Source organism: Phoca vitulina, unplaced genomic scaffold (genome assembly GCF_004348235.1).
Source record: "Phoca vitulina isolate PV1807 unplaced genomic scaffold, GSC_HSeal_1.0 scaffold2, whole genome shotgun sequence".
NCBI lineage: Eukaryota > Metazoa > Chordata > Mammalia > Carnivora > Phocidae > Phoca > Phoca vitulina.
Genome location: NW_022589705.1, coordinates 4815814 through 4887025, shown reverse-complemented (window position 1 = coordinate 4887025; position 71212 = coordinate 4815814). Strand labels below are relative to the sequence as shown.

General features: G+C 46.4%; 1 protein-coding gene across 2 annotated transcripts; it reads left to right on the top strand.

Annotated features, from left to right (window-relative positions):
- The first annotated feature begins 29174 nt into the window (after positions 1 to 29174).
- Positions 29175 to 58333, top strand: ATP1A1 (ATPase Na+/K+ transporting subunit alpha 1). 2 transcript variants are annotated; one of them, XM_032420791.1, is made up of 23 exons: positions 29175 to 29451; positions 39370 to 39474; positions 40154 to 40213; positions 41998 to 42201; positions 43221 to 43334; positions 43620 to 43754; positions 43859 to 43976; positions 44401 to 44669; positions 45233 to 45431; positions 45694 to 45803; positions 47668 to 47802; positions 48307 to 48499; positions 49851 to 50026; positions 51021 to 51157; positions 51979 to 52129; positions 52719 to 52887; positions 53000 to 53154; positions 53484 to 53607; positions 54789 to 54934; positions 55050 to 55180; positions 55466 to 55567; positions 57477 to 57568; positions 57974 to 58333. In XM_032420791.1, exons 1-23 carry the CDS (start codon positions 29440 to 29442, stop codon positions 58000 to 58002), a joined length of 3066 nt encoding a protein of 1021 aa, XP_032276682.1. In that variant the 5' UTR covers positions 29175 to 29439; the 3' UTR covers positions 58003 to 58333. The 2 variants fall into 2 exon arrangements, with proteins under 2 accessions (XP_032276682.1, XP_032276690.1); XM_032420799.1 differs by lacking the exon at positions 29175 to 29451 and adding an exon at positions 29961 to 30190.
- The last annotated feature ends 12879 nt before the right edge of the window (positions 58334 to 71212 follow it).

The following is a 71212-nucleotide window of genomic DNA, read 5'->3' as shown; positions in this document are numbered from 1 at the left end:
TCAAAAGAAAACCCCATGGACGAATAGGAAATTGCAGTTCACAGAGCCCCAGTCTTTTCCTGTGAACAAGGGAGTTTTGATTTCCCTAATGTGTGATGCTTAAGGAGAGTTGGGGAAACTGCAAATGTAAATAATGGATTAAGGAGAAAAGCACGGGGACAACATAGGCATCTCAACGAGAATCCCTTCAACAAGGAGTCATGTGACTTGTTCCCACCCTGCAGCCCAACCTGTAATCCTCACAAGTCAGGACAATCTTCTCTTCTCCCAAGTGGAAATTCCCATAAGCCATGGAGGCCAGGAAGTGGAAGGGCTTGCCAGCTCATAGAGCAACATGAAGGCTACTAGGATCATCTGTTACTGAGAAAATATTGGAAGGGACTCAATAAAATCTGGGAGTTAAAGGTATCTATGTCTCTGCACAAAAACAATATAAAGAACACCAAGGCTTGCCATAGCTGAGAATTTGGAAGAGAATTTCCTGACAGGTGTATGTACGTGATTGCAAAAGATGTGTGTTATAGTCCTAGGAGCATAATTGAATGGTATTATTCTGTATAGCTTACGTTCAGCCAAACATTCAAGTCTTTCGTAATATGCTTGTAGATAGGATGGAGAAATAAGAGTTGATTTATCATAGGTTGAGCAATCCTTATGCAAAGAGTGTTGATTAAATCATTGTTGTCAACTTGAAAGAAGTAACATGCCTCAGGGCTTTGAATTTGGCCTTGCCTCATTCAACATTTTTATAAACTATTTGGAAAAAGACAAAGGACACGTGCTTATTATGTTAGACAGGAGAGCCAGGAAGTTGGATAATAAAATCAGAACTCCCAGAGGTCTCCAACAGGCTGAAACGATAGGCCCGAACTCATGACATGAAAATGAGTGGAAGCGAGAGGCCTAACATCCTGCCCAAGTGCCAAATGGGAGAGCCCGGGCATGGTACCAGCTAGTGCAGGGAAGTTTTAGGTGAGCTATAGATTTGGTATGAGTCAGCAGTTCACCAGCTGTGCCGAAAAGGCGGTGCAAAACAACTCAGTCCGCAATCATAAGAGATGCAGAGCTCAGAACCAGGGAGATCTTGATCTGATGAATCCCACACTGTGAATATGTGGATGCCTGCAATGACTGACAGATCCCTCTATGACTAGATAGATGTACCTGCTAACTCCCAGATGACACAGTTCTGTTTATAGCATTCCCCTGAGTGACCAATCTAGTAATTCTATCCAAAAAAAAGGAAATGAGTTTGTTTTATTCTTTACTTGTACAAACAATATTTACTGAGGAAAAAAAAATATTTGCCAGGTACTCTGCTAAAAGCCAGTAACACAAAGATGCTTGGGACACACACACCATCTGGCAGTTCTTCATTCAAATACTAATAAAAAAGTACTATTGTGAAGAGACTTGGTCAATGGAAGGTTCCAGCTCAGTTGATCTTAAGATAGGGAGATATCTGGCTGGGCTTGACCCAATTGCAGGAGCACTTTAAAAGCAGGGAGTTTTCTCTAGTTGGTGGCAGGACAGTGAGTCGGAGGTTCAAAGCATAAGAAGGATTCCACGCATCATTGCTGGCTTGAAGATAGAGGGGGTCACATGGTAGGAACATGGGTGGCCTCTAGTTGCTGAGAGGGACCCCAGTGAGAAGTCAGCAGGAAAACAGAGACCTTAGTCCTACAACCATAAGGCAATTATAATTCAGTTACAAGAATCGGCTTGGAAGAGGCCCCAGGGCCCCAGAGGAGAACCACAGCCCCAGCCAACACCTTAGTTTAAGCCCAGTGAGCCCCTGAGCACAGAATCCATCCCCACCACGCCCAGACTTCTGACCTACAGGAACTGTGGGTAATAAACCTGTGTTGTTTTACAGTACTTTGGGGCAATTTATTATACAGCAATAGAAAGCTAACACAGGTAATGAATAAACAACAGTCACACAACGAGGTAAGTGCCCTGACGAAGCAAAGTTGAAGTGTCCACAGTTGGTTGTCAATTCGGGATCTGTTTCCCCCTTCTCTTTCCTAAGTGAATCTCAGTTTTGTTCAATCCTCATCCATCCATGCATATATGGCCCCTGACTACACTCCAAGCCCCACATGGTCGGTCTCCAACAAGGGTTGTCACCTTGGGCATTTTTGACTTTTGGGCCTGGATCATTCTTTATTGTGGGGGGCTGTCCTGGGAATTGCAGGGTGTTGAGCAGCATCTCTGGCCTCTACTCACACCCTTCTGCCCCCCATTCATGATAATCAAGTATGTCTCCGGATACTGCCAAGTGATGGGGGCGGGGAGGGATGGGGGTAAAATCACTGCCCCAGTTGAGAGCCGCTGATCTAAGGGTGTGCTCACCCACCTTGCTAATGACAGGTGCAAGAACAGGCACGTGACCACTTCGGGAAAATGAGCTGTAAAGAGAGGGCTTGGTGTAGACAGTGGAGTTCTCATGGTGAGAGGGCTTGCAGGCATGGGGGTGAAGCTCCCCCAGAGGAAGACCTCAGTGAGGAGACTCAGAAAGAACAGTTGTATGGTGATGAGCATACAACTGGATCAGCAGGTGGGGACCAGCGTGGAGTCATTCTTTTAGAGTGACTATTAGGGCCCCAGCTGGTGAAGCCTAAGGACATCTGGGTGACACGCACTTAGTAAATGCTCCGAGTTAAGACAAAGAAAAATCACCAAAAACTAGGGCTATTTTGCCTAAGTTCAGGAATAAACGTGGACTTTATAAAATAATAATGGACTAAAGAAGTACAGAAGAAACAGCCAGGAAGTATAAACGGGGGAAGCCCAAGAAAAGGCCCAACTACGGTGACTTGCTGGAAAGAGGAGCTTACGTATTTTGGAGTGACCGCAGAGGCGGGTCTACAGAAAACCTTGCACCCTTAGCTCAAAAGTTTGAACTTTTGCCGAGGAAGGACACCTTTCCTAGTCTTTCCCACATCCCAAAGACAGAGCCCAGCCAAAACCAGCTTCCTTGGCCTCGATCTGGAGCCCCTTTCCCATTGCGGCTCTGTTAGAGTAGGCACGGACCCAGTGCTGCTCCTCGGGTCTTTGTCTCTATTTCTAGAAATGATATCAGCCACCCGGTTTTGACTGCTTGTTCTGGGTGAGGCATTATGCTAAGCACCTGACAGTTTACCTCGCTTAATCCTTTACCACGGCCAGATAGGGTAGGTATCCTTATTATGTACATTTCACAAAATGGCCTCCTACAGCCAAAAGAGCTTCAGGAACTTGCAGAGGGTCATGCAGTTGATCAAAGTATCCGGACGCCCCCGAACTCCTTGCTTCATCGACACAGATGCGGCTCTCAAGGTTCTAAAGTAACAACCTTCTCCTGTCTTTAGCAGCCAAAATCCAAAGCCCTTTGAACATGAGCTCGTGCAAGTCTGTTGTTCCAGCACCTGGTCTGCAGACACACTCAGGCACGCTGCAGGGGCATCACAAATCATTGCTAACCTGTATTGAGTGCTTGCGAAGTGCCAGGCACTCTTCTAAACACTCTGCATTATGAATGGATTTAATCCTCAAAAATGCCCCTGCTTAGCGAAGTTCGGTTACTCTTCCCTATTTCACAGATTGAAAAAAAAGCAAAACAAAGCAAAGGCGCTGGATGGTTAATTAACATGCCTGAGGTCACACAGCTAATAAGTGGCAGAGCTAGAATGAGGACATAGGCAGTCTGGTGCCTCAGCCCATGCACTCGCCACTCTGCTACTGGTTACCGAGGATCTACCATGTTCTCGGGGCTGGACTGGGTCCTCTGCATACGTTTTCTCTCATCTCCTTAGTGTTCCTGCAAGAGAGCTGTGTCCCTAGTTTTATAACCAAGGAACCTGAACATCAGAGAGATGAAATAACTTGCCGAAGATCTTGGTTAGTAAATGTAAACATCCAGATCCCATCGGGGTCTCTGCTGTTGTGTAAAGTTGTTTGTCTTTTCATGCATATACTTTTTTTTTCTATAGCCCCAAGCAGGGTCCCTACTCCATCTTCCCCGGATCTCCCTGCGAGCAATAGTTCAGGTCTGTGCTCTGGGCATAGAGAGAAGGAGGAGGGAGATAAAAGAAGGTGGTGGCTGCCAGGCGCTGCTTCAAACACAATATATCCACATTTACAAAGGCACCAGGGCTGGTTGCCTAGCAACAGCGTTCCACCTCCCCAACCTGCTCCACCCCATCCTTAACCCACTGCGGATGGCACACTCCCCTCCGCCGGCAGTGCCCTCTGAGACATCCCCCTTCGAGGCTGCCTTTGTTCATTTTAACCTGATTTGCTGGGCAAATGCTTGCAGCTTGCAACTTGCAGGGAGTCCAGGAAACATGCAATTGGCGCAGCAGATGGCCCCAGGGCAGGCCGAATAGAGCCGTCCTCCCTGCTCGGCCCAGACCTTGGCACTCACAGGGTACCTAATGCTGTGGGAAGGAGAAGGTCTCATTTCAGGCTCTTTGTCAGATCCCTGAAGGTTTAAAAAAAGAGTTTTGTGTTTCACATATGTCAGGTCCTTTAAATAGTTCTTTGAAATAAAAGTTTGATTGGGATAGAACGAAAGTAGACTGTCTGGATTTCTTTTTTCATCTTATCTCCCATGTTTGAAGTTAGATCCTCTTAAATTTAAACTTATCTTCAGTTCAACCAATCCAAAAGGCCTTGGGGCTATTTTTGTCCTAGAGTCTTAAAGGGGGGTAGGACAAGGCAGAATACACAGTTCTCTGAGCTCTTCTTTCAAGCATAAATGAAAAGGGACAAGAGTGGTGCAACCCCAGGCAAGTCCAGAAGTTTCCTGCTTCTGGGTGAGGTGACACTAGCCCAAGAGCCAGGCTGTGTTACGTGTTACCACTCTCGGAGGCTCTAGGCGTTTTTGTGATCAAGAGTCCTCCCTTCATCCACAAAAAAAGAAAAAAGATTAACAATTGTATTTTCCAATGATGTTGATATAAAGACAAATAGAATCCAGGCTAGAACCATCAATATATATATTCATTATTTTTATTAGGCTATGTGCATCTTTTTTTCTAATTGCAAAAGAAATTAAAACATTTCCATGGACCCCTGAAAACGTATGAGTAGAAGCCCCTGCACCTGCTGTGACTAATGGATAAGATGGCCTTGCTGAGAGCAAACCAGCACACGGCAAGCATTACTGAGACTCCGGTACCCATCCCTGGGCTCAGAGCCATGAGGTTAGGCTATCAGTAAGATGTGGTCCCTGCACTCAAGAGGCTTCCATCCTGGCTGGGGAGAAAAGTAAAGGCAATGAGCTCGATCGCTGAACCATGGAAACTCAGCTTGGCCACCACCAAGACAATCATCAAGGCCCCTTTCTTATTTAGTTGCATCGCATTCCCATTTGAATAAATAATATATTTGAAGAACAGCAGATTGAGAAAAGTCCAGAGAGGTGGGAAGTGGCTCCAGCAAGCAATGGTGACGGGTTGGATGTTGGACTTAAAGAAGAGTCAAGGAAGATTTCTGGGTTGGGGTCTTGAGTGGCCATCATCACAGACAAGAAATATAGAAAGAAGAACAGATTACAGGAGGAGATCATGAGTTCAGTGTCATGCAGGTTGAGTTTGAGATAACTTTGGGGACTAAAAGGCAGAGACTAGCACTGCTTTACTCCCCACGAAAGTCCCATCTTTCTGGAAGTGGACACAGGTAGAGAAATCTAGTGACTTGCCTGTTTGTGTCTGATGCCCAGAGCAGACATCTGGACTATAGCCAGAGACTGGGACGTCATAGCAGATGCTGACATTTGACATTCACTCTCTACCTGCAAGCAACTTCTGTGAGCACCTGCAACTGCCTGCCTTACTCCAGCCTCAGGAATAGATTTGAATTTTACATAGAATAAGATGGAATTGCGAGAGAGTTAATGCTCTGGAAGCAGGTCTCAACCAGTGATAGGCAGAAAGTTGGTAGGTCTATCCCCAACTTCGTCAGTTTTCCTCCAGGTGGGGTAACTCTGAGGAACAGACAATACAGAATACCCTCCCGAGACTGAGCTTCTGGAGCCCTGGGTGAAGCTGGAAACATCCTGGCCAGACCTTTTTGGAGTAAGAGGTTTCTCTGGGTGAAGGGCTATATAGTCAGCTCCTCGACTGTGTGCGTCTGGAAAGGAAGGGTTGACATTCTTTTTTTTTTTTTTAAGATTTTTTTTTTTTATTGATTTATTTGAGAGAGAGAGAGACAGCGAGAGAGGGAACACAAGAAGGGGGAGTGGGAGAGGGAGAAGCAGGCTTCCCGCTGAGCAGGGAGCCCGATGCGGGACTAGATCCCAGGACCCTGGGATCATGACCTGAGCCGAAGGCAGCCGCTTAACCGACTGAGCCACCCAGGCGCCCCTAGGGTTGACATTCTTAACAGACAATCATCAACTTCCAGTTGACTACTTCTTGCTTACAGACAGAGAGCTTGCCAACTCAAAAACAGCCCATTTGCAGGTGGATCTAGTTACTAGGAAGTCCTTTCTTAAAATGAAATAACACATGATGACTTCTACCTTTTGGCTCTTTTTCTTTTCCAAATTAAAAGCTTTATCTTAGTAAAAAGAAAAAGTGTATCATCCAGTGGTTTTTAGTATATTCACAGAATTGTGCAACCATCACCACCATCAATTTTCGAACATTTTCATCACCTCAGAAGGAAACACCATACCCACTGACAATCCTCAGTCTCTCCTAATCCTCCCAGCCCACTCATAGTCCTAGGTAACCACTAATCTATTTTCACTCGCTATAGATTTGCCTGTTCTGGACTTTTCAAATAAATGAACTCATATAATATGTGGTCATCTTTGAATGGCTTCTTTCACTTAGCATAATGTTTTCAAGGTTTGTCCATAGCATAATACATCATTTCTTTTTATTGCCAAATAATATTCCATTATGGGTAGATTATATTTTATTTATTCAGTCATTAATTAATGAACATTTGGGTTGTTTCTACTTTGGGCTATTATTAAGGTTGCTACAAACATTCGAGCACATGTTTTTGTGTGGATCTGTTTTAATCTGTCTTGAGTATATCTAGAAGTGAAATTGCTAGGTCATATGGTAACTTTATGTTTATCTTTTAGAGGAACTGTGGACTGTTTTCCAAAGTGATTAGCACCATTTTACATTCCAATCATTAGTGTGTGAGGGTTCTTTCTCCCCATTCTCACCAACAGTTGTTATTTTCTGTCCTTTTTATTACAATAATCATGGTGGCTGCAAAGTAGTATCTTGTGGTTTCAATTTGTGTTTCCCTAGTGACTAATGAGGTTAGAATCTTTGCATGTACTTATTGGCTATTTGTATGTCTTCTTTGAAGAATTGTCTATTCAAATCCTTTGCCTATTCTTAATTGAAATATTTGTCTTTGTATTATTGAATTGAATTGTGAGACTTCCTTATGTATTCTAGATACAGATCCCTTATCAGATAAATGATTTGCAAGCTTTTTCTCCCATTCCATGAGTTGTCTTTTCACCTTTTTTGATCATTCCCTTTGAAGCACCAAAATTTTAAATTTTGATGGAAGTCCAGTTTATCTATTTGTTCATTTGTTGTTTATTCTTTGGAGTCATATCCAAGAAATCATTGTCTGATTCAAAGCCATGAAGATTTATGTCTATGTTTTCTTCTAACAGTTTTATAATTTTAGTTCTTACATTTAGGTCTATAACCCATTTGAGTTAGTGTTAGTATGTGGTGTGAGGTAGGGGTCCAACTTTATTTTTTTTTTTTGCCTGTGGATATCCAGTTGTCCCAGTACCATTTCTTGAAAAAAACCATTGCTTCCCTCATTGAATTGTCACGGCATCCGTGGTAAAAATCAACTGATCATAAATGTGAAGGTTTATCTCTAGACTTTCAATTCTATTCCATTGATCTATCTGTCTATCCTTATGTCAGTACCACACTGTGTTGATTACCGTAGTTCTGTAGTAAGTTTTGAAATACAGAAATGTGAATGCTACAACTTTGTTCTTCTTTTTCAAGACCATTTTGGCTCTTCTTGGTCTCTTGCTTTTCCATTTCCATATGAAGTTTAGTTTGTCCATAGCTGCAAAAACAAAAACAAAACAAACAAACAAAAAAACCCACAAAGGCATCTGGGATCTTGAGTGGGATTACGCTGAATCTGTAGATCAACTTTGGGAGTATTGTCATCTTAACAGTATTAAGTCTTCCAATCCAGAAACCTGGAATGCCTTTCCATTTATTTATGTCTTATGCTTCTTTTGTTACATTTATTCCTAAGTATTTTGTTCTTTTTGGTTGCTATTATAAATGGAAATATTTTTTTAATTTAATTTTATTTTTTGATTATTCATTGTTGCTGTATAGAAATACAATTCATTTTTGTATGTCAATGTTACAGCTACAACATCACTTATTAGTTCCAATAGTATTTTTGTGGATTCCTTGGGTTTTCTATGTACAAGATCGTAACTTCTGTAAACAGGATAGTTTTGCTTCTTCCTTCCAATCTGGGTAACTTTTACTTCCTTTTCTTGCCTAATTGTCCATGCTTAAATCTTCAAAGTTCAGCAATGTTGAATAGAAGTGGTGACAAGAGACATTCTTATCTCGTTCCCAATCTGAAAGGAAAGCCTTCAGCTTTTGCTATTAAGTATAATGTTAGCTGTTGGTTTCATAGATACTTTTTAACAAGTTGAGGAAGTTCCCTTCTATTCCTAGTTAGTTAAGTGCTTTTGTCATGAAATGTGTTGGATTTTGTCAAGAGCTTTTTCAGCTTCTACTGAGATGATCATGTAGCTTTTGTGGTTTATCCTATTAATATAGCGTATGAAATTAATTGACTTTCCTGTGTTTAATCAAGCTTGCATTCCTGGGATTAAATCCCACCTGGTAATGATGTTGAATCCTTTTGAAGTTGCCGGTTTTGGTTTGCTAATACTTTGTTGATGATTTTTGCTCCTATATTTATAAGATACATTGATCTGCAAGATTTTTTTTCATTGTCTTTGTCTGGTTTCGGTATTAATGTAGTACTGACCTCATGGAATGAATTGGGAAGTATCCTCTCCTCTCCTATATTTTGGAAGAGTATATGAATGATTCACATTAATTCTTCTTTAAACCTTTGGTATAATTCACCAATGAAGCCATTTAGGCTGGGGGGTTTTCTTTGTAAGAAGTTGTTAGCGTTTTTCTTTTTCTTTTCTTTCTTTTTTTTTGTTCTGTTTTGTTTTTGGTTTTTAACTGATTCAATCTCTTGTTATAAGTCTATTCAGATTTTCTATTTCTTCATCAGTTTGGTGGTTTGTGTCTTTATAGGAATTTGTTCATTTCACCTACTTTATCTAATTTTTGGCATACAATTATTCATTGTATTCCCTTATAATCCTTTATATTTATAAGAGGTTGGTAGTGATATTCCCTCTTTCATTCCTCATTTTAGTAATTTGAGTCTTTTCTTCCCCTCCCCACCCTGGTTTCTCTAGCTTAAATTTTGCTAATTCTGTTGATTTTTTTCAAAGAAACAATTTTGGTTTTGTTTATTTTCTCTAATACTTTCCTTTATTTCATTATTTTGCACTCTAGCCTTTATTATTTGCTTTTTTGGGGCTTAGTTTGCTCTTCTTTTTCTAGTTTCTAAGGTGAAAGGATAGGTTATTGAATTGAGGTCTTTCTTCTTTTCTACATTTCTAAATTTCCCTCTAGACACTGCGTGAGGGTCACCCGGGTGACTCAGCCGGTTAAGTGTCTACCTTCAGCTCAGGTCATGATCTCAGGGTCCTGGGATTGAGTCCCACCTCAGGCTCCCTCCTCAACAGGGAGTCTGCTTCTCCCTCTCCCTCTCCCTTCCCCGTGTTCATGCTCTCTCTCTCTAATAAATACATAAAATCTTTTAAAAAATAAACATAAACACTGTGAGTTGCATGCATGAGTTTGGGTATCTTGTGTTTTCATTTTCATTCATTTCCAAGTATTTTCTAAATTCCCTTGTAACTTCTTTGTTGACCCACTGGCAATTTAGGGGTTTGTTGTTTACTTTCCACATATTTGTGAATCCCCCAAATTTCTCTCTGTTATTGATTTCTAATTTCATTCCATTGTGGCTGGAGAACACACTTTGTATGATTCAGTTCTTTTAAATTCTTTATGGCTTGTTTTATAGTCTAGCATATGGTCTATTCTGTAAAATATTCCAGAACACTTGAGAAGAATGTGTATTCTGTGCTTGTTGAGTAGAGAGTTCTCTAGAGATCTGTTAGGTCTAGTTGTTTTATAATGTTGTTCACGTCTTCTGTTTCCTGTTGACTGTCTGCCTAGTTGTTCTATTCATTGTTAAAAGTGGGATATTAAAGTTTCTGACCACTATTCTTCACTTTCCAATTCCGTCAGTTTTTCCTTCATTTATTTGGGGGCTCTGTTGCTATATATATAAAATATATATATATATATATATATATATATATATATATACAGACACACACATATATATATATGATTGTTATATCTTCCTGATGAACTGAGTCTTTTTCAATATAAAATGTCCTTTTTTTTTGAAGATTTAATTTTTTTAAAGATTTTATTCATTTATTTGACAGAGAGAGACACAGTGAGAGGGAACACAAACAGGGGGAGCGGGAGAGGGAGAAGCAGGCTTCCTGTGGAGCAGGGAGCCTGATGTGGGGCTTGATCCCAGGACCCTGGGATCATGACCTGAGCCAAAGGCAGATGCTTAACAACTGAGCCATCCAGGCACCCCTAAAATGTCCCTCTTTATCCCTAGTAACATGTTTTTGTTTTGAAGTCTCTTTTGTCTGATATTAGTATAATCTCTTGGGTTAGTTTCCTATTGCCTCTCTAAACAAATTACCCCAAATTAGTGACTTAAACAACACAAATTTATCGTCTTACATATGTGGGGATAAGAAGTTCTAAAACCAGAGTTGGCAGGACTGCATTCCTATTAGAAGCTCTAGGGAGGATCCATTTCCTCACCTTTTCCAATGTCTCAAGGCTGTCCGTATTCTTTTGCCCCTTCCCCCATCCTCATGGTCAGGATTTCAACATCTTCAAACCTTTCTCTCTCCCTCTCCCTCTCTTGCTTCCCTGTTATAAAGACCCTTATGATTTTATTTGACCAACCTGGATAGTCCAGGATAATCTCCTCATTTCAAGATCTTTTACTTAATCACATCTGCAAAATTAATTTTGCCATGTATGTAGCTGTTCACATGATATATCTTTTGGGTTTACTTTTGACATCCAAATAGAGAGTCATGCATGCTATTTTGCCTTATCCTTCTCTCCAGATGAACCATTCCAGTGACCATTAACCATTCTTTGAATGACATGGTATTGGATTTTTCGTCATCCTGGGCTTCCCACTCTGTGTGCCTTGAAGATGTTGGGATAATAATCACTGTAAATCAGTAGTAAATACTTATTTTTTTAAAAGGTTTTATTTATTTATTTTATTTATTTGAGAGAGAGAGTGACAGAGAGAGCGAGAGAGATCACAAGCAGGGAGGAGAGGGAGAAGCAGGCTCCTGCTGAGCAAGGAGCCTGATGTGGGGCCCGATCCCAGGACCCTGCATCATGACCTGAGCCAAAGGCAGACGCTTAACCATTTGAGCCACCCAGGTGCCCCAGTAGTAAATACTTATTGAATGCTTGCTCTCAGTCAACTGCTACACTGCCCTCCTTACAGAATTGTTTCATTAATCCTTACAACAAACCTGCAAGACTGATATTATTATTGGCACTGGATGTAATTGAAAGGCTGAGGTGTAGAGAGATGCAAGAACTTGCCAGGGTCTTGTAAACAGCAAGTGGTGAACCAGAATATGAATACAAGTCATCTGATTCGGGAGCCTCCTTTCTTACTCATCTCTGAAAAATAGCACACCTATTTCACTAATGTCAAGCAAAATCTGATTTAACGATTGAACTGATAAAAATAGCACATACGGTATACTATTGTGCTAAATTATTTCTCTCTCATTACTTGTCTATATCTTCTTCCGATTGTCAATGTGCAGAATTTGCAGGATTTTTATTGGTTTATATTTTTTGTTATTGTTTTTTGTTTTCTTCTCTTAACTTTTTATGTCCCTTGAGTTTTTATGATGAGCATGTATTATTGTTTTTGTCTTTCTCAGTGGCTTTATTGAGATGTCATTTATATACTGTGAAGTTCCTCATTTCAAGCGTATACTTCAGTGCATTTTAGGATATTGACAGAAGTGGACAACCATCACAACAATCTGACTTCAGAACATTTCCTTCGTCCTGAAAAGAAACTTTGAACCCATTTATAGTCACTCCCCATTTCCACCTTCAGCCCTGTGCAAACACTAATCTACTTTCTGTCTCTTCATATTTTCATATTATAAATGATTTGTATAAATTAAATCATACAATATGTGGTATATGGCATCTAGCTTCTTTCACTGAACACGACGTTCTTGAGGGTCATCCATGTTGTACCATGTACGGGTACTTTTGTCCTTTTTATTGACAAATCGTATTCCAGTGTATGGGTATATGGCACACTCTTTACCCATGCATCAGGTTTTTTAAATTAATTTTTTCAGCTTTATCAAGGTATAATCAACACATAAAATGGTATGTAATTAAAGTGTACAACGTGATGATTTGACACACATATACTCAATAAAATGATTACCACAATCAAGTTAATTAGCACATCTGTCAACTCACATACTTACCCTTTCTTTAATCCACTCACCACCTGATGGACATTAGGCTGTTTCTATCTTTTGCGTATTGTAAATGATATCATTATATGTATCTGTAAGCCAATTTTTGTGTGGACATATATTTTCATTTCTCTTGGATAGGTATCTAGGACTGGAATTGCTGGGTCCTACGATGTTTATGTTTAACATTTTAAGAAGCTGCCAAATTGTTTTTCCAGAGTAATTGTACCACTTTACATTTCCACCAGCAATTTATGAATGTTTCCATTTGTCCACATTCTTGCCAACACTTGTTACTGTCATCATCTTTTTTATAGCTATTCTAGTGGGTGTGAAGTGGTATTTCATTATGGTTTTGATTTGCATTTCCTAATAACTAATGATATCGAGCACCTTCTCAATGAGTGCTCATATTGGTCATTTATATATATTTTTGGCAACATGTGTCATTTTTACAATAAATGAAGGTATTTTTTTAGAAGATTTCAATATCTAGTACTGGACATAATCAACCATTTGACATTTGACCAGCATAGAGTACAGTAAGCATGGTTGCCTGCAATTTGTACTTTGTACTTTTACTAATGCAGCAAAATGCTGGACTAACGTTTTTCTCAGACACATTACACGGTAGCCTCAAATTAAGCCTGCAGTCCATGGTACTATCCCAGATCCTGTTCTCATTGATTATTATAGAGCTCGGTTTTTCCCATTCTCTATTTGGGCAATTGATTTTATTGAGCCTAAATGCTGGAGCTAACGTTTATCCATGTTGAATTTTAACTTGTCAGTTGAGACCCAATATTGCCACCTATAAAAATAATACTTTAAGTCTGTCACCTCACTTCGCCTCCCTGGCAACCCTATCTTGATGTCAAAATATCCAAGAAGGTAGATTTTTTTTTTTAACCATTATGGTTTTTGTTTTCTTGGAATCAAAATGAATTCAAACATTTACATAAGCAACATGGAGCCTCAATTACAATACATGAGATTTGCTTAAAAAAAAAAAACAAACCAAGCACCTCAAAAATAAAACTAATGGAGGAGACCTACAAAACTCCGTATTTTTATTTTTCATAATCAACACAGGGACATAGCTCTAGTATGTGAAAAGTTGTTAAAAGCAAGTACTGCTGTTCAACTCTGCTTCATAGTAACAGCTACTTTTAATGAATATATGTTTTAAAAATGAGATGGATGAGGGGCGCCTGGGTGGCTCAGTCGGTTAAGCGTCTGCCTTCGGCTCAGGTCATGATCCCAGGGTCCTGGGATGGAGCCCCGCATCGGGTTCCCTGCTCAGTGGGGAGTCTGCTTCTTTTCCCACTCCCCCTTGCTTGTGTGCTCTCTCTGTCTCTGTCTTTCTCTCAAATAAAGAAATAAAATCTTTAAAAAAATAAGATGGATGAGAAGGGAAAGTATATACAATGTCATGGAAACACAAACATTTCATATGTAGGGTATCCTATTACATTTTGAGTCTTTCTAATTATACTCGCAGTGGGAATATTTTCTGGAAATGCTGAAAGTGATGTACTGTCACTTTATGTGGTAATTACTGTACCCAGAACCCCTTCACATCCCACCTCTCCCTTGAAAAATCTTTCGGGTTTTCTCAAACCACGAGGATCTTTTCCCTCTGAAGTTTCTCTGCAGAACGGAATTACTCATTCTTCTCAGTCCACGGCATGTCCTTCTTGGTTTGCGCAGGGCCCCTCTTTGCTCTCTTTTCTCCCTATCACCCTCACGCTCACCACTCCTCCCCCCGCCGCTTCCATCCCTTCTCCAGTATCCACTCTGGTGTATCTAATGTACATCCTTCCAGTCTACCAGTCCATCCTGTACGTTCAGAGAAATGTGCATCCATTAAAAAGTGTTTATAGGTCTACGTTTTAAAATTACATAAATAATATTGTGCTATAAGTTTTATTTCTTTAATCCTCCACCTTTGTTTCTGAGAGATATCCATATGCTACGTGTAAATCTAGTTTTCATACTTCTGCCCGCTGCATACCATTCTATCAAATGCACATACCAACTGTACTTATCTGTATATTTCAGGACAAGCCCTCAAGTTGCCGCCAAAGCACTTCCGTGAACTTCCATGTAAATTTTCTGTACTTACACTGTTTTCTATGCTGGCCAGAGAAACTGTCCCTAGAAGGACATGTGCAGTTTCTCCCTACAGACAGTTTCTCTGAGGTATGTACCCAGGAGGGAGATCGCTGAGTCATAGGATCATGAGTACATAATTTCAATAGAAATCGCCAGATTGCCCCCTAGGAGAGCTGTAGTCACTGACCTTCCCATACCAGTTATGCAACATTTTGTTTCAGCTCATCCTCACCAGCACTTGGTATTGTCAGACTTCACGGTTTTTGCCAATCTGGTGTGAAATACAGTCTCAGTGGGGTTCTGTTGGGCTCTTCTCTGACTGCTGGTTGGGCTGAACTTCTGTCTCCTCACATGATTATCAGCCACTCGGGATTCCCCTTCTGTTGAAATGCCTGCACATATCCATTGTCCTTTTCTTTCTGTTGTTGTTTCCATCGTTTTATTGCTGACTTGCACAATTTGCCTATACGTTCCGGCTCTTAACACCCTGAAGTTTTAGGTATTGCAAATACTTTCTAGACTGTCACCAGACACCTGTCACTATTAACCTCACGATGTCCTTCATCGGCCCTAAGCCGATGTTTATTATTGTCAATCATCAATTTATCTCGGCATTTTGAGCTGATGAGGTTTTTACTTAAAAATTTCTCTATCGCCCAATAGCAAATAAGTATTCCCCAATGTTTTCTTCGATTAGCTTTATAGTTTTACCTGCTCATTTTGAAATTACTGCATTTTGAGGTATTTTTAATGCATCAAGATAGGGATTCAAGTTTATTTTTCTCCATTTGAGTAAGACCAGCCTCTCCCAAATTTTCTAAGTAATCTATCCTTTTACTATATATGCTCATTAATCTGTCCTTATCATAGCTGCATAGTTTTATTTGGGGACTCTTCATTCTTTCCATTGGTCATCGGCAATGGTCTTGAATGAATGGGTAATGCAACAAGTTACAAAGTTCTTACAGGAAGATTTGAAGATAGCTCCTCCTTATTCTCTTGAGCTTTTCCAGCCTCTATTCATTGTGTCTAGTGGGTGGACTTGGGGGGTAAATTTATATAAATTCTGCACATCAGCCTTATACTTGTCGTTTCTATGTCTTTCTCAAATGAGTCAATTTCAAGTAGAATGGTTCTGTCCCTTGGTTCTTCTTTTTCAAAGTTGCCTGGTTACTCAAGAGCCTTTGTTCTCCCATATAAAATTTAAAATCAGTTCATCAGAAGCCCAGAAATCCTTGTTGTGATTTTGATTGGATTTGTAATGAACTATATAGCAATCTGGGGAGCAGAATCCCAAATAGTACCTAGACTTATCTGTATTCAAATGTGAATGTTGCACGTATGTAAAAGTATAGTTGAAACAAATAGGACTCCCTGTTTTCGCTTTGTGATTGTTCACCTTTGCCACTGGGCTAGAAACTCCACAGAAGCAGGGGACATATCTGTCTTGTTTGTGTGCTTAGGTTGGTGCCAGGCACAGAAGGAACACTCAATAAGTGCTTTTTGAATGAATGAAGGGAAGCCACAGCAATCAGAAATGGAGTAATAGCTCCTCTGGTTTCCTCATGACACACATGCGCATCCGCCAGCCCTTGTGGCAGGAAGTCAAGTCATTGGCTCGAACTTGCTCTCAAGTGCTTTGATGGTGCAAATAACTGACCGGTTAGGGGCCATCCCAAGGAGGGCTTTCAATTGGTCTGCCTGGAGTTCTAACAGTTAGAAGGATGAACCCACACTGCCCCTGACCTGACTTAACCCCTCAGTTCCAGTGAATCCACACATTCCTGAGTTTATCTTTCTGATAAACTGAGTAACCTAAGATATAGAGCCTATGGCAATGGTCTTGAATGAATGGGTAATGCAACAAGTTACAAAGTTCTTACAAGAAGGTTTGAAGATAGCTCCTCCTTATTCTCTTGAGCTTTTCCAGCCTCTATTCATTGTGTCTAGTGGGTGGACTTGGGGGGTAAATTTATATAAAGTAATAATCCATTGTTCTGTTTTTCTTTTGCTCCTACTCCTCTCACTTTATTTATTTATTTATTTATTTATTTATTTATTTATTTATTTATTTTTTTGAGGGTGAGAACGAAGAGGATAGGGCTGGAAAGGTGGCAGATTTCTAATGAAATCACAATTCTTTCTTTCTTTCTTTTTTTTTTTTTAAGGAAAATGGTAACACTAAAACCATAAGGCAAACCAGTAGGGGGTGTTAAAGATAAAATTACCACTCAGAAGTCAATGGAAATGCAGTTACAGACAATTATTGCCATGTTCTCTGTGTCCCTTGTAAGTGAATTGACCTTTAAAAATAAAATTGCTCTTGATTGTTTTTTAAATCTCATTTTCTGTGCTCCCGAGATGGTTTCCAACTGTTATCTGTCTATTTTTAAAATCTCTAAATGTACAGTTATAAATAATAGTGATCAAAATTTCTTGGATTATTAACTTTCCCTTATATTTAAAAAATACTCCTGTTGCATATCTGACCATGAATAAGCAAATCAAAATATTGCCATAAAATGGAATATTATGCAGCCATTAAATAATATTTTAAAGAACCTTAAGATATCTGGTAATGTTTATTATATCATCTTATATAAAAAAACAAGGTACAAAAACCACATCTAGAGAATGTTCTTTATTTGTGTTTTTTAATGTTTAAAATAATGATTATGGGATTATAGGTTGGTTTTATTTTCTTCCTTATGTAACTATTCTCTGTAATTTCCAAATTCTCTTTAATAAATGCCACTCTTAGAACCAAGACAAAAAATGGTAAAAGTACTCAGATGTCTTTTTGATAGAATTTGTCTTGAAGGTATCTTTTGATAGGAAATAGACACAATTTTTCTATTTTAATAGTGGATTACCAAGACACCATGAAGTGCCCTGCCATAAATCACATAATTCATGACTAAGAACTAGAATCTGAAAGAGAAACCAACCTCTTGGATTTGGTCCTGGCCCCACTCACATAAACCTGGTGAGAAATGCAGAGGACTGGTCTCTTCTCCGAGCCTCTTGGTGGCTAGCTTTCAGGGACATCCTTCCTCCCCGTACTGACTGAACCTGGAGGAGACCCAGAGAGTGAGCTGAGGCTCCCCTCCCAGGTCAGCTCTCTTCAGCCTTCTGCCAAGGGAAGGGAAGAATCCTGGAACATATCTCTGGATTATCACAATTTCCAAATAACTGGCTCTATCTGATTGAGATCACTTCAGATACAAATGCTATTGTCAGCAAAGAACAACATTTCCATGTTCCTAAATTACCGGAAGCCTAACTTCAGATACATTGTGCTCTTCTCTCCTTGAGCACTTAAGAACAGAGACTGTGTCTATTCTTTTCCAAAGGCTCCTAGCCAAATTCCCAATACAGAAACATGACACTTGTCGTGTAATCTTTCTAAATACTCATTAACTCATTAACCATTGGCCTTAGAACATTGTACCTTGAGGGCACTAATTCAAATTCAGGCCTGGTGGACAGTGTATGCAATGTGCAACATCTTATTACCGTGTGGGATGACTCATTCATCAATGTGGGAGCTCTAAATTTCCATTTGGAGAGTCAGTAAATCTTGTGATTTACTTTCAAGTGGATCTTTTAATTTTTTGAAGTGCCAGATGACAACTATTTCTTTCTTTTGGCCATGGCTCTTGATAAACAAAAAAAATTGATTGCCTGGGCTCACCTAGAGAGATTTTGCTTCAACTGATCCCCAGTGGAGTCCAGGCATTGGTATTTCTTTTTTTTTTTTTTTAAATCTCCTTTGATAATTCTAATGCTCAGCCAGGGTTGAGAACTACTAATTTGAACTCTGAATTTTTGACTCTACAACATATTTAGTATCTCTGATTTATTGGATGGCAAGTCTTTGGTCAAGAATGCAACATCCAATTATAACACAGATCCCACGGGTAAGATCAGATTTAGGACTTTCCATGTGGTTCCCAGAATTGGACTGCAGCAACAATCAAGTATTGTTGGATACTTTATATTTGTCCGGTACCCTCAAAAGAAGCACCTAGGAGAAACCTGTTTCCTTACATCTATAGCTCAAACTAGGGAGAATGACTTATTTGCAATATTGCCTCTTCCAAACCATGAACATTCTTTATTCCTGAATTTATTTAGGTCTTTTATCAGTTAGGGTCCAGTGAGGAGTCAGAAACCAGACCAATCATTTGAACAGGGAAATTTTAATAGGAAAATGTGTGACCCAGTACAACCAGGAAAAAGGTGGATATCTATTTAAAAGGGTCGAGGATGACTCTAAGGGGTACAGAAAGAGCAAAAGTAGCGACTCCCTCTGGATCATGGGAGATAGTGGGATAGTGAATAAGTGAAGATACTTGGGAATGTCAAAGGGTCCCCTTCCCCACCACCAAGGCTGAGATTCAGCCCTCCCTGGAGGAGGTGAGGGGGTGTGGCTGCCATGGGACCTGCAGGAGTGGCCACCTCTGTGTGGAGGAGGAAGTTACCGGAGGGCAAGGGCTGAGCTGCTGACCCAGCAGGATGGGACTTCTGTGATCCATCAGTCAGTCACTCATTCCCAAGCTCAGAGAAACATTTTCAATATTTCACCAGATCTGTTTTCAGAGGCTGTAGGCCACATGTAGGGAAAATCGTGATGCAGCTCTCTGACAAAAACCCAACCCTTTATTATCAGTGGGATATGACTTATGGTAAGAGGAAAATGCAGTTACCAAAGGAATCTCTGATCCTGTGTTGAAAGGGAAGAATTTTGCTGCTGCGGCCAGCAGCCCTCACCCCCAAGGCACTGGCGCTCCCAGGTCCCTCCAGCCTCCCCGCAACCGGGTCTAGAATCGGTGCTTCTCCACCACCCCCTTCTCTTCCACAGTGTGGGGGTCTGCACGGTCGTGCGTGGATCCAGATGCGGCGAGACGGAGTCTTTTCTGACTCGTTCTCAGAGGGGCAGGGGCAGAGGCTGTTCTGTGTCCAGGCAGAGATGTGGCAGCAGAGAGGGAAATGAGAGTGGGTGGAGGGACGAGGAGATTTGAGACATTGTCCATTTGGCAAGAAAGGGGAGAGTAAAAAGACAATAATGCCTCAGGGGCTGTAAACTATTTATGATTCTAGATCGATATCAAAAAAGCCCTCTCAGAAACTAGTTTTGAAGAGGAAATTGGTGAACTTAACTGCTTCAGGACAGGATATCGTGGATAAAATAATCTTGTGGCACCTTTTCCAAATGGAGGCAAGTGCCACCGTATTGGATTAAGAAAAGAGATCTGAGGCCAAGGGCACATAAGTGAGCTTGCAGGGAGTTGGAATGGGCTACTTGAGGCTGCCTTGGCACCTCAGACCCCCCGCTCTGCCTCCAATATCTGCTGAACCTTACCCCAGCTCCACACTCAGGCCCTGGCCCCTAGCTACTGGCCTCCATATTCTCTTCAGAATGGTCCTCCTCCAGCAGCTGGCTGAGGGAAAAGTCTGAGGATGTTGGAGACAAGATGGCCATGAAGCGTTCCTGGGCAACATCACCTGGTAGCTTGAGGAGACCCCAAACAAGTGTGACACAGGGCCCAGGGGACTGTCACTGGAGAAAGAAGAGGCTTCCCATAAAGTAGTAGAGGGGGCTCTTCCTGAGCTAAGAACCCTGCAAGAGATCTTAATTTAATGTTACCTGGACACCATTTTGCAAAGAGGAAGAAGCTTCCTTGAATTCTCTGAAATTCCAAACAGTAGTGTGAGTGTGTGTGTTTTGTCTATGTGTATGCATGCGTGTATATGTCTGTGAGTGTTTGTGTGTGTGTGTGTGTGTGTTCAGATACAGATCCCTTGAGAAAAGGATGAAAAGAGGTCGAGTCGGATTTTTAAGATGAACCTATATGAGTAGCCAGGGCATCATGGAAAGCTCTATTTTAAAAGAGCTGTTCCTTTAAATTACATGTTTTGGATAACCCTCTTTTTTTTTTTTTTTTTTTTTTTTAAGATTTTATTTATTTATTTGAGAGAGAGAATGAGACAGAGAGAGAGCATGAGATGGGGGAGGGTCAGAGGGAGAAGCAGACTCCCTGCCGAGCAGGGAGCCCGATGCGGGACTCGATCCCGGGACTCCAGGATCATGACCTGAGCCGAAGGCAGTCGCTTAACCAACTGAGCCACCCAGGCGCCCTAACCCTCTTTTTTTTGTTTGTTTGTTTGGAAGAAAAACTTTTCTGTTCTTGGAGTTGACATTTTTTTCTAGTGGTCCTTAGGCTAAGGAAACAGCACCGTGCAGTGGCAAGTCAAGGGGCTGGGGGCTTGTTTCTTCTCTATCTTGCCTTTGCCAGGGCTGCCCCTTGCCACCAGCTCTGTCTATGCATGTAAATGGAAGATGCATATAAATGGAAGTTGCACTGGGCCCTGGCTCAGAGGTGCGTGCAACGCTCCGGGTTCCTTTTCTCTTGGTATGTGGGTGTCTGAGTTTGGGGAACAGGACTGCAACTTGATGGAGTCCTGGGGAACAGGAGTTGGGGAACAGGAGTGCTAGCAAATGAGAAAGCTGCAGAGAAGGGTAGGGTGTGGCGTCCGGCCCATAGATAGACCTTGGGCAGGCGGCATGCTCCTCTCTCCACTGTTGGAAGAGCTGGAAACAGCCTCCTGAATCCTCTAGAACAAGGTGATTTCAGTCACACATATTTCTATGACACGGATGTCCAAACAGGAAACCAAAGGGAACTGGCTTTTCAGTTCTTGTTTTTTTAAGGCAGCAAGCAGGTGGCTGGGGATGGACAAGACCAACATTACTGCTGTCATTCCAAAGGTCTGCAGCCTAAGAAATCCACCAGGCACTAAGGGAACCCGATAGACAACGACGTGCACTATTTAGAAAGCGATGTGTCCGCCCTGCACATGGACTCTGGGCCTGGGTTTAGAAGTCGACACAGGACCTTAGCTGACGCTTCTATACCTGTCAGGAGTTGCTGATGTGAACCAGGTGGCCTGCTGCAAGCAGGATTCGATTACCCAGATGGCAACTGTTTCTTAATTCAAAGCTTTAACGTGGCCTTTTTTTTTCTATTATGAAAAATGAGAGGGGGAGAAAATACACTGAGTCTGAGCACTTCTGGCTGATGAGATTAGAGGCATGATAGGGCAGTGGATCCCGGGCCTCTGCCACCTCCCTGCAGCTCTGGCCTGCAGCACAGTGCCTGGCGGACCCAGCTGCTTTATTCCAGGAACAGGAGTGATGGTCCCTAAGCCCTGTCTCCTCCTGGGTCTGCTCTCAGGAGGCTGTAAGAACGCTCCCTCCCTCATTCATGATTGCATTAGCAGATGGTATCTTTTTGGGTTTTGTTCTGTTTTGTTTTGTTTTAAGTAAAAAAGAAAACTCAGACAAGGAAATTGCATTTGGAGACAATGCCTTCTTTTTTCTAAGGAGACTGTGCTGTATTGGTCCCTGCAGCTCAGAATGCGGTTATTCGGGCTTCTTATTCTGACCGTGAAAATGGCCTTGCTGGGCTGGTGCCACCAAGCGTTAGTGGGCTCATTTGCCTGGTCCCCACCTGCGGTCGGGGGATAACCAGATTAGACAGGTGGAGAGCTGACTGACCCCCACCCACCCCACCCCTGCGCTCTGCACTCCCCACTCTGCACTCCGCACTCTGCTTACGGCCATGGGCTGGCTGTGCGTCGGCAGACAGGCCTGCTGTTGGGTAAAGGAGGTTGGTGCGGGAAGAGCAAAGGCAGCATCCAGTAGATGCTATGCTCAGAATCTGGGCCCCTCCTCCTCTAGACGCATTTTTGTGGATGCCTTCCTCCTTCTTTAGGTCTTGTTTCTCCCAGACTGAGGAGGAATATGAAATCAGGGCAATTCCTGAGGGTTTTGAACAGTTACTATGTGGCAAGCAATGTTTTAATTATTCAAGTGTATCATGTCACTTGATGGTGGTGGCAGCCTGGTGATAGAGTTACTGATAAAAAGATTCCAAAGTTTCATGTGAATAAGGAAAATGCTGTTGCTTGAAAGAGGTATCTGATTGGGGTCCTGTTGTTTGATCAACCGTCTTGAGTTCACCCTCTCTATCATCATTGCCAAGTCCCCCCCCACCTCCTCCCTTTTCCCCCACCTCCTCCCCCACCTTCTGCTATGTCCACTACCAGACGCTAAATATCAAATGGACAGGGTTGTCCCCCAAAATATAAAGAGCTGAGATTTGTTCATACAGGAGCATCTTTTACTTGAACTATCTGGACAATTGAAGCTAAAGTTTTCACTAATTTGGTCTTTTACACTGTTCTCTTTATCCTCTCTTGTCCCAGGCTTTACATGTGGAATTGGGCGCCAGGTGACTTAACTTTTCTTTAGTCTGGGGAATTGCCTCAAGGACCGATCTATGATGGAAATGGAAACCAACCAAGTCCTCAGCCTATGTGGAGTTTAGGTTTACAAAAACTGTTAGGAAAATGGAGTGAGATGCCCACACCTTCCCAGTGAACTGAGCTGTCTTCCAGGATCAGGTCGTCGTGTGCTAACAGATTGTTAAAATTATGTCCAAATCCCAGTTTTTCATCATATCCAACAATTTTAAAGCCTCTGTTTGGGGGAAGCAGTGGATAATGGGAATGATAATGGGCATGAAGCATGCGTGTGTATGCACAAAAAAGGAAGAAAATAAAATTAGTGTGCCATCTCAAAGATATATGGGGAGATGTTGATGCCTTGGGAATCTGAATTCAATAATCTAATCAGAAGAGCTTTGATAAATGGCCTGATTGTGAAGGCTTATCCCAGCGCTTTGAGACTGCCAGAGAAATCTTTCCAAAGCACAAAACTGATCATGCCACTTCCCTGCTCCAAACCCGGCACTGTCTACCCACGGCCCACAGGATAAAGTCCGGGCCCCTAGACTGGCATCCAAGTGCTCCCCAATCTGGACCCTGCTCACCTCTCCAGGCTGCTCTCCCCCTGCTCTCTCCCTCACTACCCACGCTCTAGCCATTTTAAACGACTGGCCTCCAACACACAAAGTTGATGTCCCAAAGGGTTTGCCTATGCTGCTGCGTTTGCTTACAATCACCCTCCCACATCCAACCCCTGCACCCCAACACATACCGCTCCGTTTCATCAACTCCTACCCATCTTCAAGAGCCAGCCAGAGCAGCTTTCCACCTCTGCAGACAGACCTGACCGCTTCTTCCTTCATGCCCCCGTGAGAGCTACATGATTCCCCTACACAGTTACTGTACCTCTCACCATGGTACTAATATCTCTGCGTGTCTTTCTTTTATGCCAGTTGGTGAACTATTTGAGGGCAGAGAATGTGTCTTGGTCATCTTTAGACGCGAGCACCAGGCACAGTGCTAGGCTCAAAGTAGATGCCCAATAAGGGCTATTCAGGTTGTTATTGGTTTTTTTGTTTTTGTTTTTGGCATGAACTAGCTCTTTCCTTCATTAAACAGTGTAAACAATGTGGCATGCCAGAGGCAGGGGCTGGAGAGGAGTCTTGGTGAGATGGGAGGAAAGACAGGAAACCTTCCTTAGGGGCTTATCTGTAGGAGTCCACACGTGGAGGTCACCCATCAACCAAAATGGCAGCCTCTAGAGTAAAACCTAAGCTGTTAAAAATGAATTGAGCTGGTTACTATTTTTGTACCTGACCTACTTTTTGGTTACTTTCTACTGCTGTAGAAAAACTCTGGGAGTCTTTGTAAATGAACCAAACCACTTTTCGATGGTTTTGTCTTCTTTCCTTTTCACTCTACTGTGAGGAAAATCTGCACGGTCCCTGAAACCCAGCTCTGTGCCAAAGCATCTATGGAAGAGGGTTGTTCTCCGTAGAACCATCTTCCACAAATGTTTTTCCATGGAAGATTTAAAGGCCAGGAATAGCAAATCGATCCACCCCAATGGTAGCACTCATTTCCTTAGTGCTCATGACTGTATTCCCCTGAGAACAAGACGGGTCACATAGCAGTTCTCTCCTGCTGCCTCTTCTGGGGCGGGCTTGCCCACACTGGGTTGTGAGCCTGCCGGACTCCACGTCTCTGCTGTCGGACTGCAGATGAGTCTCAGGCAATAGAATATTTTCCGCTCTAGATCCTTTCGCTGTTGCCATTTTTGTTTGCAATGCCCCAGTGGCCTTTGATTTTGTCAGGATATTGTGACATTCGATAGGGTCTGAATTGGAATGAGGGGATAGATGTGTGTGGGGAGTGGATGGAGGAGAAGAGCACATCCCGGCTCTGAATTTCAGGATTCTGTGTCAAAGCCATGGCAAACAGCTAGCATCTGACTTACAAAGACTGCTTCAGAAGAACAACTGATTTAAGGGGCAGTCTTAGGAAAGGGAGGCTGAGGGGGAGACTGAGGATTTGACGCTGTGCGGTTGATCATAACTCCCAGGACAAGCACCAAGGAAATGCTGACTTTTCTGAATTTCCAGAAGCAAAACTTGAGGGCTTCAAAAATCATTAACAGAAGAAAATCTGTTCAAGAGAGTACTAAAGAGCCTTAAAAGGAAATGAAGAGATGAGCAGAAAACGGAGGCTGGGAGGAAAAGTTGCGGGGGTGGGGGGGGGGGGGTCAGATTTATTTAACTGACAGATTGCGGATGGTGGTGGTGTGTCCAGAACCGTGCTTTAAAAGCAGGAGGTAATCTGTCTGCTGCTGGACAGGGGAAAGTGGATTTGCAGTGGTGGGATAGACACGGTCTAGGAGGAACTTTGGGACAGTGAGAAGGGTTGGCTTTAGTGCAGTGACAGTGACAGTGACAGTGGTAGCTAGGTGGTTTTCTGGGGGACCTAGGAAATAGTGAACGATAAAGATACACGCTTACGATTGTTTCCACAACGGCGCAAGCTGGGCCAAAGAACCTTGTCCTTCCAGATCCCTGGCTCATTGATCTCCCCCAATTTTTGCTCCCTATGGAAAATGCTAACTTGGTGTAGGCTCCAACTCATGTTCTAAAGCCCTTAATTGCAATGGTGTGTTTATTCAATTCAGCAAGTGCTTGTTCAAAGCGCTAGCATTCTTGGCTCAAAATACTGACTTGCATCATATTTTTCATACATCTGCTGACGGTTCACAATGGCTGGGCCAAGCCTCCATGGTTGTGTCAAATCCTGCTCGAGGCCATGCACACTTGGCAGCCTTGGGTCTGTGAATGCTGAGTCTGGGCCAATCAGTTTAATGTGTCCTGAGCTAGGAGCTTAAAAAGACCTGATAGGACAAGAGGCAGATAGAATAGAGAGGCAGAACTTGCCCCGCCCTCTCTTCTGGAAGTATTCTTTATCCCCTGCATGGCTCTGGCAGTTTGAAAAGGTACATAAAACTCAGCCGATCTCCTGGGACTCTCCAGCGTCAATTGCTCCCTGGGCCTCGGGTTCTTCATTAAAAAATGAGGAGAGTGTTCGATCTCTAAGGTTCCATTCAGAACCCTCTCCCAAGAGGAAGAAAGAAGGCTTTCCCAAGAAAAGGGCCTTTCCCCCTTTAGTCACCTATGTTTTAAGGTACCTCTCTCAAATCTGAGACATCTGTCCCACCATGCCATCCCCTTGTCTTGATTCCAAAGGCCCATCCAGAGCTCTGTATTACAACCAGGCAGGTATTCTTTCCATCACTCTTTCTCATTAGGCATTTGCCACTCTTGCTTCCTTTTTCCTTTCACCTCTTAAAATTAGCCATCGACTCCTGGCAATAACCTTTACTCCTAAAAACACCCCTGAAGACTGCCCAGAAGTGCCTAGACCATAGCACTTGGGGGGTTGTTGTTGAGAGAAAGCATCAACTTTAGAGGGGTAATAGTGAAGCCCTTCCTTATATTCTGAAATTTTTTCGTTGAATTATGTTTCTTTCAACAAGACTGCAATGGAAAATGACACACTATCAAATACCTTGAAAATGGATTGGGATTTGCCTCTGGCAGTGGGATGGGGTGGGTCAGAATGGGGTGGGGGGTGGAGGGAGTGTGTGTTGATCTACATAGGGCATTTCTACAAAATAATGGCTCTCTGCCTTAGATGCTGCGCAGCAGACCATAGAAAAGAGAGGCCAGGGGAGAAAAAGGCTCTAGTGGAGGTCTTCTTGGTTTTAAGAGGAGAGGCATGTAGAAAGTGTGAGGACAGCAGTGTTGGAAGCAATTGATCTTCCCCCACCAGAACTTCCTTGGTGCTATGCTCAGAGACCAAACTTTAGAAGTAGGAGAATGGCTCCCATTCTGCAATTTTGAGCCAGGCTCCCCCAGACACTAACTGAATGGCTTTGTGAGAAGGAAGTCCCTGGGGCTCCAGTTTCCCACTCTGTAAAATGCAGCTAAAACCCTTTACCCTCCAGACTTGTGAGGATCCAAGGGGCTTTTATTGGGAAAAGTGCTTTGCGAAGGCAAGGCAACATACAGATTTTAGTTAACATTTCTCATATTTTTATGCCCTTTTCCCCCATGCTGGAATACAGCTAGAACTTTGAGGTCCTCCTGGAAGGACCTTCAGCAATCTTCCAGTGGCCAAATAAACAGCTCTAGAGACAAAGGGAAATGCGTTGATCTATCGAGGTTATATTCTTCAATGAAAAAAAAAAAGATAATTTTACTTAGGAAGGGAGAAAAAGGAGATCAGCTGGCAGGAAAAATCTACATTGTTCAGACTTTTCCTTTCTACATTTTGTTGCTGTTCTTGCTGCACTTTTTCCATTCAGACCAGGGCCCAAGGGATGATTAATCTTAAACAACTTAAGAGATGTTTAGCAAGCAAAGGCTTTCTAGGGGTTAGCAGTCATGGAGGCTATAAGGGCTCGTGAATGAACCATTTTCTAGACCCCTGGAGCAGAGCCCTGATAACACTCTGTAACTGTCTTTGGATTAGCAGTATAGGGAACTCTGTTCTGGACTTGAGGGCTCTTTCCCCAGCAGTCTTGAATTTGAATCCAGGTTACAAATTCCTCTGCTTTTCATGGTCTGGAATGATGTCACCAAGCCTGAAGATCGCTAGAAGAGGCACCAGGCTTTAACAATGCATTCTTGGGCAGGAGGAAGAGACTCCTGTAAGAAACAGTATCTTTTAAGAAGTAATAAAAATTACCCTATTGTTGGAACTGATAATACAGTCGCTAGTTTTTCCTTTTTCCCTTCCTTCCTTCCCTATTTCTTTCAAGCTTCGTATCTTTATTTGTTCATGTTAAATTAATACTTAGGGTTCACAGGGTCAGCTTTAACTTGCTTAGGAAGTTAGTATTTTCCTTGTTTCTTGTAGGAATTCCCAGAGACGCATACTTTCTCCTGCGAATCTTGTGCTTTCCCAGAGTATATCTGACTTCCTGAAAGTATTGTTAATAATAATACTTTGCTTTCTAAATGCTGGAGGCCTTCAACCACAGCAGCTGCTACTAAGAAGCTCTGATGGGAGGGAAGTCCCACAGCACAGCCAGGCCCGGGCTCTCTGGAGGTTCCTGGGCTTATCATCACACACCAGGCCCAGAGTCCCTCACGGCATCCAAGGCCGCGCAAGCAGGGGCGCTGCCCCTGCCGGGTGGGAGGCACGAAGAGCCTCCAGACAGGTCCTCGGACATCTCCCCATCAAGTCAGCCCCTTTTGCTAAAGACAGGCATTCCTTTAGGCTTGTTTCTTCCCTAAAAAGCGACTCCCCAAACCCGGCAAGCGGGTTTCTTTCACACAGTAGCGTGAATAAATTCATTGGAAGCCCTTTGAGTGGTCACTGGGGTCCTGAAGAGAAGTAGAGGGAGGGCGCTTGGGACCTTTTGCAAGGCCAGCCCAGACCCATTCTTCCTGGGGCCGAGCGGGAAGTGGATCACGCGGGTCCCACAGCAGAGGAGGCATCTGGGAGGGCACCGAGAGACTGGGGAGGCCATCTGCAGGTGGGCGCGGGGCTGGGACTGCGCAGGGAGGCGGAGTCCCTCAGGCGGGCGCGGGCTGCAATCACACCCTACCCCCCACCCCCACCCCGGCGCGTCCCTGTCTCAGAGGAGCTCCCTGATAGATACACTGGAAAGGCCCCTCCGCGGTTTCTGCCCCCGGTCGGCGGAGATTCGGGGAGCCCAGTTCCGAATGCGTGCCAGCACCCACTGCGGACCTCGCGTGTCCTACAAAGCAGGCCGGTCACGCAGGGCGGCGGAGGAGGGACGCGGGAGCCGCACGGCCGCAGAGTCCCCGCGGCCCAGCCAGCCGGCGCGCCCCGTAGTGGCGCGGCCGCGGCCTCCCGGGACTTGGGCACGCGCGCCCCGGGCCCCGGCGCCCTCCTGCCTGGAGCCCCGACTGGCCGCAGCCGGCCAGCCCGGGCCCTGGGGCGGGGCTTGGGGCGGGGGCGGAGCCAGGCCCGCGGCCGGTGTCAGGTTGCTCCGGTAACGGTGACGTGCCGCGGCGTGGGCGGGGCAAACACGCAGGTTGCATATTTTAGGAAGTGAGGAGGAGGCGCGGGCTTGAGCTGCGGCGGGGTCTGGGGCGCGGAGCAGCGGCGGGAGGAGGCGGACACGTGGCAGCAGCAGCAGCGGTAGCAGCCCCAGCGGCGGCATCGGCCCGAGCCGCCGGCCGGTCTCCCTCCCTCCCGCCCCGCGGCAGCCCTAGCTCCCTCCTCTCCGCTCCCCCGGCCGCGCTAGCTCGGCCGGGAGCTGCTCTCTTCTTTCCTGATTCTTGAGCGACAGGACCCGGCGCCGCGCACAGACCTCCGCCACCATGGGGAAAGGGGTGAGTGTGCGGCGAGCCCGGCGAGGGGGCGCGGGGCGCCGGGCGGGAGGAGGAGGAGGAAGTCAGGAGGGCTACCGCGGCCAGCGGGAGGCGGCGGAGGAGGAAGCGGCGCGGCGTGGAACGGGCAGGCTGGGCGGCCAGGCTTAAAAGACGACGCACTCTGGAAATGGAGGGAGCGCGGCAGTGGGGGCCGGGAGGGCGGGCGGCAGCGCGGGGCGGGCCGCGGACCCCCGAGTCCCAGCGCGCTGCGGGCCGGGGGCTCCTGGAGGCGGCGCTCGGGAGCCGCGGGGCCGGGAGGAGGAGGGCGGACGCCGCGGGGCGGCCCCGGGAAGGAGCTGGCCGCCGCGGCATCCCCGAAGCCGGCTCCCCTCCCCTCCCTCCGCCCGCCCTCACCTCCCATCTCTTGCCTTCCCTTTTCCTTCCGCCCTCCGTGCCCAGAGGAAAGGCGTGCTCCTCCCCTTCCCCTGGGGCGCGCCGCCGGGGCCCCTCCCGGGCTGCCTTCCCACCGCGGCCGGGGTCCCGGCGCCGGCGGGGGCTTCCGACGCGGGGGCGGCCCTGAGGGGGTGAGGCTCCCACTCTCGCAGGCGCTGGGGCTTAGCCAGTTCCCCGCAGAGGCGGCCGCCCTCCCCTAAAGAGAGAGAGAGAAAAAAAAACAACGGGCTTCCCTTCACTGCGGAGCCGGTCGTGCTGGCTGGTGCCAGAAAGGGTGTGTCTTCACCGCCCTAAGATGGCCTTTAAGGTATACTTTCGAGAGCTTTAATGGGACGCTTTCCCTAAACAGTGGATGCGCCCTGGGGCGGCTGGAGTGGTCATTTCCCTGGTGGGGAGGGGTGTGTAGAGGTGGGGTTTTTTTTTTTTTTTTTTTTTTGAGGGATGAGCCTGGAAGGAGGACCGGCTGGCTCACCAGGGCCTCTGGGTACAATAAACCCGAAAAAGGACTTGCAGGCGGCGGGCAGGACGCGGTGGCAGGAGCGCCGAGCCGCGGGAGAGAGCAGTTTCCGAAGGAATGGGGGGGGGGGTCTCCGGGGTAGGGGAGGAGAGTGCACGGAGCGCTGGGAATGCCCGTAGCCACAGCAGAAGACCGAGTCTCAGACCCTAACGGAGCCAAAGCCAAGTCGAGAAAAGTTTATACGGGATAACCTCCCCCCAAAGTATCAATTCATGGGAGAGAATGACCAGGTCGTGAGAACACGGGGTAGGAGAGCAGCCGCTGAGTTATCTCCGGGGCTTGCACGGTGCGGGCATCTAGTAGGTCTTTGGAGGTTTTCAGGGCTCCGCAGTGTGGCGTGAGTGCTGGGGGAAGAGGCAGCATGCGTTCTTTGGGGATTCTTAATTTTGGATTTTGAGGGAGGTAATTAGAAAGCCTTGGACCTGGTAGGGAGAGTAGGGAGAAGTGGCATGCACGACTGGTATCTTTTAAAAGCATAGAATGTGGAGGGCTGACCCAGGTTCCAGAGCCGAAGGCAAAGAGCTGAGTATACTCCCCACGATATAAAAGTGGGTTAGTGGCCTGGGCTTGTACCACAAAAAATCAAACCCTGGGTCATTCCCATAAACAAGCCCTTAAAGTGCACCCCTTTGGTTCTCTTCCCTCAAAAAAGAAAAAAGTTGATATCCTGAGCTGGACATTCCTGCTTTTGGGAGGGGGGGTGTAGTGATCGGGAATATGTACCCGAGGCCTAGGAAGGTGAAGTGACTTGTTCAAGGTCAAATGGTTGGTTAGTGACACACCAGCCCTCCCTGATTCCCGAACAGCCTGTGGTCTCCCCAGCCTGAACACTCACTCACTGGACGTTGCCTTACATGCAGAACTCCAGCATTATTCTTCAGATGAAAGTGGGGTATTTGTGATTTAAAAAATCACATTAAAAATTAATGGATCCCAGAGATGTTTGAGTAACTGAGTTCTATCCACGGATCTGTATGTGTGTTTCGTAACTGAACCCATGCACAACAGTGGTGAAGACCACACACCTGGGTTGTGAAGGTTCAACCAGGATGTCTTAGGGTTCTTCATGAAAAGCCCGTAGCTGGCAAACACACAATTGAATTGCAGCTGGTTCACAGGATGATAGGCTGCTTATCTGCTGGGTGGTAGTTAGCGTTTGGGGGGGGGGGGGCACTGGTAAATTGAACATTAAGGGGGGAGATGTGTGTTGGTGGTGATTCTCCTGGAGTAAAGTTACCCCTTTTGTCCCCAGTGACTTACTGTGATAGTCCAATGTTCAGAAGGATATTTTATGCTGAAATGTTGGGATTTTTCCACATGGGGATTAAAATGTGGGTGGAGTGGTGACTAAAGCCCTGCTGATAATTGGTTAACCAGGAAGCCTGTGCTCGCAGCTAATTTTTAAGGTCACTGTTAATTTCTTCCCCGCTTCTTCCCACTGCTTGGGGGCCTAGGTTTTGATGATATTTCAGGTGATTTTCTTTCTCCTTAAAAATCTAGTTTCCTAAGCTTTTGGTAAGAAAACGAAAGAACAGCTCCTGCTGAATCATTCCTGGATGAAATAGGATTTTGTCCCTTTTTTTCATATTGGGTGTTGTTGCCAGTGACTTGGCTTACAGCCACAGCCAGGCCGGCCACCCACAACTAGCTCACCAAAGGTACACAAAAAAGCTTGCTCTTTTTCTCAAGTTTACAGGAGCTGGGGGGAGGGGGGAAATGTCACCAGGTCCTTCCGTGTGCTTCCCCATTGTTTGAATATTAACTTAAGTTACCTAGAAAATAAATCCTGGCTTACGGGTGGTGGTTTCAAGAGGAGCAGGGGAAGAAGACTCAGGTGAAGGTTGCACAAGGGATACGCATGTCAGCAGAAATCCTGGTCGTTCGGTAACATTATCAGCTGCCCTTTTGGAGCTCAACTTGAAAGTGTGACTAAATCTCCTCTGGCTGCTATAAAGCTAGTACTTTAGACTGAAAACATCGGAAGGCAGAGTCCTCAGAGTGGAAAGTTGCCCGGGCCTGGCCAGGAGCGAGTGAAGCTGTTACAGGAGGAACTTGACCGGCACTGGGGCCAGACCAGAGGGCCGGGATTGCATCACACCCTTTTTGTCTCTGAAGTGTTCAGTGTGTGAGTGTGACAGTTCCCCGGCTCAGGGTTCTTTCTGTACCCTCTTCTGAGGGTGTATCCTCTTTTGGTAACTTACTGTTTGTTAATTTGTAGTGTTCTCCGCCAGTAAGTTTGTAACACTCTAGTGACTCACCTTTGGGTGGGAGGGTAGGGAAGGCGGGGGGGAGGTCTGCATCATAAATCTGAGAAGGCTGAGAGGAGGCCAACCCTTGCAACCCTCCCTCCCCCACCCCCCCAGGGGGATTTTTTTAAAATTTGGTAAATGTTCATCCAGGTGAGAGCTAAAACCGAAAACATACAGCTCTCTGGAAGTGTTACCCCTAAGTTGCATTTAAAAATAAAAGGTGAACTCAGAATTATAAAGCACAATAGACTTGGTACCCAAACGTGCTCCATCCCATCCTTGTTTCCTGATTATTTTAGCAACAAATTAACAGTTAAGTGACTTTCTGTTCAAATCAGGCTGTGTTGTCTTAAAGATATCCAAACTTAAGAATGAGAAAAAGGCTTTAACTATTTGAAGGATTTTGTATGCAACAGTAAGTAAAATTAGTTTGTTCATTTAAAAACAAAAAGGTAAAAAAAAAAAAAAAATTGTTTCAAACCCTGAAGCTTCAGGTTCTCAACTGGCCCTTAGGTAGACTAGTGGCCCCGAGGACCAAGTGAAGTCCTCTCTGTTCTGTCCAAAGTGAGTGCAGTGCAAGCAAACACCATGGCTGCGGTCAGGCCAACCAAGGATTTGGCGCTGAGGGAAGATCCGATCTTTATCAACTATAGGTTTCCTGTTCATCGGTTAGTCTTAAGCCCTTCAAAACCAGAGAAGAATTTTTCTTTCACCTGAGAAACATATTAAGGATTGAAAATAATAGGAACTACTATTAGAAAGCCAAGTGGAAGTATCCCCCTTGACATTGCTGACCTAACTTAATAGCATCTTAGAGTTTTCGTCTGCTTTCACTTTTCAAGCAAGGGACTTGACTTTTGTTTAAGTATTTGTACAAGTCTTACCAAAAAAAAAAAAAGGAGGTGGGGGGGTTGCTTTTCAGCGCTGTGTGATGGGAGGGAGTGTGAACATTCGTGCCGCTGTGTCTTCTAGCTGCCCAGGGCTCTCTGCCAGCCAGCAGGCCAGAAGAAGAAACGCGAGTGTCAGATCAGATGGGCTCACGGTAATCAGAGTGGCTGCGTTTGGACAGCATGACGCTGGGCAGAATGTCTCCCCATGCCTGCCAGAGCTGTCCAGTTCTGGGTTGCTCTGAGAATACATGGCCAGTGAGCAATAATGGGAAGTAAAGAGAATTCGAAAGCCCACTGGCTTTTTTTTTTTTTTTTTTTTTACATTCTCCTTCGTATCTATATTTTTGGAAAAGGAAACGTAACCAAGTCAGGTTTGAACTTTCTCACATTGCTATGAATTGAGTGTATGAGAGGAAGTGTATTCTTTGGCTGGAATCTCAGAGAGACCGTTCTTTGCATATGACTCACCTCATTAGTTGTGCTGAAATCTGTTGTCAGGAATCCACAAGAAGTTCTTCACATTTATTTGACTGATGTTTGGTTAGCAAATTCTATTGGTGAGAATAGAGCCCCTGTCCACCCACCTACCCACCCACCCACCCTGCAGTTTTTCTCTCGGGTTTCATTTGCATTCGGAGCCGCGGGAATTGGGGCCAGTACACCTCATTCCTTAGTTCCTTTGTGACTCTACAATGAATCGTATCTGAACATTAATTATCTCTGTATCTGGTTTTATCCAAACTCTACTTAGTAACAACTGTTAGGTATTTTCTGGTAGTGAACCAAAGAGGTGATTCTTGGTGGCTCGTGCTTTGTCTTTGGGGCTTGTACTGTTCGGGGGCCCAATAGTGAAGAGTGTCAGGTGTGGGGACCAGTGGGTCTTGGTGTCAGATTTATCTTTCCAGGCTGTCATCATGGCCAGGGCCCCCGGGCACTTTGGGCGCTATCCTTTTGTGTTTTTCTTTTATCTTCCACATGATGTTTCCATGGGGCCATATTTGTTTTATTGTTTCAGTTCAAGTGACCTGTGTCTGGGGCCTTGGGCTGCCTTTGTCCTCTTCAGCCTGCCAGCTGGTTTACTTCGTACCCTACGCCTCGGGGTACCAACTGAGGAGCCATGAGAACTGGGAATTTATTCAGTCCCCTTGCAACACTGGTGCCAGTTAGGAATCCTTCGTCTCTCAGACTGACGACATCTTTTGAGTAGCACTAGCCAAAGAGTGGTCTGGTAAAACGAGAAAAGGGGTGAGGGGGGCAACGGATGGAAGGAACAGGCAGAAAGTTTTGACTCTTCATAACCCGGGTGCCTAATGATAGAGGTAGCGTTAACCCCAATGAGAAAACAGGCTTGGGTTCTGTTTTGAATCACTGGAAAAACAAAGAATGTTTTCAAAAGAGGTAGTAAATCTAAAGTATATTGATTGTTTAGACATTCTAGAATTTTTTGTGTACCCTGCAGGTAGGGCGGGCTGGCAGGCTCCTTAAGAATTTCCTTACCAGCAGATTGAGTGGAAGGTTAAGCCTAGTTTGTTTGGGGCTGAGGGAGCCTGCTGGCTAGAGCCGGAGCTGGTCTTTCTGCGCCGCCTCCCCCCGCCTGCTGGCTGGGTGGGCTACAGCCCAAGTATGGAGGTGGTGAGCTGGCCTCACAAAGGGGCCCATCGCTCTGGCTTTGCTACATGACCTTCTCCAGCCTGCTGCACGTTCGGGTGAGTGACAAGGAATATGAAGACATGGTGGTCCCGTGGGTCACCTCCTCTGCAGAGGAAAGCGATTCGTTCCTTAACTGCCCTAAATGCTGCTCCAGGCCGCAGAGCGCTGCGGTATTAAGACAGCGCGTGTCCTCCCTCAACCTCAGCTGTCTCGGGGCCCTCGGATCCCTGGCTAGAGAATTCCTCGCACGTAAACTAAACCACTTAGTCATTTAGGCGCAACTGGAGGCCGTAACGAACTGGGCTTGATCATTTCTGATATTTTCTGTTAAGTTTTACCTGATGAGATGAATACCCCAAATGGGTTGTTTTTTTAAGGTTGAAAGGGGTTTTCATAGTAAGTGAGGAATGGCAGTAATTTATATGTTAATTAAAACCCAGTTATAGTAATAACCGTGGCGCAGTGCTTTGCAGAGTACCTTTACATACACAGTTGTGTTTGAGAATGATTTAATAATACACGATCCCAGGAAGATGGGAAAAGCCCCTCTCCCCCCTTTTTCCCCCCATTTGAAGGAAGGTGTATAGCCTCCTTCTGGCCCCTCTTGCTAGTCCCAGACCTTTTGCTTGTGTGTGGGTTTTAAGAACGGCGCGGGGTTTTAGGTGTTTTGTTTTCAGACTTGACGGCAGCCCCTTGATGAATCAGACAATCAGAATGCCTTCTAGACTCTTTCAGTCGTCACACCAAATGCTTTTGCCATCGTAGGGACAGGCAGCCGAGGCTGACTGTTCAGGGTTCCGCAGCCAGCCAGGATGGCTGGGGGCTTACCTGAAGCACATCAGCATTCCCGTCCGAAGGGCATGGACATCGGAGCTTCCCAGTACCCCAGAGCCTTCTTCAGCAGTTCTAGAAGTCTGAACCATGCCGAGCCCCCCGCTGCCTCCAGGGCCATCTGTTACTGTGGTGGGAATGGGTCCCCCCTTTAGGTGGTTAATTACTGACGGAGAGGAAGGGGCACGGTCTGGGGGGTGGTCCATGTTTTTAAATGAGTGAACCTCATTACTTGTGTTAACCTTGGTTTCTCCTGTCAAGAGTTTTCTCTCCCCATCTCTCTGGGCACCCTTCCCTCTGCCCAGATCCAACGGTGGCAAAACTCCTTAGGGCGTCTTTGAGAGGATGGAATCCCTGGGAAGCACAGGATGAAGTAATGACCCATTTTCAGCAGTGTCACACTGGGCAGGCCCCTGCCCTCCTTGTGACCTCCCACTTCCTAAATTAGCAATGGAAAAAAAAAAAACACAAACCAGAACCGAACTTACTTCATCATTTTCACCAGTCAGTGTCCCATTAGTGAAGGGCCTCACGGGAACCTTGAGCTCAGAGACCTCGGGGTGTCCGAGGGGCGCCACTGCAGGGAGCATGGTGAGTGTGGGAGAAGTGATCCAAGTTTTCTAATTGAAGAAGTAGGAATGTGTGCCCAGTGCTCAGAGGAATGGGAAGGTTCCTGTAGTCGATTGGGGAAACCATGTTTCTCTTGTTTTTCTAAATGTTTTTAAAAGAAATAATAAAGAAAATGCTGTCTCACCCATCTTAAAATGGATGATCTGTAGTGCTATTACTACATTATCTTGTATTGTAGCTCTCCCTTACTCACTTCTAAGGGAAACCATGTTTCTCTTGTTTTTCCCAAATGTGTGCCCAGTGCCTATCCCTCCCTACACTCCCTCAACCCCAAACACACACACACACAATTTTTTTCTGCTTCGAATTTTTGATAATCGAGACCTATAGGGACTTAAGGAATATTTAGTTCCTGTCACAGTAAGCGAATATTAAATCACTGTTTTACTTGTAGGGAAGAACTGAATTGTAAAAGCCATCTGGTCTTCTAGACAAACATTGCCTATTGAAAAATTAAAATCTTGAAGGAGAAGAAATTCCACATGTTAATACTTCCCATGTCTCTTTCACAAATGTCCTCATGTAAAACTATGCCTTCCGTAGCATGAATTGATGAGGAAAGGAGGGTGGGGGCTATTAGGAAATCAAACTCCAAGCCAACTTAACCATTGATAACTGTGAGGCTGGAGGCAAGATACTTTTCTGTAAATGGGGATACAACTTTGGAACCTGTCCAGGGCCTAGCTCTCTTATCATTCTCTCCCCCTTTTTTGGAGTGGAAAATACTGAAAGTCTGAGAATAAAGCATATAGGTGGTGAGGCAGAGAGATTTTTAAATCTGATTTTCATATCTTTAAATTAAACTTGCGTTAATGATACATTGCTTAAAAGAGAAATTGTGAACTGTATTTTTAAAAAATCAATACAAACTGACCACATAGTCTTCTAGAGATTCCCTAGTCATTGCCTCTACAATGATTTTTAAGTGATGTGCTTTCCCATTAAAGATGTGAAAGAAATCCCACTTCAGACTGTGGTTCTTGTCTGGTGGAAGCCCTGTCCTTCCTTTTTGTTTTATTTGTGTGTTTGCTTTCAGTGTGTGATTATTTTCCATTTTAACACTAGCACCAAGGGCTCTATGCAAAGAGGCACTTAGAAATGTGGTTGCTCCACAGTGGAGAGAATTTCAAGAATGTCGACTATCTTTAGACCTGCTTCATTCTTAACAGATAAGATAGAAACAAAAGAACTCCACTCTGTTGGGAGAAGTTAGTCAAGGAACACTGCAGAAGTCACCACAGGAGTTGAACAACATGAATAATATAAATGCCTCTGCTTGTGGGCAACACCAGCTCATTTGGGGCAGGATTTCTCTTTAGAGTCTTAAGAGAGGGTGTTTTCAAATTCAACTGAATATTGTATTTATTTGCAACCATCTTAGCTGTGACTGAAATACACCCATCTCCTTTGATTTTTTTTTTTTTTAATTTGATTTTTAGCACAGTAAAATTTTGATCTGGACACAGGTTCTCAACTGCTTTAATAACCTGGCAGTGTACTTCTGAAAGTTAGAAGTGAGTAAGGGAGAGCTACAATACAAGATAATGTAGTAATAGCACTACAGATCATCCGTTTTAAGAAAAATGCTACTCTCCTTTCCCTGCCCCTCTCTCCTTTCCCTGCCCCTGGGAGGCAGTTTGGGGGGTGGTGGGGGTGTCTGGAGTGAAGGCCTCTTCGCCACCGACCAAGCTCTGGAGCACCAAGTTCAGGCTTTGTGTAGATAAGCGCAGGCATTTTCAACAGTGGGGGGGGGGAGGGGCATGCGGAACAATCTAAATTTAAACTATAGAATCAACATTTTCTCTAAAAATTGTTCCAGTTTTCAAGAGGTGTAGGTGGATCCTGTGAATTGTGTGATAATGCACATGCTTTTCCTACACTCTGCTTATGTCAAAACATTTCCAGTGACTTTTCCTTTGGGGGGTTTATTTTCAGGCTGTAGACTGGGGAGAGGACTTTTTTTTTGTCTTTTATTTAAATGATTTTAAGTATTCTTAGGCTAACTGTTTTTATATAAGAAAAGATGAAACAGGTCACTGTTCTTATGTAAGCCCTAAAAATACTTAAATTTGATCCTTAATGGCTTCTTTGCAAAGCTAAGAATTTTTAAACATAATAATAGAAGTAATTTGCATCTAAGGGTTCTGTGTAATTGGTTCTCCCAGAAAACGCTACATGGAGGTAGGCACAACTATTCTCTCCACACCAGCGAAGAAGAAGTTGAAGCTTTAAGAGTCCGGGACTTACCCAAGGACACAGAGCTGACAAGTGGTAGAGTGCAGGGGTCTAACTCAGACTTGTCTGGTTCCAAATGCAAAGGCATCGGCGCTCTGCTCTCAGTTACTGACGTAAAGATGATTTCATTCTCTCCGGGGGGAAGATGGAAGGTGGCGGTATAGAGATTTTGACAGCACAACCCTTTCCCTGTTCACCCCTAATGGAAGTGACTAGGGGGACCCTTCTGTGGTTGCCGTGACTTCTCCCCTGGTCTTAATGCCTTCGGGTGCACGTGGCGTGTCTTGGGCTCATGATAGTTGCAATAGTCGTTGCTTTTGTTTAGTTTGTGGTGTATGCACATGCATTCCCATGCATTTCCACGATTGCTGTCCTGTTGACTATTCGAAATGTTGCCTATCCTAAAAACTGCTAACATCCCCTGCTCCAGAATCTCCTGTGTGTTCATAATACACAACCTCACCTCTCCCACATTCTCCTGTAGGTTGGACGTGATAAATATGAACCTGCAGCCGTTTCAGAGCATGGCGACAAAAAGAAGGCCAAGAAAGAGCGGGATATGGATGAACTGAAGAAAGAAGTTTCTATGGTAGGTATTAGGAGGCAGGTTGCTTTCTGTTCTCCTTATAAGTTCATTGTATCCTATCTGTTGGGTGTTGGATTCTCCCCTCCCCACCCCCAGTCCTTCAGTCAGAGACCTGCTTTATTTTAAAAGTAAAACAGTCATTGTGGTTGTTTTTACAGACCTTACCAAACCCTAGGGATCAGTCTGGAAAATTTTCATTTTCCAGGCTGTTGGCAGGTTGGGAAAGTTATCCCCTGCCCCACCGCCCGGCATAATAACCAAAGGTCCATAGAAGGAACTGTGGTTGATATCAGGGGCCTTCACTTTTCTCTGCTTCTGGATTATACCAAATATAAGGGGAGCCTCGAGCCCCTCCAGCTGTGGAGGCTTCCACAGACACGGCCTACCTAGAACCTGCTGGTCATCAGAGAAGGCAAACAAGGTTTCGCTCGAGCTCTGAGCCTGCTGGGCTTTCCTGAAGTCCTGGCAGGCGGCAAGGGGCCTCATCCCACAGCTTTCACCAGCCTCCGGGGAGGGAGTCTCAGCACAGGGCTGGGTGGTTGCCGAGCCAGCTACCGCCTTCTGCCCGGAAGGAAAGCCTGTTCGCTGAGCCTGGTTAGTGCTAGCGACGAGGGACATTACTGCTTTCTCCTCCTCTTGTTTCGTGGTACAGTGTTTAATTCTTCTGTTTGTTTCCCCTTAGGATGACCATAAACTTAGCCTTGACGAACTTCATCGCAAATATGGAACAGACCTGAGTCGAGTATGTTGTCACTTCACACCTATACAGAGTCCAAATCCTGGTTCCCTAGGGCGTCTCCCCGCGGCGCAGACCTCAGAGGAAGAGAATGAGGACAGGCGCCGTCGGGGTACACGGTGCCGCACGTGAACCTGGGGCTTTTGGGTGCTTCTTTGGTATTTTGTTGGCCCCTGACACTTTGAAAGTAGATGTCCTTTTCCCCATTTTATAATAGGTGAGATCCAGTAAGGGAAGCACGAGGATTTAAAATGGAATGGCTCCATAGCCCTGCTCATTCCCTGACCTTTCGATTATAAATCTTTGTCTTTTATTCTTCTGCGTTCATGAAATGGAGTTGAATATTTCAGTGAGTTGAATCTTCAACACTTCAGTTTTTGCACTTTTGCCATCCAGCTCCATTGCTCCAGAACCCTGATTAGTCTGGCATTTATGTCAAATAAATTTTGATTTATTTACACCACTTGAAGAAATCTTTCCGTAAAGCATGTGTTGTGTATTCTTGTTACCTGGAGGATTTGGGTATTAAATTTGCCACACGAGCAATATAAAAGTAAACCGTCGGGTGAGGGTGCATTTTGTCACTTCTGTGCAAAAAGTAAAAACTCTGGGGACTGACGTGAGTGGCAGCCAACATGTAGCCATTATTTCAATAAATGCTCAAGAAGTGGTAAGCAGCATTGCTGGTATGGATGCCCTGGGCTCCGAGGGGAGGCCTGAGTCAGACGGAGCTGACACTCCCCGTTGGGCGGCCTGAGCACATGCTCTCCCTTGTAGTAATACCTAGAAGAGGGTTGTCTTGAGAATGCACGTAGCTCCTGTAAAGCACCGGACTCTCCCTGGCGAGCAGAGAGTGCTCAGATGGTGGGTGTCAGGTACTCTGCCCTGGGTTACATCAGGAACTTGAGGGGGGTCCCAGCCGAGTCCTCATTTCCCCTTCACTGCCTGGCTTTCTTCTCCCTGTCCCTCATACTCCCTAGGTAACTCAAATATTTAAAATAACGTGAATACGAACTACATATTAATGGATACTTTGGGCAAAAATTGGTTTTGTCTCTCCCCCCGCTCCCCCTCGGGTATTCTGATAATATGAAAGTAATCACATTTTCCCCCTTGTATCTACTGTGTGCCATCCATGTATCTTGGTTTTAAGGCCCATTTAGAGAAGCGCCAGGCTTTAGTACAGTGGATTTTTTTCCCTAATTCTTTGAAGTTGGCAGGTTCCTGGGGGTGGGCTGGAATGTGCACCTGTGGGAACCCTCCCAGCCAGACTGTCCTTTGAGTTACCATCCACAGGCTAGACTTCTATACTGAAAACTTGGCTATTAAACCATTCACAGGTTGGATTCCTACAGAGAAGTTTTTCTTCCTTTTTTGATGTTTATAGAGGGTTTCTTTCTTCTCCTCCCTGACAGATTCAGTATGCAAAAGAACTCAAAGCTCTTAATTTGCAAAAGTGAATCGATGAGTTAACATTGCTATCTTTTTGGTAAAAATGCAATGTGGCCCGAGTCACTTACCTAAACTTAGACTGGATTCAGATCTGTCCATGGATCGATTTAAAACGAATTTCAGTCTGGTGTTGTGGGCTCCTCAGAAAGTTTGGGCAGCTATGTGCCCGGACCAGGAGAGGGTCCTCATCAGAACTTGCCAGGTTTTATAGGCTCGTTAGCTTGGGGCATTTTGTTTCCTCCTAAACCCGTTAATGGGGCCTTCCAGCTATCAGGTGGGTATATTCGCTTGTATGTTCTGGGGGCAGTATGTCTTACTTACATTCCTCTGCTTCTCAGGGCTTAACAACTGCTCGAGCTGCTGAGATCCTGGCTCGAGACGGCCCCAATGCTCTCACCCCGCCTCCCACCACTCCCGAATGGGTCAAGTTCTGTCGGCAGCTGTTTGGGGGTTTCTCGATGTTACTGTGGATTGGAGCGATTCTTTGTTTCTTAGCTTACGGCATCCAAGCTGCCACGGAAGAGGAACCTCAAAATGATAACGTGAGTTCTATAGCTCCTAATTTAGATTACTAAGTATGTGTAACGTATCCTCCTGGTCTTTGCCACCCACTTGTTTTCCACTGGTTACCACTGGTTAGCTGATGGTTTTATTTATTTTTTTTAAGATTTATTCATGAGAGAGAGAGAGAGAGGCAGAGGGAGAAGCAGTCTCCCCAAGGAGCAGGGAGCCCGTTGTGGGGCTCAATCCCAGGACCCCAGGATCATGACCTGAACCAAAGCCAGACGCTTAACCAAATGAGCCACCCAGGAGCCCTAGCTGATGGTTTTAAACAGGAGGGAAAGGGGCACCTGGGTGGCTCAGTTGGTTGAGTGTCCGGCTCTTGATTTCCGCTCGGGTCATGATCTCAGGGTCTTGAGATCAAGCCCTGCCTTGGGCTCCATGCTCAACCAGGAGTCTGCTTGGGATTCTCTCTCTCCCTCTCTCAAATAAATAAGTCTTTAAAAGTAAACAAACACAAGGGAAAGCAGTGTTAGCAACTGTTGCCTTCAAGGCCCCATCCATCCTTCCTTCTTCGTTTCGGGTTTCTCTCTCCATGTCCCACCTTCTAGATGCTCTTCCAAGCTGGATGTCCACCCAGCATGCCGCGGTGAACAGGCAGCTCTGCGCAGGTCCTGGCCCGGGGCCGGCGGCCACCCAGACGGCAGAGCACAGCTTCTCATGTTGGCCCATAAGGCACATCCAGAAATGTCTGGTAGCCACTCTTCAGAAGTCACAAGTTGTTTTGAAAATACCTTTGTTTTAATAAAGTGGGAGAAACTGATTGATGTGGAACACTTCCAAAAGTCTGTCAAGGTGTAGTGACCAAGTGTCTCTGGGACCCCATTTCTGACCCTCCTGTACACAGTCTCTCGGAAGATAAATACGAAGACGCGAGTTCTGTATTTATTTCTGAAGCCTTGACCTGTTAAAACTTTGGTTTTTGTTCAGTCAAAAATTAACTGAATGTTCCCAACTCCTTACTGCGAGCCTGCGGCTCTAACTTGTTTGTTCCTTCCAGCTGTATCTTGGGGTGGTACTGTCAGCTGTCGTCATCATAACTGGTTGTTTCTCCTACTATCAAGAAGCTAAAAGTTCCAAGATCATGGAATCCTTCAAAAACATGGTTCCCCAGGTACCTATTGCTTTGCCTTTCTCCATTGAGAGCCCCGGGGATGTGAGCTAGTGTGAAGCTAAGGTTTCCGAGTGGATGGGAACAAGAGGGCCACCTCGCAGTAACTCCCAACAAGCTTTTGTTACCTTGTGTAAATAGATTAATAATCTCCTTGTCATGCCCTCGGGTAATTCACATTAGAGATCCCTTTGGAATTTGGTCTTCTCGTTTGAACACTACCCGGTCCTTGTTGGCAGCTGCTTTTCTCTGATTGAATGGTGTATAAACTGTTTTCTGCTCCTCAAGCAAGCCCTTGTGATTCGAAATGGTGAAAAAATGAGCATCAATGCAGAGGAAGTTGTGGTCGGGGATCTGGTGGAAGTGAAAGGAGGAGACCGAATCCCTGCTGACCTCAGGATCATCTCTGCCAATGGCTGCAAGGTGGGTTCAGCGGGCCCCCCCACCCCCACCGCCGGGGCTCAGGTGGAGAGCGCAGGGCGGCCCGGTGTGCGCTCACACAGCCCTTTTGCTTGTCTCACGGACAGGTGGACAACTCCTCACTCACTGGTGAATCAGAGCCCCAGACTAGGTCTCCAGACTTCACAAATGAAAACCCCCTGGAAACAAGGAACATTGCCTTCTTTTCAACCAACTGTGTGGAAGGTAGACCATTTTAACATGCTGTTTATCTTGGGCATTAACAACAGCAACAAAACCAGAGACTTATCATTTCTGTCCTGGTTTTATTGGCTCCTTGTCTGCCTACTGTAGTCAAGCACAGCAGCTGCGGTTCACTCGCTGGCAGGAAGGCTCTGGAAGCTGGGGGCGGGCTGTCGGTCTGTCCTCTCCTCCCACCTCCAGCACACCTCTTCTGTTGGCCGTGCCCACCTGGCCATGGCCTCTGGAGCTGCTGTCCTGCTCCTGGATAGAAAGCCCTTCACCAGAGTCTCCGTGGTGTAAAACCGTGTTTATCCCACCAAAGAGCTGGCCCTTGAAAACGTGTAGTTTGGTCTCTTTTTGAGCCGTGCCAGGTAACTGCAAAATCTGTGACTTCTCTGATGAGACGTGGTACGACCCCCCCCTTAAGGTACTGCTCGTGGCATTGTCGTGTACACCGGGGACCGAACGGTGATGGGAAGAATCGCCACACTTGCTTCTGGGCTGGAAGGAGGCCAGACTCCCATCGCTGCCGAAATTGAGCATTTTATCCATCTCATCACGGGTGTGGCCGTGTTCCTGGGTGTGTCCTTCTTCATCCTGTCTCTGATCCTGGAGTACACCTGGCTCGAGGCCGTCATCTTTCTTATCGGCATCATTGTCGCCAACGTGCCGGAAGGCCTGCTGGCCACTGTCACGGTTAGTGACTGGGGGACGACAGCGCTCGCTCTTAGATCAGCCTGCACATGTGACTCCGCCCCCCCGCCCGCCCCCCCACCCTCCCACCCCTCCTACCCCCCAGCCCCCCAGCGGCCGCCCCGGACTCAGGGTTGATCGCACACGCTTGTGTGCAGTTTCTCTTCAGAGCCGTGTGGTAGGGTCAGAGAGCGAGGAGGCTTGGCGTGTTTTTTTTTTTTTTTTACGTGGAAGATAGAAACCCCATAGCCTAAAGAGGCCTAAATCTTGATCTGATCTTATCACATGCTCCACAGTAGTGTAACAAAGGAGAAGAATTGGAGGGGGGGGGCTGAGCAGGAGAACTACAATATGGTAAATCCTGGCTGTTTTCACTTTTCTTAATCTGTTGCTTTATGGGAGGAGGGAAGGCCCCTCTGTACATGTTCCCATCAGGGTTCAGACTTCACAGGATGGCCGGAGAGGTTTAATTTTAGACCAGCATCTTCCACATTAGGATGGAGCTGGAGTCTATAGAATCCCATCCTGGCTGAGATTGAAATAATCTGATTCCCAGTGGTTTTTAGGTATGTCTGACCCTTACTGCCAAACGCATGGCAAGGAAAAACTGCTTAGTGAAGAACTTAGAAGCCGTGGAGACCTTGGGGTCCACGTCCACCATCTGCTCGGATAAAACTGGAACTCTGACTCAGAACCGGATGACAGTGGCCCACATGTGGTTCGATAATCAAATCCATGAAGCCGACACAACGGAGAATCAGAGTGGTGAGGCCCGGGCCCGCCCCACACCGTAGCCTTACCTGCTCACGGGGCTTCCTTTTTTTTTTTTTTTTAAGCTGGTTTTGGTTTTTGTTTTTATCATCTGGTGAGGAGTTAAGGGAATGGGTTTTAGATTTCTCTCGATTTTGCCCTGAGACCTGATTAGTTTCATTAGTCGGGAAATGAGATGTATTGTTTCACTTTTTATGGGACATTAATATAAAGGAAATGCATTATTTTCCTATCTTTTTTTTCTTGCCTCCATCAGGTGTCTCATTTGACAAGAGTTCAGCCACCTGGCTCTCTCTGTCCAGAATTGCGGGTCTCTGTAATAGGGCGGTGTTTCAGGCGAACCAGGAAAACCTACCTATCCTTAAGGTATGCTCAGGAGTTCCTGTTAGCTGTTAGGCCGCCATGCGGGGTTCTAAGTACCCCACAAGAACCGCCACCCGAGTGTTCTCTTTAAAGAGCATGTGCCCTCTGCGTCCTGTTAGGGAACCGCTCCCTGTAGGACACCCTCCGTGTGACGTGTTGCCTAGGGATCCCAAAGCACTTAGGGTTACCCTGTGGTCTGCATAGGTTTGAGAAGAGGGACTCTACAGTAAAAACTGACCAGAGGTGGGAAGCAATCTTTACCGTGAGAAACCGAATGCATAAAACCTGCATTTGCCACTCTGAGTGTATGATAACCCGCTAACCTAGCAGACAGTGAGGGCTGCTTTTGTGACTCGGTAATCGTATTTGCATATTAGGATACAGTAGATTCCAGTAAATCCCTTAAGCCATTTATTTTCTTAAAATAGCTCAGCTATTTCTCTTATCTTATTTGTTCTCCGCTTGCTTACTAATGATGCAAAAATAAGCTCAGCCTCATGGAATTCATGTGAAATGTGAAATGACTGAGGTTTCACTGTGCTGCCCGGTGGAGACAGTCTCGGAAAGGTCATAGTCGCACGGGGTTGTTTAGGATGCAGAAGACGTATGTGAGGAGGCCCTCTGGGCTCGCTTGTTCTCAGCAAGGCTGCCGGGGGTGGTTCTGGGTAGAAACCGGGCCGTCAAAGAGAAAGAAGGCTCACTTAGATGGAACTGAGGGGGCTTCTCCTATGAAGATGGGACCCCTGTATCCTTTGAAGGAGGTGTTCTTGGCATTGAATTAATGTTGATTGGAGGAGGATATTGTTTATCCTGGGATAAAACTTGAGATGCCTGCTTTCATGTATTTCCTTACCTCAAAGTGGAAATCTTCTAGGCTTTCAGCATAGGACTCAATAGGTATCAGATCTTTCCCCACTGAAAAGTACCAGAAAGGGAGCATGGGCTGTATTTCTGAGTATTTCAGGGGGTGGGGCTGTGTCAATGGCATTATTACTGCCCTTCCCCCCCCACAAAAGGCATGCAGCTCTATTCTGCTTTAATAACTGGTCTTTGTTTAAAACGATCCCACTAATTTCACATTTCTTCCCAAACCTGGCCATCTTTCTTATTAAACAGGGCTATTGGATTTGCGAGCATTAATTTTCTATCTGTCTGTGCAGTCCTAAAGCAGTCAGAGTTCTCAGGTGTTCATATAAAAGTTGGCTACAGCTGAAAATGTTCTTAGTGTGTCCCAGTATATCACACCAAAGAGAAGTATGTGTTACCTCAAGTGTGGGCTTTAACTTAAAACGTTAGCTGATTATATGACTGTTGGAGCTAATAATAGCTTTCAGTTCACACCACTCAGGCCCAGATAATTTTGCACAATTATGTTTAAAGCCCTCTATTTTGCCCTTGACACAGTTTGCCCCCAGTCCTGGGAACCGAAGGGATTTTCTTTTAAATTGTACGTGCTGTAAATATTTGGATTCTCACTTGGTATTTTCAGATTCGTAACCAGAAATACGTCCTTGGGAATAGTGTTGGCTTTGAGACTTTGCAACAGGGGAAGATTAAAAAAAAAAAAAAATAGGCTAAAGTAGGTTAGAAGAGTGTGTTGTGCTCCTCCCAAGGGTGGGTGACCCCTTCAGGCGCCCCTCTTCTAACAAAAGCTGGAATTGGGGTGGGGAAGGAGGGCAGACAGGAGGAGGCGGCTGGGGTGTGTGAGCAGAGGGAGGCCAGTCGCTGCACAGTGCTGCTTCCCCTGGCCTGCCCTGTCCTCCACTTCTGACCAGGTCGGAGTACACCCGGGTGACTTCCCAGGTGTTCAGTGGTGCCCGGGGGAAGCGTTTCAGGCTGACCCACACATGTTGTCTCCGCTTTGCAGCGGGCAGTTGCAGGCGACGCCTCGGAGTCCGCGCTCTTGAAATGTATCGAGGTGTGCTGTGGCTCAGTGAAGGAGATGAGAGAGCGATACGCCAAGATCGTGGAGATCCCCTTCAACTCCACCAACAAGTACCAGGTGGCCTAGTGGTGGCGAGGGGCAGGCGGGGAGGAATGGAAGCCGGAAGGGGAGCTGTTTTCCCATTTGAAATGTTACAAGCTTAAGTGCTTTCAAAAAATGAATTCTCCCAACTTTATGCAAGCTCTTAGATTTTGCCCTGGACTAGGTATAGAAAATCCTAAGTTGTTTGAGTGTTGGGGCCCTCTGGAATTCTTACTTCCGGTTTGGAGTGGGGGTGCGGCGAGGGGGCGAGGTGTCCACGCATGTGCCCATCCCTTTGTTCCCAGTTTGCCTTCAGGAAAGGTTTATGTATGAACACGTGCCAGGGATTTAGGACGACATCACTGTGCTGGTTTTTTGGGTAGCATTCAAAGTATGCCGCAAGGCGTGGGACACCAGAGTTCAGAAATAGGAGACCTTGGTGGTTGTCTTGACACATAACTAAGAAGTGAGCGAGCTGCGCTCCCCGCCCCGCCCGCCACACGCAGCCACCGGCGTTCATATGTCCACCGTCCTTTACAGCTGTCCATCCACAAGAACCTCAACACGTCTGAGCCCCGACACCTGTTGGTGATGAAGGGTGCCCCAGAAAGGATCTTGGACCGCTGCAGCTCCATCCTCCTGCACGGCAAGGAGCAGCCCCTGGATGAGGAGCTGAAGGATGCCTTTCAGAACGCCTACCTGGAGCTGGGCGGCCTTGGAGAGCGAGTGCTAGGTACGTGGACGGCCAGCAGCACGGCCGTCAGTCTGGTACACATCAGCACAGGGTCCTGACCTCCCTGAAGCCTCTCCGGAGGATTCCTCCTCCTCCTTGATCTGTTCCCCTATTCTGAAAACAGGAAGGGCTGGAGAGATGTTTGGTGTGTTGGGGCCTCTGAGCAACAAAATCCTATTGGTTTGCTTCTGATTCGTACTTAGACCTTTGGTCTCATGCTGGTCAGTTCTGTTTGCCTGAAAAAAAAAAAAGGGGGAGAGCTTTATTATCAAACCTTTGTTGCTAGGACTATGACCTACAAACTTAATGAAATTAAAATTAATTCCCAGAGTAAAACCATTTCCTGACTGGCACAACAGTTGTGAATTTACACCGGAGCTTATGCGTCAGCTCACAAATTACATTGGCAGTAAACTTGCCATCTAGGGAGCTACCTGTCCTTGGAGTATGTCAGCCAGGGCAGATGAGAAGTACATGATGCTCACTGTATAATGTAATTGAGAAAGCAGCCTTGGCTCTATTTTGGAGGCGGACAGATAAAAAGCCATCATTGGTGTAATTCTTCCTGTTCCGCTTAGCTGAGTAACTCAGAACTGATTGCCCGGGCCCATGCTCTGGTTCATACCCGCTCCCTCATCTGATTTGAGGTGTCTCTCTCGTGTCTCTCTCGACTGAAAAATCAACGGTCAAGTGTCGTTTCCCCATGTCTCCAGGCCCAAAGTAGAAGCATTCTCTCTTCCATGAACCCACATGCCACCTCCTACCACTCTAAGGAACATTGTAACCTTCATACCACCTTGCAACAACCCCTGGAATGTCATGATCCTGTAGTAATGATACTATGTGATAAGCGCCTTGGGCAGAATGTGTGTCTGCTTTGTACTTAACCTCAAAATAGCTTGCAGGCTGGCCCTCACTGGTGAGCAGTCATGTGTATTTTGGTTAGATGAAGAGTGAGCAGAGACGGGGGCTCAATTTTTCTAAGGAAAGAAGCAGAGACAAATAATTATGTGATTTGCCAACTCTAAGCACCTGAGTGGGCAGGTTGCGAACCCTGAAGCCCCAGTGCTCAGAAGTCCTGTCCTCATTCTGTCTTCTCCATGCTGGACAGGGCGCTTCCTTTAAGGCTTGGTGATGGACTCTTGTCATCTGCATGGTTTTTCTGACCCCATAGCATCCGTACATGTTAAATAAAACCTCATGGTTTTAAAACTAGACCTTGAAACAATATTCCAAACTCAACCTGGAGCCAGAGGGAGGCCGTCTGAATGACCAGCGGCTTCTTTCCTGGGCCACCTCCATCGGTGAGGTCCTCACAGACCACCCCCCCCACCACCACCCCCCCTCGCAGGTTTCTGCCACCTCTTTCTGCCCGACGAACAGTTTCCTGAAGGGTTCCAGTTTGACACGGATGAGGTGAATTTCCCCATTGAAAACCTCTGCTTTGTGGGGCTCATCTCCATGATTGACCCTCCGCGGGCCGCCGTCCCTGATGCCGTGGGCAAGTGTCGCAGCGCTGGTATTAAGGTAGGTGTGCAGTGTGCCTCGGGGCACCCTGCTTAGTCACGTGGCCCCACGGGAGCCACGTGGGACCAGCTCAGTTTTCTCACCAGGAGGATGAGTTTCTTATCTCCAAAGCTTTGGTTACCACCAGAAAAGGCCAAATGGTATTGAGATGTTGGTGTAGACAGCAGATGAGAGATTCAAAAGAAAAAAACAACACATTTGGGGGGAAAGAAATGGAAGCTTAAAAATCACTGAAAAGAGCAAAAAGACTTGGTGTAAGGTTTTACATTTGAAATACATTCTCAATTGATCTACTTCATGCTGGGAATAGCTGGTCTTCTCTGTTTTCAGTTAACTGGTTTTTTAATGAATGTTTGGTGTCCTCTGTATCTGTCTTTTTAAGTCACGGAACATTGTTCAAGTGCACTGATAACGGGGCGGTTTGTTTAGCCTGCCTTGGTGCTGGCTGTCTGATTTGTTTCCACTCTCTCGTGCTCGTTGGTAATACCGCCCTGAAAAGCTTTGTAAAAATGATTCCCCAAACACTTTGACTATATTCTTAAGTGTGGTCTTCTGAATATAATCATCGGGTCAGAAAAGCAGTAACAAGGTTTTGAATTCTTTTTACATATTTATGCTGTCTCCCAAATTGGGCCACTTTGGGGATGCTGACCAGCCGTGTGTGGCACCTTTGCCCTGTAGTCCGATCAGCATCACATTTTTACCTTTTTTTTTTTTTTTTTTTGCCAGTTTTAGTAAATTTGAGTTTTCTTACATGACTGTGTAAAAGGAAAAACAGACGTTACGTATCTTATATGATCATATGCCAAGATAAGATCTGGATGTTGCTTTGTGTTTTCCATAAACAGGTGTGTATGTTTGTATTTTTGGTTAATGTTTATGAGTTTTAGGTTTGCATTCCTGTCCTTTTGATAGTCCAAGATGAAGCATCCTTAATATTTATTCTTGCCTACTTAGGCAGCTGCATTCAGTATTGCCCTGTTTCTTGTTGCAGGTCATCATGGTCACTGGAGACCATCCAATCACAGCCAAAGCCATTGCCAAAGGTGTGGGCATCATCTCAGAAGGCAATGAGACCGTGGAAGACATCGCTGCCCGCCTCAACATCCCAGTGAGCCAGGTGAACCCCAGGTAAGGCAGGAAGCTCAGCCTGGTCTACCTTAAATGTACAAATGGTGGTTGTTGGGAATCATCAGCTTGGTTGCATGATGGTTTGCTTCTAGGCTTGCTCTGAATGGGGAAGGCCCCTACAGTTCCAGAAGGCAATCTGGTCCTTCCAGGGGAGGCTTTCAGTGAGAGCAAGTCATTATAGCTAACACTTAGGTGGTGCTTACATATTCTCAGCACTTAAGCGGTAACCTATGAAGACAGGTGTTAGTCCCACTTTGCAGAGCAGGGAAGCTGAAGCTTCATCATACGGTATACTCTGCAGTCGAGCTCTGATTTTATGCTATTAATCACAGAGCATATGACCTAACACCTAGCACCAAGTCTGTTTCCGGGGCCACACTAACTTGTCCAGGTAGTTCAGGCCAGAAAGGAATTTGGGCAGTAAAGTACAGAAGGTAACAGAGACAAAGCAGTATTGTGCTGGTGTGTTGTTAAGTATGGGGCCCCCTCACCCAGCCTGGGGCTATGAGAGGGTTTGATCTACTGTCTAGAACTTGGTCATGCCATTTCAGTGTGTCCTCTGTAAAGATTGGGAAAGGAAGGTGAAGGCAGGCTGCCCCGCAGGTGGTTGTGCGTCTTGAACCAGATCTAATATGTATGAACGTGCTTTGTAACCTGTGGACCCCTGCCCAGATAATAGCTCTTACGTGATGGGGAAGACCCCCTCTGGCCGTGGGCTGCTGTACAAAGCGTTCTGCATAGTTGAACATCCCCTCCCCCCTTGGTGAGGAGCATCACGCAGGGGAAGCAATGGGGGATCTTTCTTCCCACCCTGATCCTAGAGATGCCAAGGCCTGCGTGGTACATGGGAGCGACCTGAAGGACATGACCGCAGAGCAGCTGGATGACATTCTGAAGTACCACACGGAGATCGTGTTTGCCAGGACCTCTCCTCAGCAGAAGCTTATCATCGTGGAAGGCTGCCAGAGACAGGTTAGCGGGCAGCCAGGGCTGGCTCTTTCGGGCACTGCTGACCTCTGTGGTCACAGCTCCAGGGCTGGAACCACAGCCCGACGTCTCTTAGACTCACTGCCTGTGTGCTGGTAAAAAGCTCCAGGCATGGCTCCAGAGAAAAGGGGAACCGGATAACGGCTCAGCAGAGCCACACACTGGACCACACGCGTCTTCACCGTGGCCCAGAGTCTGAGGCTCCACACTTGGCCTGGAATAGCAGTCCAGGCTCCTCATGTCTACACGGGGGATGTGAGTAGCCAGGAGACTCTCGTCCCATACCTTGAAAAGACCTTAAAGGAATCGGATTTTCCAGAGGTACACTCACGGAAGTCCTGGCTTTGAGGAGCCCTTGTTAGTAAGGGGAGGGGATACATTTGTCATCACTCCTCGATCTGTGGTCAGCTTGTGGCTGGGTGGCTTCTTGGCTGAGCCAGTTCTGCGCCCGCTGAGAGTTCCTAGGAAAGGGGCAGGGTCTGTAGCGAGGAGAGGCAAGTTGAGGCGTGTGCCCCGTGTGCCTCCTGCCCTGGACCGTGTGGCTCTTAACAGACCCACTCCCTTCTTCTGGCAGGGGGCTATTGTAGCTGTAACTGGCGATGGCGTGAACGACTCTCCAGCCTTGAAGAAGGCAGACATTGGCGTTGCTATGGGGATTGCTGGCTCCGACGTGTCTAAGCAAGCTGCAGACATGATTCTTCTGGATGACAACTTTGCGTCAATTGTAACTGGAGTAGAAGAAGGTGAGCGAGCACTGTGTTTAAAGTGTTCACCAGAAACTCATCCCGGTACTGCCCATCTCTTTAAGCTCTATAGTAAAAAGCCAAAACAAAACCAACCTCTTGCTTTTCCCAGGTCGTCTGATCTTTGATAACTTGAAGAAATCCATTGCCTACACCCTGACCAGTAACATTCCAGAGATCACCCCCTTCCTGATATTTATTATTGCAAACATTCCACTACCCCTGGGGACTGTCACCATCCTCTGCATTGACCTGGGCACGGACATGGTAAGTAAGTGACTGGCACAGCAGCTTTGGGCCCCCCTCGCTCACCCGCCGCTGCGTCGCCCAGTCAGGCTGGGCGTAAGTGATACTCACCGTGCGTCACGGCCTCAGCCCCCAGGAAGCTGTGTTCCCTGTCCTCCGGGCAGCCGATACCACTTATCAGATAGCAACATTATTATTATTTTTTTTAAATAGGCCTGGTAACAGCATCTCATGGTACGAAAACCAGTTTTAAAGGGGAGGGGGCAAGGACTTTATAACAAAGCGTCATGCTGTCAGTTTCTTGGTATCTGACAACTTTTACGCTCTTCTCTCTCGCTTCTCTTCCCCAGGTTCCTGCCATCTCCCTGGCTTACGAGCAAGCTGAGAGCGACATCATGAAGAGACAGCCCAGAAACCCCAAAACGGACAAGCTTGTGAACGAGCGGCTGATCAGCATGGCCTACGGGCAGATCGGTGAGCCGCCGAGGCCCCTGGCATTTAGCGGGAAGCGTCTGTGGGGGGGAGGGGGGCTCAGCCAGGCTTGGTTTCTCAGGCTTCAGATCTAGCAGGAGGCAGAGCATAGGGTGAGACGCAGGGGAGTTTTGTACAAGATTCTCCTGAACGAGAAGAAATCTTTTGCTGTCTGCCCAGTTACTTCCTTGTGGAGACTGGAGTTCTTGAGACGGGGCTTGGCTGCCTAAGAACGGGGGCTGCCCCTCGGAACGCCAGGCAGAGTTCCTTCAGAGGCAGTGTCCCCTGGGGATATAGAGTGTCGGGCACTAATTTGGATAGAGAGTTAGGCTTTGAAGAAACCACATGAGCTTGAAGGTTTGGCTGGCGGGTCACCACCCAGTGATAGCCCTGCACCCCCACTCTCCCCACCCCCAGGGCTTGATTCCCGCTCTACCAGTGGAGCTTGACCAGCTAACAGATGGTCTCTAGGTAGTGGGCAGTGAAAATGCCCTGGGATCCTAAATGCTCTGCCTAGTGGCCTTCAGGAGAACCCAGTGAGGCCACCAGGAGCAGCCCAGGCCTTTGGATTAATGGGTTGCATCACTGTGAACACTTGGGTAGAATGGAACAGATGAGTACATTGTGGAAATATGGCAGACTGGTTAACAGTTGCTGACAAGGAGTTGGCTAATGGCCAGGAAGACCTGACTCTAAGGAGGAGGCTTAGGGCCAGAGCATAGGATGAAATCCTGCCCTGAGGAACTCAGGGTGGTGTGGTGGGATCAGGTGCGGGGGGCGAGGGGAGGGGGTTGGAAGGTGCCACATTCACTATTTGGAATGTGTGAAAACTGAGATGGGAAAGAAGTCACATTGTAGCAGAGATTAAAAAAATAGGGAAGCATTTTTCCCCTAAAAAGGCTCTGCCCTGGTAGAGACACGTGATCATACGATAGCAGTGGGTATTTCAGAGCAAGGCCTGTGTGTCTTCCCCTTTTAAAGAAAGCTCTAAAAAGTGACTCAAAAAAGAGAAGAGGGTGCCGTGTGAGGGCTGTGCCCCTGGGGTCCTCCCATCCTCCCAATCATCTCTCAGCCAGTGCTGAAGACCGCCCCAGAGTACCCTCCGGGGCCTGCTGTGGCAGTCAGATGAAGGGTGTGCAGAGATGTCCTGGAACCAGGTGAGAACTGTTTGTGCACACTTGCAGGTATGATCCAGGCCCTGGGGGGCTTCTTCACATACTTTGTGATTCTGGCTGAGAACGGCTTCCTCCCGACCCACCTGCTGGGCATCCGAGTGGACTGGGATGACCGCTGGATCAACGATGTGGAGGACAGCTACGGGCAGCAGTGGGTGAGCGAGGGCCTGACCAGTGGGGCGCTCCTCAGACCTCTGAGAACGGTGGCTATTCGGCTGCCGGCCGCGCAGGCCAAGTGCCGGGCTCATCTGTCTGCCTTCCGTGTTCCAGACCTACGAACAGAGGAAGATCGTGGAGTTCACGTGCCATACAGCCTTCTTTGTCAGCATCGTGGTGGTGCAGTGGGCTGATCTGGTCATCTGTAAGACCAGGAGGAACTCTGTCTTCCAACAGGGGATGAAGTGAGTAGAGGACAGTTGGGGCCCTCAGACCAGGGCTCCTGGTCTCTCAGCTCTTTGCAAAATCCTGGCCCCCGGCACATGGCAGTTTCTGGAATCTCCCCTTTGGCACAGATTTAGGAAGCAAACTATAATTCTCCAGCGTTTGTTTTCTTTTTTTTCAATCTGCCCTCAAGTTCCTAAGTACAACTAACACTAACACGTAAAGACATTGATCTGCCGTTGAACACATAGCATTAAAAGATAAACTCCTGTTTGTGTTCTTAAGCTTTTTCTCCTTGATTTTAGGAACAAGATCTTAATATTTGGCCTCTTTGAAGAGACGGCCCTTGCTGCTTTCCTTTCCTACTGCCCTGGAATGGGTGTTGCCCTGAGGATGTACCCCCTCAAGTAAGTCACTCCTCATCCAGCTCCATAAAGCATGAAATAGAAGTGGACCTTCTCTTGTGACGTGCGCTAGTAGCTATTATTTTTAGGGATTAGGGGTGGCATGTACAAGAATTTCTCTGGTCTGGAAATCAGGAAGGACTGACCAGGGTGCTTAGGACTTGGCTAAGATCAGGCCAGACAGGCTCTGGTACCTTGGGGTGGCTCACCAGCTAACTGCGTTGAGTGTTTGCGTGCCATGTTCGGGTCCCCCATGGCAACAGTCGGTCGTCATTGGTATCCTGGGGCTTAGGGGACCGGCTTCAAATCTTGATTTACTTACCTAGCCCTTGTGTGTCCCATCACAGGCCCCCACCTCTGTGGGCCTCTGAATCCTCTGCTCCCGAAGGAGGTGGGAGAAGCAGGCTTGAGGTGGGTCATGGGTAGAATAGACCAAAGGAAGCCCACCACTAACTTTGCTCCGAACCAGCTCGCCTTTTTAAACACAGTGAAGGACTTTGTGGTAAACCCTTTATGTGAAAAATGCAGGTTTATCATCAGAAGTGCAGATTCCAGTAGCCTGACCCCGTCCCGAAGTAGCCAATCCCTGTGGGCCTCACTGGCGTCTTGTTGGGTCGGTACAGACATTCTCTCTGTGGAAGGGTAGCCTGGCATCTAGGGTCTGTCCGCTGTTGTCCGAGCTGTCTTTTCAGCTTTCTCTTGTAGCCATCCAAGCTTGTCAGATGAATTCCATACTCTCTCTCCCAGCATAGGTCCTTGGTAAGGCTGCTCCCTCCCACCCCATCAGGCCAGAGAGTCCTTCAGGGCCGATTTCCCTGGAGCTTGCCCTGTGTGATCTCACCCTCCTGGACATGTGCAGTCACACCCCTTCTTTGCTATTACTTGTCGTTTCTGCTCCCCACTAGGTTGTAATCTTTAAGGCATGGGCTATAGGATCTTTTTTGACTTTGTATCCCCGGCACCTTATACAGAGCTGGCATACCCCAGGGGCAAGCCTTGTCCAAGTTGAATTCTATCAGCTTGAGCCAGTTTGTCAAGAGGAGGGTAGGAGAACCCAGCTCTCTAAAAGGCTGAGATGGAGAGTCACCCTGAAATGGAGTAGTGCCTCAGGCCATGTTTTATCCTGACTGGAGAGCTTGTTCCTGAACAGGTCCTACCCAATTTGGAAGGTGGCTTAGTTACTCTGTGTGGCCGAGTCAAAGGAGGTCCTCTTTTAGCTGTGGAGGAGGACGCCTAGCACCAGGAAGAAGAGGAGGGTGCCAGGCCTCTGTCCTGGGACAGCCTCCCTCACACGTTGACCGCAGAAGTTGGTCGTCAGGGAAGCACAGGCCTGCGACGAGGCTGCGCCAGGCGCCTGTCCCCAGGCTGGGGACTGTGGCAGCAGCCCGCCAGGCTCCCAAAGGCCTCTGCTGTCTCTTAGGGCTCGGCTGTTTTCATTCCCCCGCACTGGGATTCAACACACAGCTGACTGTATGCAAGGGCTAGAGAGACTGGTTTTGAGCCACACTGGCGGTTCTGGATCAGCAGATGCCAGGACGTAGACACAGCTCACACTCCAGCTGCTTAAACTTGAGAAAGGGAAGAAAGAAAATGTCCCTTTGCTATGGGATGGTCAACCAAAAAATCTCAACTCCCCCCTGCAAACCAAATTAAAAAAAGCACACTGAAGGTGGGAAGGGGATTCGTTCAGAAAGTCTGCAGTCTGCTTTCCTCTGCCCCTCTAGGCCCTGGGCATAGGGAGCAGCATTCTGTTCTCAGGACCCTGCTGTGTGGTCCATGCTAAAGGCTCAGTGCTTAGTCATGACCGTATTTGGCTCCTCCTTCCAGGCTCTTCCACTGTCGCTGATGATACAATTTCTCTTTCCTTTGAATTGTGTTCACGTGTAAATTGGTACCTGCTTCTCTTTTCCAGACCTACCTGGTGGTTCTGTGCCTTCCCCTACTCTCTCCTCATCTTCGTGTACGACGAAGTCCGAAAACTCATCATCAGGCGACGCCCTGGCGGTAAGTACAAACCTTTTAGCTTCAGCAGGGGTGCGGGGGAGGCCATGGTTCTGTGGCTTGTTTCCTCTGATAAGTCTGGTTGGCTAAGGCCCCTGGACTGCCTACAGCCACCGTCCCATCCCCAGAGGGTTTCAGAACCAATCCTATTTTAGACTTCACTAAAACCCAGTATGATACGGTGGAAAGTTGGTCAGAAATCGGAGCCATCTTCCCAGTTAACATGTCCTTTCTAAAAACATTTGAATAAAAACAGTTGAGGTCCAGTATTGAATTTGGGTGACCTCCCCCCGTCCCGGGCTTTGCCCCCCCCCCCCCCCGGGTCGCTCCTTGTCACTGTCGTTCCCCCTGTGTACTAGAGCCAGGAGGCCTCACTGCCGTGTGTCTGTCTCTCTTTGCTGCCTCCAGGCTGGGTAGAGAAAGAAACCTACTACTAGACCCCGTGTCCTGCACGCCGTGGAGCATCACGCCACACACTTCGCACCCACCCCCCACCCCCTCTTTGTGTACTTCAGTCTTGGAATTCGGAACTCTACCCTGGTAGGAAAGCACCGAAGCATGTGGGGGAAGCAAGACGTCCCGGAATGAAGCATGTAGCTATATGGGGGGGAGGGGGGAGGGCTGCCTGACAAACATCGTCTATGGGAATGACCGCGGGGATGGTTTTTATGTGCCTTTTTGTTTTTGTAAAAAGGAAAACTTGGAAAGACTGAAAGAATACATTTTATATCTGGATTTTTACAAATAAAGATGGCTATTATAACGGAATCTGTCTCGTGCCCTCATCCCTTTTGAGGCCCGGATGTGTGAGTGCGGGTCCCAGCGCGCAGCCGGGTACCGGCAGCTGCATGGGCGCCGACCAGGGACTGGCGAGCAGGGCGACCCCCAGACCCCCGGAACCAGAGCTAACCGGCCGTCTGGCTTCATCGGCTCACTAGGCGATTGGGAGTCCCAGTGTTCAGAGAACACTGTGTGCCCGGCTCTCTGATTCTGAGAGGGACTTACCTGACACATTCTCCTGTGGGCCACCTCGGGGGGGGGGGGGGGGCGTGGAGCCGTAACTCCACCTGCCACCGATCCTCTGCTGCTTGGCGGAAAGACACGTCCTGTGAAAGATTAAGTCGCTTGTTGGAGTAACACTTGCCAGCCTGGGTGCGCGTGAGCGGCAGAAACCCGCGTGTGCACCGTCTCGTGGCCGGTGTGGGTCTCACAAAGCACTTCCCTTTCACAGAGCTTGGTCCTAATGCAGCGGCAAATGGCTCCATTTCAGAAAGTGCTTATGTGCCAGAAGGCACTTAAGAAAAAAAGGTAAGGAGATCTCACTTCAGGGTCAAGTCTGAGAAGGCCTGCTTTCAGAGTGAGCGTGAGACGCCCCCCTCGCGTCCTGGCTCCGGACTGCAGCCTGAGGGCTGTGAACGAGCACGCGCCGAGGCTGTCCTTGCTTCAAGCAGCTAACGATCCAGGGTCCTTACTGCTGGCACCAGAGAGCGTGGTCTGCGGGTGATCGGAGAACGAGTTCAAGTACTTTTTCTCCTCTGGAAGTTTAATTCATTGCTCATGCCTCTCGCCTGCCACTCACTTCCAAGCTGTGCAGGCGGGACGGGAAGGGAGACCGGTAATTCCCACATACTGGCTGTCACTGTCCCTACCTCCTCCAGCCGGAGGGCTGGGTGGTCTGCCCTTAGTTTAACCCCGCCGTTCTTCCTTTCTCGGGGCACTTTCCCCCAGGAAAAGCCAGTCATCTTTAAAGAGAGCCATCTGCTCAGCCCGACATAAGGAAACCAGGAGGAAGCTTAAGAGAAAGTTGTCAGGATTCCTGGACCACGAGACAGGTGGTAACTGGCTGCTGGAGGACATGCTGGGCTTCACTGCTGTCATGGTGGCCTGAGGCCCCAGCCATGTGCTTAAACCCGCACAGCCCTGGCAGATTGGCCGACCCCACCCCTACTCCCCGCGGGTCTGCTTTCTGGCACCCCCAGAGAACTGACCAGTGAACACACACACCACTATGATGACGGTCAGTGGCCTGACGACGGTCGACACCGGGGTGACCCCAGGTGGCCTCCAGGCCAGGGCTTCTTACTGCTCTAAGCAGCCCTAGGCTTCGAGACCCCCAGAGGGAGGGTGGAGCAGGACCAGGGGAGGCTCTGAACCTCCCGTCCCCTTCCCACCAGAACACTTCTACCTTCTGACAATCCTCTGAATAAAGTTTTAGAGCCAAAAGTTTGCTCTAGAGGAAGCAGCTAAGTGATGGGTAAAACTGGTACCCAAACCAGGCCAGATCTAAGCTTTCTAAAGGCAAGACTAAATGACTGGGCTCATTCCTACTTCGCACTCGGATTCTCCCTTAAGCCCCGTTCGTAGTAGCTAAGATAGGCTCCAGAAAAATGACAGAAACAGCTCCTGAATACTGACCCCAGATACTGTCCACCCCTACAAATCTGCAATGGAACCATCCCGACCAGCCTCTTCCCTCGACTTGCTCACCTCCTAATCATCCCTCTGCCACCTCCTGGCTCCCATTAAAACCAGTCCACTGAAATTGTCCTGCTTGAGGTCACCACTGACCTGCTTGTTAGATCCAGCAGCCCATCCCAGTCCTTACTTGGCCTCTACAGCACTGATGCTCCCATCACACACTTCCTGAAACCAGACCCCCTGTCTTTCCACCATCATCATCATCATCCCTGCCCAATCCTTAGCTTTCAGCCTCCTCTTCACCTGCTCCTTGGCTGTTCATTTCCTCAGGGAGGTCCCCATTCCCTTCCCCTGCCTGCCTCATATTCCTGGGGTTTCATAACACGACATCACCCACATGGTGCTTTCCAACCCCTCAGTCTGGTCCTCTCTCCTGAGCCCCCAGACTCTTGAATCCACTTGTCTATTGGACATCTGTATCTGTTCAGAAAGCATAACACGCTAGTCTTAACCCCAAAGACAAACCCAAGTTTGAGGTCTCTCAAAATGAACCCGCTCTAGGCAATCACATCTACCACCCTGTTGCCCAAACCAGAAAGCCGGAAGTCCCATGAAGTTTCTGTCTCCCTTACTTGCTCTGGCCCCCACCACCATGCCATCGATCACCACTCACTGTCTATTCCAGTGTGGCTGAGAACAGGCTTTGTGTCTTAGGCTAGACGTAGTCACTTAACTAACTGGCCATGGGCATAGATTTTTGCTTCTCTGTGCTTCCTTTACTCTAGAATAAGGATGATATTTCAGAATTGTTGAAATGACTGCGATTGTATGTAAAGAGACAAGCATGATAAATCCCTTTCTCCCAGCACCGCCTTTCACTCCTGGCCGGTCCCCTTACTCTCAGCCTTCCTCTAACCCAGTGCAGCTCTAAGTGGTGTCTCTGGACCAGAATCACCCAGGAACCTGATGGAAATGCACCTTCTCATACAGACAGACTCCGAAACTGGAGGTGGGATGCAGCAATCTGTTTTAATAAACCCTCTAGGTGATTCTGATGCATGCCAAAATCTGAGAACCATGGCTCTGTCCCACCTTCCAAGCTCCACTTGGCTGCCTCTCCCACCATCCATGTCTTCACCCTTGACTCTAGCACATATGCACATCTTTGCTCTTCCATTCAGGCTCCTGGGAAGTCCTTCCTGTGCTACACACTGCTGTCCCGCCATCCTGCAAATCCCCTCGGCATCCCCTCCCCCAGCCCCCCCCCATCCCCCACCCCTCGGGTTGGCCCAACCTGCATTCTGGCAAATCGACTCAATTTTCTGGATACCGTTCAGGCCTAATTCCTTCTTGGGAAAGGCTCAGTGGGCCCTTGTTTTTTGCACACCTAGCACTTACGCCTGTTTTTTTTAGTGTGTTCCCTGGTGAACTACAAGTTCATGAGCATGTATTCCAGGCCATACCCTCCCCAACATCTGGCACATTCAGTACTTGTTGAATGAATGAATGCTCATTACCAGACTTTTTCTTTTTCCTATATTCTTAACATCTCGCCCTGACCTTGAATCTCAGTTTCTTAAATCAAGGCTGACACTTCACCCAAGAGGAATCCATGCCCAGGTCTACCAGCAATCTGTGAGTAGGGCCTCTGCCTCTCTCCTAACTTTAAAACTGGAAATTAGAGAGGATTCAGAAGGAGCCATGCATGGAATTAGGATGTCAAGAAGTTCAGTGGGAGAGCATGACCAGTGATGGTAGGAGGCAAAGAGATCTACGAGAGACACCAAGAGGAACACAGGTCCTTGGACATGCCTGGGTCTCAGCTTTTGAATCCCTGTCTTGGGCCTCAAATGATCTCATAAACTCTCCCCAGCTCTCACCCCAACTAGGTTGTTATCTCCTATTAGATAATTGATTAGTACTCCACTCTTTCACAGAACTCACAATGCTGTTATTCAATTATGTAATTATTAATTTCATATCCACTTTCCCCTGCTAACCTGTAAGTTCTGTGAGGTCCAGGAGCCTGTCTTTTCTGTTTTATCATAACCTCATGCTCAGCGCCTTAAAAAGAGAAGTTGGCATTCAGCATTCCCTATTTAAGGAGAAAGGCAGGTTTCAGTTCAAGATGGTGTCACAGGAAGATCCTGAACTCACCTCCTTCCACAGACATATGAAATCTACAGCTGCGTATGGAACGGTTTCCTCTGGAAAAAAACCCTAAAACCTAGATTGATGCCTACACATCAGGCAAACAAGAAAAAACCCACACTGAAGCAGGTATGCGAGGCTGAAACACAATCTTGCCATTAAGTCCACCCCTGGCATGGGTGCCCGCAACTGAAGGGAACTCAAAACCCGGAGCTTTTCCCTGAGAAGCAAAGGTCTTGTATTCTACATTGGGCACTCAGCTTTTAAGACCTTCACCTGAGCCACAAGCCCCCAAAACATTCAGCACTGAAAACCAATGGGGTTTCTGTCCATGAGACCCTTAGGGCTATACAGCAAACTGAAAAACTGCTCTTAAAAAGCCTGTGCACAGACTTACTCGACCCAGGGATGAGCACAGAAGCAGCCGATTGAGAAGCACCCGGGCTTTCGGTGCAAGAGGCTTATCTCCTGATCTTAAAGCATCAGCCTGAGGGGCCGATATCTAATTCAGCACACAGTTAAGGCCCTACGATCATCCTTTCCAGAGACCTCAGCAGGCTGGTGCTACCTTCTCGCTTTCCCTCTGTCACACTGCAGAGTGCCAGTATCTCCTGGGGAGGAGTTTGTCCATGTGTCTGGAGCCCCAGCTTTTACGGCTGTCACCCAGGGGATGGCCCTCGATCACCGAGCACTCGGTGACCAGCAGGGTGTGTATTCCTGGATCCCATGGGACGATAACAATTCAGGGGATGGTTCTTGGCTGGCTGTCACCACCAGCGCACTGCAGAGACAGCAGACTCAAAGACACACCAAGTCTCTCTGTGACAGACCTATTTCCTTGTTCAGGAGTTTCAGCCTAAGGGGCAGACTTCTGGCTTAGTACATATCTAGGGCTCTACTAAGATGCACTGTGGGAATGGAGGCCGGTAGACACCATCTTTGCACTGTCCCTCTGCCTTGCTCCAGGCTGCCAGTATCTCCCAGAAAGGAACTCATACATTTGTCTGGCACCCTGATGTCTGGGGCTACTACCCAGAGGACACCTCAAGATTACCTGGCTCTGGTGTCCAGGAGGACTTAAGCTTGCAGTCCCACAGAACTGTATGTATTTGCATTCTTTAAAAGTTGCTGCCTAAGGGTCTAGCTTCCAATCAGCCTGAACCTAGGTGCTGATTGAGCTCCTCCCCTTTCGGACACTGGCAGATCTTGGCCCACCCTCAATTACTGCGAGCCACCAAAAATAATGCTGGGACAATCACAAAGGTTTGGGATAACCAAAAGCTCGGGCAGGGTTGAACTCTAAGGTTTATTTCCTCCATGAGGCTGCTCCTTAAAGATGGGAAGAGGGGTTGTTTTATCTAATGCATAGAAACCAACACAGGAAGCCAAGGAAAATGAAGAAAACGGAATATGTTCCAAATGAAAGAACAAGATAAAACCTTGAAAAAGTATTTCATGAAACAGAAAAAAATTATTTATTTGATAAAAAGTTCAAAATAATGGTCAAAAGTGCTCATCAAACTCAGGAAAAGAATGAACACAGTGAGAACTTCACAAAGGAGACAGAAAATATAAGAAAGTACCAAATATAAAAATATAAATCTCACTAGTAAAGGTAAATATATAGTACAATTTAGAATAATCTAATGTAAAGATGGTGGACCAATCAATTTAAAGATAGCATGGAGGTTAAAAGACCAACGGTTAACAGACACACAAGATAAACAGATGTAGAACGTGACATTAAAAACCTAAAACGTGGGGGTGGGGAGGGGAGTAAAAATGTAGAGCCTTCGAATGCATTCAAACTTAAGCTGTTATCAACTTAAAATATACTGTTATAAATACCAATTGTTATACATAAGCCTCATGGTTGCCACAAAGCAAAAACTTATAGAAGATACACCAAAGTGGGGAGACGAACCAAGAGAGACTATGCACTCTGAGAAACAAACTGAGGGTTTTAGAGGGGAGGTGGGTGGGGGGAGGGTCAGCCCCGTGATGGGTATTAAGGAGGGCACGTATTGCATGGAGCACTGGGTGTTATACGCAAACAATGAATCATGGAACACTACATCAAAAACTAATGATGTAACGTATGGTGACTACCATAACATAATAAAATAAAATTAAAAAAAAAAAAAGAAGATACACCAAGGCAAGAAATCCAAGCATACCACTAAAGAGACTCATCAGATCACAAAAGAAAACAGCAAAAACAAAACAGCCAGAAAACAATTAACAAAATGGCAGTAAGTATATACCTACCAATAATTACTTTAAATGTAAATGGACTAGCTTCTCCAATTGGAAGACAGAGTGGCTGAAACAATTAAAAAAAAAAAAAAAGACCCATCTATTGCTGCCTACAAGAGACTCATTTCAAACAAAAGGACACAGATAGACCAAAAGTGAAAGGATGGGAAGATATCTGATATTCCATGCAAATGGAAACCAAAAGAAAGCTGGTGTGCTATATTCATAGCTGACTTTGAAACAAAGACTGTAGTAAGAGACAAAGAAGGGCATTATATAACGGTAAGGGGTCAATCCAACAAGATGATTTAACAGTTGTAAATATTTATGCACCCAGTGTTGGAGCACCTAAATATATAAAGCAAATATTAACAGACCTAAAGGGAGACACAGACAGTAATTTAGTAACAGTATAGGGATATTCAATAAGGAAACATCAGCCCTATATGGCACATTATGTATCTGTTAAAATTCATATGATCTAGACAATATACCATCCAAAAGCAGCAGAATACATATTCTTCTCAAGTGCACATGGAACATTCTCCAGGACAGATCATATGTTAGGCCACAAAACAAGTCTTAATAAATTAAAGACTGAAGTCACATCAAGCATCTTTTCTGACCAAAATGGTATGAAACTAGAAATTAAGTAGAAGAAGAAAGTGGGAAATATCACAAATATGTGGAGATTAAACAACATGCTACTTAAAACATCAAAAAAAGGTATCAGGAGAAATCAAAAAGTACCCTGCACTTATCACAATGAGCACTGAGTAATGTACAGAATGGCTGAATCACTATATTGTACATCTGAAACTAATAAAGCACTATATGTCAACTATAGTGGAATTAAGATTAAAAACTTAATAAATGAAAAAAGTTACCTTGAGACAAATAAGAATGGAAATACAACATACCAAAACTTATGATGTTGCATAAGCAGTTCTAAGAAGGAAGTTCGTAGTGATAAATACCTACCTCAAGAAACAAACAAAAAATTTCAAACAACCTAACTTTACACTTCCAGGGACAAAATTCAAAGTTAGTAGAAGGAAGGAAATGACAAAGATCAGAGCAGAAATAAAAAAGACAATATAAAAGATCAATGAAACCAACAGCTGGTTCTTTGAAACGATAAACAAAATTGACAAAACTTTACCTATACTCACCAAGAAGAGAGAGAGAGAGGTCTCAAATAAAATCTGAAATGAAAGAAGGGACATTACAACTGATACCACAGAAATAGATGAGATCCTAAGAGATTACTATGAACAATTATATGCCAATAAATTTGACAATGTAGAAGAAATGGATAAATTCCTAGAAACATACAAACTACCAAGATTGAATCATGAAGAAATAGAAAAGTGGAACAGACCAATTACTAGTAAGGAGATTGAATCAGTTATCAAAAATCTCCCAAATAACAAAGTCCAGGACCCGATGGCTTCACTGATGAACTCTACCAAACATTGGAAGAAGAATTAACATTAATCCTTCTTACACTTTTCCAAAAAATAGAAAGGGAGGGAACACTTCCAAATGTATTTTATGAGGCCAGCAATACCCTGATAACTAAACCAGACAGGGATGCCACAAGAAAGATTTACAAGTCAATATTCCTGATTAACATAGATGTAAAAATCCTCAACAAAATATTAACAATAAATTAATATATATTACATACATTAAATATGATATATTACATTAAATACATTAAAGGATCAAACACCATGATCAAATGGGATTTATTCCAGGGATACAAAGCTGGTTTAACACCTACTAATCAGTCAACACATACACCACATTAACAAAATAAAAGATAAAAATCATGTGACCATCTCAATAGATGCAGAAAGGCATTTGACAAAATTCAACATCCATTTATGATTTAAAAAAAAAAAACTCTCAACAAAGTGGATACAGAGATAACGTACCTCAGCATAATAAAGGCCATATATGACAAACCCACAGCGAACATCACACTCAGTGGTGAAAAGCTGAAAGTTTCTGCTCTAAGATCAGGAACAAGATAAGGATTCCCACTCTCACCACTTTTATTCAACATAGTATTGGAAGTCCTGGCCAGAGCAATTAGGTAAGAAAAAGAAACAAGACTGGTTCCGGTCCAAGATGGTGACATAGAAGACCCAGAAGTCACCCCCTCCACAGACACACCATATCTACACCTACTTACAGAGCAAATCCGCCTGAAGAAGAACTGAGGGAGGACCAAGCAGCTTCTGCACAACAATAGAGAGACCATATAGAGAATGGCAAGAGAGATGGAGACATGGTAACAAAAGGAACTTCTAGCCCCAGCACCATGAATTATAGTAGGAGGGATAACACTGAGGGACCATGAGCAGATTTGTCTACTTTGGGGCACAGAAAAAAGCCATTGTTTAAAAGTGCAACTAGAATATAAAGAAACTAGCCGAGAACCCCACAAAATGGCAGGGCTGCTGCTGGAACTCCCTCTGGGTCAGAGGGGCTAGCAAACACCACGGGGTATATTCCCCTTCCACCTTGATAACATGGAAAGGAGCAGGATCCGGGCATCTTAGCTGGCCTGCCACTTTTTTTTTTTTTTTTTTTAAGATTTTATTTATTTGACAGAGAGAAAAAGAACAAGAGAGCACAAGCAGGGGGAGCAGCAGAGGCAGAGGGAGAAGCAGGCTTCCCGCCGAGCAGGGAGCCTGATGTGGGGCTCGATCCCAGGACCCTGAGTCCATGACCTGAGCCGAAGGCAGATGCCTAACGACTGAGCCACCCAGGCGCCCCAGGCTTGCCACTTTAGTGAGCCCCAGCCCGCAGCCCACACAAGCCCCAGGTGTCCCACCAAGGTGTTCCCAGTGCAGGAGACACCAGGATATCCCTGGTCAGTGCTCACTACAGCCCCAGCTGTCTCCTCCAGGTGACACAGGCACAAAGCACCCTGGAACACTCTAAGCCTGCACCACTTCAGCTCCAGATGACTTGCCAGAGCACCCCCAGCACAGAGTACCTCAATAAATCTTGGCTCCCACCTGCCTCAGATCCAACTGCCCTACCAGTGTGCCCCTGTGTGGAGTGCCCTAGGGCCCCCTAGCTTGCACTCACTTCAGCTCCAGCTATTCTACCAGGGTGCGCTCTGCACAGAGAGCCCTGAAACTTCCCTGGCCCATGCCTACTTCAGCTCTAGCCATCCCACCAGGGCAACTCCAGCATGGAGTGCCCCAGGACCCTCAGCCCATGCCAGCCACATCTCCAACCAGCCGCCCAGCCCAAGTCACCAGGCACACCCAGTTTATACGGGGGATGACCACACACAGGAGCATTACCTCAAATTTAGAAGAAGTAGCGGTTCCACCTAATTCATAGAAACAAACACAGAAAGTCAAGCAAAATGAGGAGACAGAGGACTATGCTCCAAATGAAAGAACAAGACAAAACCTCAGAAAAAGAACTAAATGAAACGGAGATAACCAATCTATCTCATAAAATTCAAAGTAATAGTCATAAAGATGCTCACCAGACTGGAGAAAAGAGTGGATGAACTCAGAACATCAAGAGATAAAGAATATAAAAAAGAACCAATCAGAGTTGAAGAATACAACAACCGAAATGAAAAATACTTTAGAAGGAAGCAACGGTAGATCATACGATGCAAGCCCTGGGGCTAGAATGTACAGCATGGTGACTATAGTTAATAATACTGTATTGCGTATTTGAAAGAGGATCAGAGAATAAATCTTAAAAGTTCTCATCAGAAAAAGATGTGTAACTATATATGGTGACAGAGGTCAACTAGACTTCTTGTGATCATTTTGAAATATATACAAATGCTGTACACTTTAAACTAGTATGGATTTCAATTATACCTCAATAAAAAATGACAACAAAATCATTTGACGTATAAAAACATAAAGAGAAGGGCAACGAGGCGCAGGGACTTGTCCACAACCTCACGTGGCTTCCGAAGGCAAGGCTCTGCTGGTGGGCTCTGGTTTCCTGCCCTCCTGGAGGCCGACCCGCTGTGTGCAGAGCTTCAGAGGCTTGTAGGGTGGAGAGCCTCCCGGCTGGGCTCAGGCTTGCTTGTTTCATGCACGGGGTTCCATTTCCACTCCCCGTGCCCCTCACCCTGTGTGCCTAGAGAGCAGTGGTCTCAGCAGTGGTTGGGGAAGCCTGCTTTCTCAGTTTAATAGGAAGGCAATCTGGGCAAGGCATTTACGTTCTCCGAGCCTCTCTGTCTACAAAACGGAGGAGGCTGCCATACCTCCCTTACGGGGTGCTGTGAAGAATAAGGTGAAGCAAAATGTGGAAAGGATTTGGCACAGCACCAGCTCTTCATAAGGGTTCATTAACGGGTGACCTACTTCCTACCCCCGTCCCTACGCACACTCCACCGCAGCTGTGCTCAAGCATCCCCCGAAGATAAACCTAGGAGAGGCTGCTCGGTGTTCCCCAGTCACAGAAACAGCGACTTAATGCCACGCAATGTCCTAAACCACAACCATTTACAAATGAGAAAAGTGAGCCTCAGACAAGTGGAGTGACTTGCCTGAAGTCACACAGCTAGTAAGTGCCAGAAGTGGGTGAGTCTGCCTCGGACCCAGACAGTTGAGCTCAGAGTCCAGGCTCCTAAGACTTTGCAGCTGGTACTTGTAAGCAAGTGCTAGGCAAGCATCGGCATTAGTGGAAGGCTGGTGCTGGGGCCGAGGACCAGAGAAGGGCAGCGGTTTTATGAAAAAGAACAGGGAAGGGTAGAGTTGGTGTTAAAACATAAGATCACGGAAGTTTCTTGGAAATTAAGCACATGCCACTGAACAGTTACTCAAAGGGATTTGCCCCCGGGCACTGCTGGGTGACCGAGCTGCAGCTTGCATAACTGGGAAGCGTGAGGGCAGGCGGTTCTCATCCCAGGCCAGCTCTGCGGTGGCAGATCTGCTTCCCAGGCAGTGGCAGGGCTGTGAGCTGGAGGGTGGCAAGTCCCTTACCTCCTGCAGCCTCGGCGTTAATGCTGGCTCTTCAGTGGCCAGTGGTTCCAAAGCTGTCCTTCCTGGCCCTGCCTTCTATAGGGAGCAAGGATCCCCTCCCTTCCCGCAGGCAGGACTGCCTTAGTGTAATTTGTGCGTTGGAAAGCAGAACTATTTAAAGAAGTAGTTCAGTAACGTAAAGAATCTTCCTGTAGTATAGATCATTGCTCCATTTAAAACCGGCTGCAAGGTCTTAAAGTTTTCCTAAAATGACAGACATCGGAGGATGTTCATGCCAACTAAACATCGTCCCAGAAACATAGTTTCATCCTTTGCTACAATGAGAGTCTGCTGTGTGTGGGTTCCTCCTCTTCCCAAAGAACAGAGAGCAGAACCCTGAAAGCCAGCTAGCCCTTCGCCAGCACACTCAGCTCTTCACGCGTGCGCTGGGAGAGAAGCCCAGAGTCTTTGCAGGTCATTTGCCCCAGTGCCCTGAGCTCTGGTGCCAATGGGACAGTACCTTCTAAGGGAAAGGGAAGAGACATTTGTGGATCCTGTACTATGTGCCTACAGCACTGTCTTTGCAGCTTAATGCTTATTTCATCAAGCTGCCTCCCTCTAGGGACTCAAACACACCCTATGTTGCCACTGGTAGTTTTTCATCTCAACATACCCTAAAGCCAGGAGCTCCCACACACACACAGACTCCCCGATACTTGTGGGTCCACACACACACGGGCATCCCTCTGGGTACAACTGTTCCAAAGTAGCAGTTAGAGGACGGTATGGCAGCAACTCGCTAGTTGTTCAACACAGACTGTGCCCCCTTTCCACCGAGTGCCCAGTAAGACCACATTTCCTGGCCTCCCCTGTGAGATGCAGCCATGCAAAGAGATCTGAGCTGACTGCTACACGGATCACCTCCCGGCCTGGCCCATAAGCCCTTCCCCAAAAGTTCTCATTCTCTTTCTATATCCATCTGCTGAATGAAAAAAGACATAGTAAGGCCTTTAAAGCAGACAAGTAAGGCCCTCATCCTTGGCTGCACACTGAAATCACCCAGAAACCTTCCTATCTATCTCCACGCCTGGGCTGCCTCCCAGACCAATTAGATAGGGATGTCAGGACGTGGAACCCTGCTAAAGCTCTCCAGATGATTCCAACGTGGTTCTCAACACGTGTGCCCTGTCCAGCAGCATCACTTGGGGACTTGTAAGAAAATGCCCATTCCCAGGCCCCCCAGCTGCTGAATCAGGGCCCTGGGGAATTGTCTCTCCAGCTCTCAGGCTGAGAGCTGCTGCTCTGAAGGAAGGTAAGCTGCAAGACAGAAGGAGCTTGGGTCCCGAGCTGCCTGGAAGAGGGCCACATAGGAGAGCTGTATCAGAAATACCCATGTTGGGAGAGTGAGTTATAAACTTTTGGTAAGCCATTGGCTCAGGAGGTGTTTATGTGGCTGAAGAGAGAATATGGAAGATCAGAAGGTGGGTCTAAGCAGTGGTGTGTGAGAGCTAGCTCCTACCAGCTCGTCTGATTGTTCAATTTTCAGGTCCTTTGCAAGCCAGCCAACTTCACACAGATAGCCTGAAATTGGCCGAGGTTGGAATATGTACAACACAGAAGTTATCAAACACTGAAACCAGGCTTGTTTTCCCAGAGCTGGTTGTTAAACACTAACCAGGACCAAGTATCAGAGAGTGGGAAGGCAGCATGGTACAATGGTCCTGGACTGTGATGAACCATCAGAGATGATGCCTCCAACACGTGAAACTCCCTAGGCCCTGCCAGCATTCAGGCTTCTCCTGACAATGCCCTGTCTTTGCCAAGTCCTTGTACTCAGCGATTCTGGAAGCTGAGAGAGGAC

Bases quoted from the DNA above. Each gene is read 5' to 3' on its own strand.
- ATP1A1 (XM_032420791.1), top strand. The intron at 45,804-47,667 runs GTATGCTCAGGA...TCCGCTTTGCAG, and splicing joins AAAACCTACCTATCCTTAAG to CGGGCAGTTGCAGGCGACGC. The intron at 51,158-51,978 runs GTAAGGCAGGAA...CCCTGATCCTAG, and splicing joins GTGAGCCAGGTGAACCCCAG to AGATGCCAAGGCCTGCGTGG.